This window comes from Lepisma saccharinum, chromosome 11, assembly GCF_977018435.1.
Source record: "Lepisma saccharinum chromosome 11, izLepSacc3.1, whole genome shotgun sequence".
Classification (NCBI taxonomy): Eukaryota; Metazoa; Arthropoda; class Insecta; order Zygentoma; family Lepismatidae; genus Lepisma; species Lepisma saccharinum.
Genome location: NC_139239.1, coordinates 38,488,946 through 38,561,034, shown reverse-complemented (window position 1 = coordinate 38,561,034; position 72,089 = coordinate 38,488,946). Strand labels below are relative to the sequence as shown.

The window sequence follows — 72,089 nt, the reverse complement described above, 5'->3', positions numbered from 1 at the left end:
AACCAAATCAAAATTATACTTCTCTTTTGTTTACTTTACACTTAATTTTTGACTCTGTTGTGAATTTACATTTTTTCATTTGAAATGATATTTTCACTTCATGCTTTCGTTCTATAATTAATAAAATATTGTAAATTATCTATTCTTGATTTAAAAAAGTTAACATGATATTTATGTAGCGTTGTGTTTAGAATATGATTTCAGTATTTTTTTTCTATTTTTAAGCATGCCAAAACAATAAGTCTATAAAAATCAGATAAGTTGCTTTATGGAAGCGCCAGCGTCCTTAAACGCGCAATAAACCACACACATACATACAATTATTTTCATCTGGCGTATATAAAAGTGACAAATTAATTCCTTTGTATAGCTATATTTAGTTACTTATGTAGCTAATAATTGACTTCTAGATGTAACATTATATATATATATATATATATATATATATATATATATATATATATATATATATCTGTGTGTGTGTGTCTATATATATATATATATATATAGATAGATAGATAGATAGATATAGATATAGTGTGTATGTGTATAAATTGAGATCTCCCCCCCCCCTCGAGTCTTCAAAGATTTCCTACCCTGCATAAAAGCTAAGTAAAATATACCAAATAAAAAAACCTTTGTTCCAAATTTTTGGGTTTGTTCCCCCCCCCCTAAAAAATCCTAGGTACGAGCCTGAGTGGTAGCATATACTAGTGTTATAGATATAAACAGCAATAGTATAGAATTATACCTAAGTAGTTTTCTGTATATATGTGTGTTTAACGGGGTGTTGCTCTGTTCGAAAAGAGTGTCGCGATACTCAGTAAAACGGCCTCTCCATTTGCGTCACACATTACTAGAGCTCTTGTTACCTTACTTTTTGAATCATCCTCGTATATAATTACCTACATAATCACTCTTAACCATGGCGTTTGATCTGCGCGATACCACTTCGGCATGTATCAGTCTGTCACAAACAGGATCGCGCCGGTTTCAACAAAAAAAATCTGGGCAGCTAATCAAATCATTGGGCGTGGGCAATTGCGGACTGGGAGCTTGTATGGTGTGTGCTGGAAGGATGGCGAGGGAAATTACCGAGGCCATTAATAACAATTGTAGGGAGATTGGGCCCCCCGCTGAAAGTGAATGTGTTCGCTCTGGCCGGGCCAATTTGCTCGAGATTTTGTCTCCCCGATTCATTTTCTGTGACGACTTGTTTGCCGACGGCTGCTCTATTGTTACGGACCTTCCCGTGTCCACGCGCCTCCAAACTGGAACCCCGAATTCAAAGGCGTACACACACCGACGCTATAATATCCGCCGTGTATACTCGCCGCACTGGATCAAGTTACGCGCGCCCATTCCTCTTTGTTGGTCCCATTGATCCTCCACCCATCGTGGGAAGAGGGAACAACGGCCACCTCTTGACAAGCACCTCTTTTCAAAACGGTTTTCGATACATGTTTTCTCTTGTGTAGCGAGGGGGTTCACAATATTATCAAACTCCAATTTACAGATTTTGTCCATTGTAATGAAATTGTGTCCTCTCCCTAGACAATAATGCGCCCTTGAGAAACCGTAGAGGAATCGCAGGAAGGAGACGTGGCCGTCGAGCTAAAGCTTCGGAGGAAACCTTTTTAAATACTAGCGTCCGCAGAGGAACTGATGATACTTCTTCTGCGGCCTATTATGGGGCTCAATAGTTTCTTGCACTTTGCTGGACCCCGGGGTCGCTTTCCTTGCAACTCGAAGCTGTTAGCGGTTGGAGGTTTTGTCGCTTCGTATGGGAGTCTCTGCGGGAGGTAGCGGAGGAAAATCCCCTGCGACCAGGTGTTGACACCGGAGGAGGACAAAGACCAACACCTCATCTGCACACGTCATTTCCCATCCGTGTTTTCCCTTCACGGGATCCGCGGCCCATGACAAATAGTATCACACCTGTATAGGGAAGGCACTTGAAAATGATTCCTACGGAAAACATCTCTATTTTCCGCCCTTCTTCTCGCCCTTTGGTGAATTTCTTTGGATACGTCGCCTCCGCAGCCAATGGCTTTGCCTCTTTTGACATCGCGGTTCGCGGATGGTAGTCGGCCGACATGAAACGAGGAAGTAACATTAACAAAAGATGCTCAGCGTAAGAATCACAGATGTGTGAATGATAATCATGGCAAGGACCATGTAATCACACAAGTTTAATACGTTAAACTAGCTATGATAAGTGCTTTCTGCAAAAGTTACCTCCTTTCGATTGTTAATTTCTTTGCAATACACTGTAAATTGAGTTCTCGAATGAAACACACCGACATGTCTCGTATCATGGCACCGCAACATAACACAAGTTTGGGGAACACCGTAGTATCCCTGACAAAAAATACCCTCCCCCCCTCTCTCTCTCTCTCTCTTCCCTCTACATAATGTGCGCCCCATTTGCAACACAAATATTTCCATTAAATTACCCAATGTAATCTTGTTCTAGAAACAATCATCGTAGAGTGCTACGTTAACCAATCAGCTTGTTACGCTCTTGGTAACTCTTCTGACCCTTACTCCAGCAGTCGTGGACATCAAGACTCTAATGGTCTTCAATGAAACCCATCTCAAGGTAGGTTTAAGAAAAATCCAACCACGGGTTCTTTAGTTATAGGTAAATGTTTATTTTTTCACTGGGATACTTACAACGGGTAGGTGGACAACCCGAAAACCTGAACTTCAGTATAGTTTCTCGTAGATAAAAAATACTAGTTCGAAATCGACGCTGAGGTGGCCCAAATCTAGGTTTTACAGAAGAGCGGCATAAACCTGTTCACTTTTTCCTAGACTAGCACTGACCTCTTTCCAAGTTAAAATGCGTCGTATTTATACTCAAGTTTCCAGCCTCAAACTCTGGCCTTTAGATAATTTTATGATACAATATTCTGAATTATAACAGATAGATATTCGGAATATACATAGTTCTGTTTTGAGTAATTTACATATTCATTTGAGTTAACAATTATTTCTTTAACGTTGATAAATCGTTAATATGTCAAATTCATAAATTAATTTCTTTAATATGGAAAAAAGAAGAAATCCCTCAACAGTGGAAAGAATCCATAATTGTTCCTGTGTTTAAAAAAGGTGATAACATGAACTGCAATAAATACCGTGGAATTTCTCTACTCTCAACAACATATAAAATATTATATAACATTCTTCTAGCAAGACTAACCCCACATACTAATGAAATTATAGGTGATTATGAATGTGGATTTAAACGTAACAGATCAAATAAAGATGACATTTTTCACATCAGACAGACACTTGAGAAAAAGTGGGAATATAACCAAAATGTCCATCAGCTATTCATTGATTTTAAAAAAGCATATGATTCAGTCAAAAGAGATAAATTATATAATACGAGGGTTGCTATTTATGTATCCGGAATAACAAACAAACAAATATATATATATATATATAATTGAAAATGGTTTTATTGTTTTTCAAAATATTCTCCATGATGATCGATGCACTTTTGCATACGATTGAACCAGTACTCATAGCACTTTGTCCATTCCGATTGAGGTATCTCGAAAACATGCATTTTGAACGCATCGATCGCTTCTGGCGTCGAAAGTCGTTGACCACGTAGCTTATTTTTCACGGGAACAAAAATAAATAATTTGGTGCTAAATCAGGACTATACGGTGGATGACCCATCAATTCAATGTTTTCACCGGGCAAATACTGAGTTGTTTGGACCGATGTGTGACAACTCGCATTGTCATGGTGAAGAATGACCCTGCGTCGCTGGTTGTTTTTTCTGATTTCCTCAAAGACTTCTGGCAAACAAATGATTGTGTACCATTCAGAATTGACGGTTCTACGATTCTCTAGTGGCACTGTAGCCACATGTCCAGTTTTCCCCAAAAAACAGGCGACCTTTTGCTTCGAAGTGCTTCTTGCACGGACAACTTTTGTTGGGTTTGGCTCATCTTGGAACACCCACACCGTCGACTGCTGTTTGCTTTTGGGTTCATATGCATAGATGCAAGATTCGTCACCTGTGTAGATGTTATACACGGATTTTGAAGCACCACGATTGTATTTTGTGAGTATTTGTTTGCACCAATCGACACGAGCCTTTTTTTTGAGCGATTGTCAAATTATGCAGGATCCAACGCGAACAAATCTTCTTCACGGCTAAATGTTCAGGCAATATCTTATGAATGCTAGTCATACTAATGTCCAGGGTGCCTCAATCTCACGACATGTCACATGACGATCTTGCATTATCAGTTCTCGCACAACATCAATGTTTTCTGGCACATCAACCGATTTTGGACGGCCTTCCTTAGATTCGTCCGTGAGCGCACGACGGCCACGATTTAATTCACTAAACCAGTGATATACAGTGCTTTTAGATGGAGCTTCATGGACAAAAGTCGAAGTGAGTTGACACGTCCTTTCCCATTGCACAAATATTTATTGTTATTAATTATATTTTCTCTTGTGCAAATGTTTATTGTTCTTTAATATTAATTTCTGTAATTTACCTATCGCTGATAATGTCAGGATAGTGACTAACCTGTATATACTTATCTTGTATGAGCCGTTACCATGGCAATTACGATTATCTTTTGTCTGGACTTGGAAGTTGGGGCTCGGTTTTTGAAATAGAGTGATCAAGTTGAATTGTAAGAAGTTTAATTTGTTTGAGTGACATGGATTATATGTTAGAAATATAAGTATTTAGTTTGCAAAGAAGTAAAATAGACTTCCTCTTTCTTAGTGCAAACTTAACTTCGATTTTTATGTGGTTTGAACAAGGAAGAGATATATTACCCCATACCCTGAGAGACAACACGAGTATGCTTTCGAGTCTTTCATGTGAACTTATTATTTGTTATTTTAGTTAAATCATGTTCTTTTGACTAAAGAACGTGTCAGAGTTGATCGATGCACTGTTGTTGAGATAATCCACGTAGAAAGTCGTAGAAAATCATTGCTAGAAAATGTTCTCCAGTTAATTCCATTGTTGGCCTCCGATGAAATTTTCAAGTCTCTGTAATAAACAAAAATAGCATCCGTAAGCACAATGTTCTGGGTAGAACCATATAAATGTTCAAGTTTACGATGGATATATTAGATGTTACTTAGCAACATTAGTGTTGCCTGTTCCGGATACATAAAAAGCAACCTTCGTATATTGGTCGACTTTGGAATACCTAAGAAGCTTGTTAATACAGGGTGGCTCAATAAGTCACTTAACACCCTCAGTACAAGGCCACTGCGGCATGGAATTTGAAATTGGCGATGACCAATCATTGCCTGACCAAGGGGGAACCACATTGACGACACCCACACGGTCGGCGGCCATCTTGATGTCCGCCATCTTGAATTCAACTTCAGAATTTTAAATGGGAAGGGGGTCGTGCGACATATCAAAATGGGCTAGAATTTCACGAGAAATGCACTGGTGAAGGGTATCTTTAACCAGTAAAAGGTTACGACTGAATTCGTGTACCAATTTCCTCCTTTTCGAGGTGTTAGAAAAATGCCTTAAAATTTGTTTAGCGCTTTGGTAATGCATCGAGATCAAAGTGACGTGTATGGAGATACGTTCGCATGTTATTGCACATTGTTTTAATCGGATACATCCATGAAGAGCTGTGCATTATGAATGGTTGTCGCGAACAATTTACAGTGTGACGCTTCCATTGAATTAAAAGTCCTTCACAGCGACAAGGCTAATGTTTATGTTCATAAGGAAGTTCATAAACAGAATATGTGACCCTTGTCATCTGATAACTAACTTTGGACAAAAACTGGTTCATAACGTTCCTATAAGTGTTCTGGTGTTCTTGCCTATTGAAAAAACTCTGTAAAAAGTACCTTCTTCCATAAGCAAGGATAAAAAAAACTGTTTATTTAACAAATCCAAGTAGCCCTAAGCATTTAAGGTTCCGTTGATGGAAAATTGACTAACCAATCGTGTTCCACACAGCACGCCACACCATTAACTTACCAACACTAACCATTCAGCTTTGATCTGTCAAAAATGGGTTATCAGATAAAAATAATCGAATATTCTGTTTATAAACTTCCTTATGAACATAAACATTAGCCTTGTCACTGTGAAGGACTTTTAATTCAATGGAAGCGTCACACTGTAAATTGTTCGCGACAACCATCCATAATGCACAGCTCTTCATGGATGTATCCGATTAAAATAATGTGCAATAACATGCGAACGTCTCTCCATAGACGTCACTTTGATCTCGATGCATTACCGATGCGCTAAACAAATTTTAAGGCATTTTTCTAACACCTCGAAAGCGAGCAAATTGGTACAAGAATTCAGTCATAACTTTTTACTGGTTAAAGATACGTCGAAAAAACCTTCACTATTGCATTTCTCGTGCAATTCTAGCCCATTTTGATATGTCGCACGACCCCCTTCCCATTTAAAATTCTGAAGTTGAATTCAAGATGGCGGACATCAAGATGGCAGCCGACCGTGTGGGTGTCGTCAATGTGGTTCCCCCTTGGCCAGGCAATGATTGGTCATCTCCAATTTCAAATTTCATGCCGCAGTGGCCTTGTACTGAGGGTGTTAAATGACTTATTGAGCCACCCTGTATAATAAAAGTATGCACCAGTGAAAGAGGAAACAGAAAGTAAAATTTGTGTGGATATTAATATGTCTGACAAATTTACAATTCATGGTGGATTAAAACAAGGAGATGCATTGTCCCCATTCCTCTCTAATTTTGCCTTAGAATACGCTGTTAGTAAGGTAAAAGAAACTAACTAAGGACTAAAATTAAATGGTGTGACTCAGTCGTTAGCATATCCAGATGATGTAGACTTATTAGGAGATGATATACATACAATTAAGAATAATGCTAAAATATTTTTCATAGCTGCTAAAGAGATAGGTGTGGAAGTTAACAAAGAGAAAACTAAATATATGCTTACAGGCCGAAACCAAGTGTTAGGTAATAATCAAAATCTAATTATTGATAACAACTCGTTTGAACCAGTTTCCAAATTCAAGTACTTAGGAGTAATACTAAGAAATGAATATGATATTACAGAGGAAATGAAAAGCAGGCTTAATTCAGGAAATGCATGTTACTTTTCTCTTCATAAACTTTTGTCATCTCGTTTAATATCTAAGAAACTAAAAGTTAAAATATACAAAACAGTAATTTTGCCTGTAATATTATATGGATGCGAAACTTGGTCCCTTTCATTGAAAGAGGAACATAAATTGAGAGTATTGGAAAATAAGATCCTTAGGAAAATATTTGGACCTAAAAGGGATGAGGAGACAGGTGAGTGGAGAAGGTTACATAATTTAGAACTACATAATTTGTATTCATGTCCAGATATTATTAGAATGATTAAATCAAGAAGACTTAGGTGGGCAGGCCATGTGGCACGAATGGGAGAGGAAAGAAGAGTTTACAGGATTCTTGTTGGGAAACCTGATGGTAAGAGACCAGTAGGTAGACTAAGAAGAAGATGGAGGGACAACGTTGAGATGGCCCTAAGGGAAATCGGTAGGGATGGAAAAGAGTATATAGAACTTGCTCAAGATAGGGAAAGATGGAAGGCCTGTGTTGCTGCAGCCATGAACCTTCGGGTTTAAGAAGGCTAGAGAGTTAGTTAGTTAGTTGATAAATCTTCTTATATTTTGAAGAATTGCAGATTTAAACGTTCCGTCATTATCTAATCACAATTTAGTTAGTTCATTAACATTGGTAAACTTTGATTGGCGAGTTTATATTTACATTATAGTAATATGCATATTTCGTTAAACGAGCTGACTTCATTAGTACAGTACATAAAGGTTAGTTCATTAGATCATAAGCATTCTGATTGGTGAGTTCACGTTTACGTCACAAACTTGAGTCATACAACATGTAAATTTATAAACATCATTATGAAATCAAGGCGATACTAAATCTTTTACCTTTCAACATGTACATTTATAATTATGATGCAATGTTACGAAAATGATCAAGGACGTAACGAGCTATTGGAGTTGACTTCTCTTTCAATGCTATAAAAACAGATGTAAATATATCATTTTATGCCATTGTATGACACACCTTAAGATAGATTTATAATTGAGTGGCCCAGAGCAGAAGTGGCGTAACTCCACTTTTCGTGGGAATGGAGTTACATGCATAACTTAGAACTGTGAAGTATCAACATTTCAGTGCTAGGAGTAAGTATTTACTAAGTTTCAAATTCTTGCTCACAGGCTCACTATATGCTTCAACAGCTAAACACAGCACTAAGTTATCTAAATGTGTGTCTTCCTCGAAACTGCCTTGAATGAAGTTATGCAACTTATCCCCTGAACCCCTCCAAGTTTCAGATATGGAATTTATTGATTTGATTTATTTTACTTCGCTTTTCTGCCAATTTTGGCTAATCGCGAATATAATGATGTATTGATGAAAGTGATGATGGGACACTCGCAAAGAACACCTACGCCCAGGCTGCGATTCGAGTCCGAAACACCTGACGATGGGGCGCTCTGTGTTCACCACGTGGGTTTAAGCTAAGTCAGTTATGTTTCGTTGTAAAAGATGGATGGTTTTAAACAGTGCAGACTGTCATAGAAGTCAGAAAACAGTCCAGCGTTGGAGTTTTGATTAATTCCAGGTTGTACTGTTTCAAGTATCCACATTTCGGAAAATTCGGAACTGATCATTCCTTTGAAAATAGTGTTGTCCACGGGACTAGACGGGACAGGCTTTTAAAAATTCGAGACGAGACGAGATTGACCATATGTCATGAGACAAACAAATATTTTCGAGACGAGACAGCATTTCCACGAGACGAGACAGGCCAAAGTCTCGTCTCGTGGGCAACACTATTTGAAAACATCTAATGAAGTCGTCATTCCCTTCAACGCTGATACTACTTCCTTTAGGCCTTCTGGATGAAATATGTCCCGATTTTAATTTATTCAGACACATTTTCAACCCTTGACTGGTGTGGTGGATTTTCGTCGCGCTAGTAGTGTGGTGCGGCTGAAAATGGCCCAGGGTTTGTTTCCTTTATTTTGAGAGTATATGATCAAATAACAAAAAATTGAATTTTTATTGATTACATTAATGTTAATTAAGTAGATATACAAAATATAGTTTTGCTTAAAATTCTTCACACTAAAATGCTCAAAAAATTATCAATTATTATTTACTATTTTTTTCTTGTTTACAGAGACTGATATTTTTGCTCAAAATTCTGAACTCACTAATGTTCAAGATAATTGTTCAGTATATGGAATTATGAAAACAAGCATGAATAAAAACACTGACATTCATAAATTGTTTATGAATTGAATAGTTATTTTTTCTGCATCACTTAACTTGGGTCACAATATAAAATTTGTAAAATCTCACTGTATTTTTACCACACACAGGCCGTTTGCACTTCTTACAAGCTCAGAAACATCACTTTCAATTTCCACATTATCATCTGACTCTTCATTTTCATTTAAACGACGTATAGCGTCACAATCGTTCGCCAAATTTTTGTTCACGTTTTGCGCCATAGTACCAAACGCCACACAAAATGCTAACGTCAACGATGTGGTGTGGGTCAGATTAACCCGAACTCGCTACTATACGAAAACAATCAACTGCACGTGTCAGGTGGCAATTGCCGTCAATGCACACTGCAAAGATAAACAGCTACTGAGAACCAGAGCTTTCTACCGGGAAACACATAAACTATAGAAACAAAAATTCACACTCGCCATTGTTTTGACCCATACCATACAAAAATTCTCGTGCATGTTGGGAGACGATGACAATGTTTTAACTAATGTTTTTAACATTTTGAGAAGAGCGGGATTTTTCCACTGGGTCTGAGAAAGTTGTTACTGCATCCTTGCCTTTTTAATGTGTTGTTTGTTTTGTGCAGGTCCGTTTACACAAGCCTTCACATTTAACCTTCATCAAGGGGCACCGGCGTACGCAGGAACTTTTTCGGGGGGTGCTGGAATTGTAAGGTGGATAAGCTACTTTCTAAGGGGGCGGCATTCACAATAAGTGACTTCGTATATTTAGAACTTTTCACTCTCTAAAATGGCAATCAGCGTCATTTTAATGGGGATTTACATTTACTAGTCTGATTTTTTTCCGTGTTCTTCACTATTACTTGAAAAGTTTGGTTTTTCTGAAAATTTCAGAGGGGGTTGTAGCCCCATCAGCCTCCCTCTGCGTACGCCACTGCTCTCTGGTATGGATTTTAGATAAGGGGATATTTCCCGTTTACATAAAAGGGTGCAAAATGTGCCGACGCACTCAAATATTTTTAATTAATTAATTCATTCATCCAATACTTTCTTCTCGAAAATCACTATTCTATATTCCCAACTATATTTTCATTTCTACTTTTCAGACATCCAATGGTATTCCCTTACAAGTTATGTCTTTTTAAACAATCTTAGGGAATGAAAATAACATTTGGGAGTTGTTTTTTTCTTCCTGGTTCTTGTCAGAGCCCATTGTTCGCCTAATTACGTGGCATTCTTGCTGATCTCGAGATTACAATCTCCGTCTGCAAATCCTCTTGGCGGGACCAATGGGAATCTCGGAGCAGCTACTAAGTCCGAAGAAAGGAAGACCTGATGTTAGGCTCATTCTTTCGGGCTAACGCCTGGGCGCATTCTCCTTCGTTGACCACGAAGAAATACGTTCAAACGTTCGCCGCCTCCGCAAACAGGTGTCGGCCCCCTTCTTGTTGCAGCGGCGTTAATCAAGCGAGCCGTGAACATCGGAAGATTCCCGAAGTTCATCCTCCGAGGCTCATGTCGCAGGAATCTCATTCCGAGCGAATGAGCAGCTCTTTTCCTCAGCGACTTCGCTCACCTCCGGCTGAGCGTTGTGGCTCCCTCGGAGTCGCGAAGCAGAAAAAACGCTTTCAGACGCGGTTCACGCAGCAAGTAATTTGCAGGAAGAACCCCCGGCGGTGCTAACCACTGCAAAGAATCCTCCGGGTCTTGGTTAACTGCCATGAGCGAACGTCAGGGAGCGAAGCAGACGAAAGTTCTCAAAATTTACCCGTATGCTGATGATGATTCTTGGTCTTGCTTATCTGGAAAACTACCTCACTTTACTGATCGCATCTGTGCGACAACTTTCAATGTAATTCAATTGGCTAGGCGAATTTAAGCAAATGTCTTTGATTGGCTGATTGAATTGGGTTATTTTACCTACTTTTTCCCCACTTTTGGCTTATCGCGACGATTAGGATGAGTGGTAACAGTCGCAGGATTTTTCCAGGGAGGGACAAGCAAGGTATTTTTTTCCGGGGAGGGGGAAACGAGGCATATTTCCCCCCATACGAGGGTCACTATTTGTATTTTGAGCCTAACAATGAAAAAACAGGAATTTGGCATTGAAAACTGCTTTATTGTTTTTTGAAGTATTCTCCTTTATGGTCAATACACTTTTGCTTTCGTTCGAACCATTTGTCAAAGCAGTTTTTCCAATCTTCTTGAGACACCTCCATAATATGGTTTTTGAACGCATCAACGGCGTCTTCCGCCGACGAAAATCGTTGTCCACGCAATTTATTCTTGACATTCGGGAACGAAAAGAAGTAATTGGGTGCCAAATCAGGACTGTACGGCGGATGACCCATCAATTCGATTTTTTGACTGTTCATAAAGTCTGTTGTTAGACGAGATGTGTGACAGCTGGCATTGTCTTGATGAAGAATGATCCGACGGCGTTTGTTTGTTTTCCGTATTTGACCGAAGACCTCTGGCAAACAAATTGTTGTGTACCATTCAGAGTTGACCGTTCTACGTTCCTCTAAAGGCACAGTTGCCACATGACCAGTTTTCCCGAAAAAAACAGGCGACCATTTGTTTCGATGTTCTTCGAGCGCGAACAACTTTTGTTGGATTGGGTTCATCTTGAAACACCCATACAGTCGACTGCTGTATGCATATATATCCATGATTCGTCACCTGTTACAATCTTATATACGTCTTTTTGAGTTTTTGTCAAATTGTGTGGGATCCAACGAGAACATATCTTTCTCACAGCTAAATGATCATGTAATATTTTATATATGCTGGTGGAATTAATGCCTATGGTTGCCTCAATCTCACAGTATGTCACATGACGATCTTGCAGTATTAGGTTTTGCACAGCATCAATGTTTTCTTGAACAACAACTGATTTTGGACGACCTTCGCGAATCTCGTCGGTGAGCGAATGGCGGCCACGATTAAATTCGTTATACCAGCGTTTCACAGTGGCAAAGGATGGGGCTTCATCGCCAAATGTGGAAGTAAGTTGATCGATGCACTCTTGTCTTGATAATCCACGTCGAAAATCGTAAAAAATCATCGCACGAAAATGTTCACGAGTTAATTCCATTTTATTGTTGTCGCGCAATCTCCAAGGCAACATAAACAACACAAATGAAGCTATTGACAAAACATTTGAAGTACGTTATGGTCAATAATGCCAGACGATTCCGTGCAAACGTCAAATCGCGCCTAACTTCAATCAGTGTTGCCAAGGCTCAAAATATAAATAGTGACCCTCGTAATAATATTGTCCCCTCAAAAATCATTGCTTCATCTTGAAGTTATCATGTTATGTTCCTGCAACACCTTTGCAATAATGAACATATCTACTGTGACTGAAATTAAATTACATGTGTAAAATATGTACGTTTTGGTTGACTTTGATTTTCCAGGAGGGGCGTGACCCCCTCGCTCCCCCTTTCGGACGCCCATGAACACTCGCAAAGAACACCCATGCGAAGGCCGGGATTCAAAACCGGAACCCCTAACGTCGTAGGGCGCTGTAATAAAAAGTTATAAAATCAACATTAAATGGAATAAAGAAAATATTTTAAAAATGCCACACAAAGAAATTACAAAGGAAACAGAAACTTGAATATATGGTGTGTGCGCAAATTAAATGAGAGAAGTGTTGTTTAAAGCAATTTTATAATTAGTATATATCCTTTCTATATGTGGTTTATTTGCTATACGTGCATATTTAAGAGCATCTTTTTCTGTAAGTTTTAATTTTCTAGGATCGAAATTGGTAAAAAAAATGCAACTTAATGAGAATTACTATAATTGTTAACGGAAGATCTGAGAACTCCAAAGATAACAATCCGTTCAAAGAAAGAAAGAAAAGAAAAAGAAACTCACAGGAAAAGAAAAAAAAAGAAAATTGAGAACAAGAACTCGCTTTTACATACACACAAAATATATATATAGACACACAAACAATACGCACATGAATAGACACGATTTATTGTGCTTGGTGTCATTTAGGTAAGATTAGTACAAAATTAAGATGATAAATATACATAATATGTTGTAATGCAAGAGTGAAGACAAAACAAAGTCAAGGATTGAGAACATGAGGGGGGGGGGGCGAGTAAAGAGGCAACATAAGAATGTTTTTGTTCAGATGTAACAATATGATGATGATTACTATTCGTGAGTACTTGAACACAGATATTGTTCTTTTAACAATACATTTTTGAGTTTGTTTTTGAAGTTGTTAAGATTAGTGAAGGACGTTATGGAAGGAGGAAGATAATTCTCCACTCTCTTAGCCGAATAGGTAAAAGATGTATTTTCCTTTTGAATTTTATTTTCAGAAACAGGCGTTTCTGTTTGTAAAAGTCTACGATTAAAACAATACAGATGGAATTTTCGGCGACTGGCCATGGCCAGCATGTTGTTTGCGTTTAGGGTGGAGAGTACATGATCAAATTTTCTTACGTATGTAGTACACGAAATGGAAACATGCAGCATAGACTTTCTAAATTTTGGTTTCGTTTCGAGAGATAGATTTGGTCCTTAAATTGCATCACAGTATAGTCTAATATAGGAAAGATAAATAATTGTACTAGTCTTAATTTTAATCTATGCTTTTAGGCGTTGGTTGAAACTGTAGATGGATCTTAGCACGGCTTAAGTTTTTTTTTAGATGGTTCTTGGACATAAATGTCCTAGTTAAGGTATTCTTGGATAATGACGCCTAGATTTTTAACACACGTGAATAAGTAATTATAGATGTGTTTAGTTTGATGCATATCTAATTAAGATTTTGGGAACCAATAACAGATAAAGTTGATGTTTGTGGGTTCGATCATGCTGGTTAAATCACCATTGAGCAAAACTATGGTTGTACTTGGTGATTTCGGTGGAAATATAACAACATGATGTGACCATTTCTACTGTTAACCATTCAATAAACTTTATTAATAACCTTGAGAAGGTTATTAATAATGGGAGTATTAGGTCCCTGATTGAATAACTGAGCCCCCTTCTGAGTTTACGATAATTCCGACATTTATCCAACATAAAAAGCAATAAAACTATTTCTACTACTACAAGAAAGTAACAAAAGATAGAATTAATAACTATAATACCAAATATAAATTGTATGTCGTTCCTTCTCCATGCCGGACACATCCGTCTTATCAGGGCAACCCAATTAAACCAGCTGTAGCGTAGGATGACAGGGAGTAGACTGGCTGATAAGAATACCTTACACTCAAACCTCAGATGAAGTAATACTAAGGGAAGGTCATATTTTGATATTTATTTGAACTAAATCTTTGGTCATAGGCACCGACTTAGGCAAGCACTTTATGCCCCCTCCCCTCCAAAAATTCCTCAAGAAATGTATACATTATGTGCAATAAAATATTTTGGTCAATCCTGTTCCCCCAATATTTATATGAAGTTGGCACTTTTGCCTTTGGTCAATAGAGAGAATGGTCAATATACTACACAGGGCTATCATAAGGGGTCACTACAGCAGGGACGGCCTTATAGGATTCGGCGCAGAGACCGCCTTTATGGCAGTGGCCTTCTGTTGCCGCGTTTACCGAACTTGCGGTCAAACAACCAATTAGGCTTTCTGCTTGGGCAACGGCAACCTAAAAAATCCCTCTCCAAAGCAGCCAGCAGAGAAACATGATTTTGTCATGTGAATGGACACCAGTTGGTACGGCAGTTGGAAAATAACAAGTCATGGTTTTATTGGCGACCGGAAGAGAGGTCTATGCTACAACAGGAAATAACAGGCGAATTTTCACATGGAATTTCAATTTCAAAAACATCACATTGCATTAGCTATTTTTTAAAAGTAATTGAATAGGTTTAAAGTAGGCTACTATTTGTACTGGTCCGCAAAAACTCATGATTACTATTTTTACAATGAAGGATGCCTTGCCTTCGCAAAAAAGTATCCTGGTTGCAGCCTTGGGCACGTCAATGCTCGACGTAGGGAGATAAGTTCATGGACGTCTGCAAATATGTCCTTGGTAGGTAACTAATGCTATTAATTCTCCGAATCGAAGTGTTTGCCCACCGGTTATGAGTCTACGTACAACAGAAGATGACTCATGCCTGATAGCCAGTTTTTTAATAAAGTGGTTTCCGGGAGATTATTCGGGAAGCACTTGCGCAAATATGGCTCCCCCTGGACTCTTTAGTAATATTAAAAGTCAGTGCTTTTCAATTTCACATCGAACCCTTCACCTCGCACCAATTTCCCTCATGGGGGGTCCATTTGGCAGGAGGACGAACAATAGCTGCGAGAGATCAATGAAGAGTGTCTGAGACACTGAAGTGAGCCCTTATCGACTATTATTTACCAAGAGCCTCGAACTAACTGCTTGGAAATGCCTCTTCTTTGTCTTTGAAGTCTCATAATATCGGGAAATATGTGCATCTAACATCAGCTTCCGAAAGAATAGGATTTGGTAGACCAGTGGCGTAATCAACGGTCCCGCGGCGCTGATGGGGGGTGCCAGATGATAGAAAAAATTAAGGGATAAATGGAAAATATATTTCATCAAATTTCTGCAGCGTATGTAATATATTGCCATGAATTTTGAGCAGTTGCTTTTATTTTGCTGTGTAAATACTCCCCTCTAACCTTTCCCGCAATAGCGTCCGTTTTAGTAACTGGAAGCACTTGTCCAGACCACGTGGGGTAAATTAGATTTTGCCAATTCAGTTTCTTTAGAGATTTCATAACGCAAGATTGCGGTTATCTTTGCTAGGTTGTGTTATTGTGTTGTGCTATTTTCTTTTATACAATGTGGAAACATTGGGAGTGTAACGTCGTTGCAACACTGCAGGTAAAAGTAACAAAGGCGCTTCTCAGAAAAACAGGTGCTGGCTCGCAACCAGAAACGCGTCCGGTTGACTTCCTCTCGAGCTATGTCTCTACTTACTGAACTGAAGTTCCGATGAGGACTTAAACCATAACAGTGCTCAAATATAAATAATTGTTCCTCGAAGAAACAAATGCAAAACTTTTGAACACCAACAATGGAGAGTCAAGTGGAGGGATATTAACGGTTGAAATCAACATCCTTGTTTCTCCGTTTGCGACCAGTGTGGCTACCAAGTGAAGTATAATAATAATAAAGCTGTTAATAATAATTATAAGAATAATAATGTTGGTAGGGTTCAAAAGGATAGCCTAGGGGCCCATTTTTTGTATGTAAATCTCCCCCTCGTGCTTACTGCCGTCACGTTGCAATCAAGAGATCTCCGCTTTGATTCCTAGGAGAGGCATTGAGGTCCACATCTAACTCTGAACTGTAGATCTAGTCCCGATTAGCACATCTGATTCTAAAGCGGACTCGTTCTAATCACTCGTTCTTGCAGGCGAACGACCCTCTGGTGTCTGGGTCAACACACCGTGTGGTTGCGGATTTGTCTTGTGTATCGTATACCTGTGTGCCGAGTGTCTTTTTACAGTCTCAGATTTCATCAGTTTAGTATAGTTGCTTTATCCCAGGTTTGAACCCCGACCTGGTCATGGGTGTTCCCTTGTGAGTATCCCTTCATCAATTTCATCGTGTCATCACTCATCCTCATCTTCGCGATTAGCCAAAAGTGGAAAAAATGCGAAGTAAAATAAATCAATCAATCAATCGTAGTGGCTTTAGTTTCTCGGCGGGTTTTAATTAATTCAGGAAAAGGTTTTTTTTCCACAATATGTTTTCCTAGTAGTCAAAATGTTTTCTCTTTTAATTCACTGACTTAAATTTAGTTGTTTTTGGTAAGAAAGAGCTTATTGTGTATATATATATATACCAAATAGGATCAGCGATGACGCGGCCACTAAAAGATTTCGTTTGTTTTGTTTGGCTTGTTTTTTAAGTCCATTTTATGCACAGAAAGGCTAATCTGGATTTGGCCTACCGTTTAAAGTGGGATCCGAACGACTATGTGCCCCCACAGGGGTATCGAATTCGGGACCCCTTGATTACAAGGCGACGACATTACTATTACGCTACCGGAGAGGAACTCTTAAACTTTTTTACTAATAAAATAATGAAATTAATAAGTGCATCACCCGCTTCAAAGGGGAATGTTAACCATTCGAATACGGAAATCTATTTTATTGTGAATTGTTACTTCATCCACTACAAGGAATAGAAACGTAACAGGGATTAATTCTCTGGTTGAATTTCTTGTACGAATCTTTAATTTTGTAACAGTTTCATATTCGTCACCTAGGCCTACACAAAATCTGTGTGTTTATTTAATATGATTTTGTACTCCAATTTGGCGATTTTTGATGGCTGTTTGTCGTAAAAAATTGTAAGACTTCATGCTCGTAGTTGCATATTTGTATAAACGAATTTATCGCGTCTCTAATTTAGTTGACGTTTTGTTTCACCGAGCTTGCAGTCATGTAATACACCTGATTTGGCCTACCGCTGTCCGCCTGTTTGGGAAGTATGCGGCAATCTTAGAATCCCTCTTCCCTGAAGAGACTTAATTTTGTCAATATGACAGTTCTTTGTTGTGAGTGGGCGCTAAGTGGTACGGCCTATCCCGTTTAGCCTATCTGAGCAAAAAGCAGACTTAAACAAACCTTTTCTGATAAAACAAAGCTTCTTCAAATGATTTATTTGCCATTTGCTAGGCCACCAGATCGCACGACCAAAATAAATCATGACTTGCTCCGCTATCAGATTTGGCGGTTACTAAGTCAAACTATGCATGATACACTTGAAAGCCGGAATGACAGAATTATTAAGGGTTTCATATTAGATTTCAACGGAGTTGTTTTTAAACTTTAGCCTAGTGAATATATTTTTCAACTTTAGAATTAGTTCAAGGATACGAACAGTATAATTGAGAATATATTTAATATGTGTGTGTTAAAAGATGTAACACTATTTGTACCCGGAACCAAGAGGTTTTATAGGTCCAGTAACCCATACATTCTAATGGGTTCCGCAAAAGGACCAGAAGCTTTTTTCTCACACAATTTATATTCGGTCCAAGTTGCGTGTTGTTTCATTTCAATGTGGAACTTGCACCGTATTTAAATTGATCCGGAAAAGAAGGTTCCTGGACAGTATTTTAATTTATCCGGGAAAAAGGTTCTTGGATCGAATTGAAACACTTTACAGATAGAAAGGTTCTTTACGGTTCAGAATCCATTTATGCTTTCTGATTTCCTCTCCTGGACTGGAACTGAATCTATTTAAAATTCCTGGACCTTTCACATCCCTGGCCGGCGTCCCTGCAATCGTAGCGCACTGTGCTAACCACTACGCAAAGGAGGCTGGATCATATGGTGGTGGTGGTGTAATTTGCGTCAAAATGAAATGAAACAGTAAATTTCTCCTCTGCACATCATCGATGCTTGCATGGATTCGGTGTTGGCAGCTATGAAGTATGGAAACGTTGTGTAGATTGATGACCTCAATCTCTCTATTGACTTTGAGAATATAACCACTGGAAGTGTAAATTGTTTAAAAAGACACGTTCGTCCAGGGCATTGGGTTAAAGCAACACAATATGCAAAAAACACTTGAAGAAAGCAATTGGATATATACCGGCAACACCACCTGACAAAAACCTGTGGTCCTCTGGCCATGTCTCCATTCATCAAGCGCTCCTCTTTGCCCAACATAAAGAAAATACCTAAATGTCTTGTCCTACACACACTATCTCGAACCGGGATGGATGCATACTTTCTCACATTTTTCTCCTACCTCATATTGAAAACAGAGATACAACTAAAAACAATGGACAGCAAGTTATAATGTAGCCGCCGTACCAACCGGTGTCCATTCACAGCGCAGAACGGTTATTTTGACAAAATCTTGTTTCCCTCCTGGCCGCTTTGGGGAGGAGGGATTTTTAAGGTTGCCGCTTCTTGCCAAAGCAGTAGGCCTAATTGGTCACTTGATCGCGAGTTCCTTCTTACGTAAACGTGGCAACAGAGGGTCACTGCCATGTCCCCGCGCCGGCATTCCAGTGCACAATGATACGAATCACTACTCACGTCCAATGGCGGATAATGCCTACTCTTCGGCGGTAAGCACCAAGCAAACAGCGTGCACTGGATGTATGTTCTTCAAGTCCTTGGTCTCTGCTGCAACAGGAGGAACTCAACGTTGTGGAAGCCCTGCATGTTATAATACACACAAATAACTTCGTGCCTACCAGAAAAAGTGCGTTCTATTTGATTCGAGAACGAAATTATCTTCATTTTCAAAGAGCAGGCTTGGAACTTGTAGCAACAGTACCCCACAAAATGTTTTGTGATATTCGGAGACATTCAAAATATTTACTCAGAAAAAAAAAAACTGCACTGAAATTCTACGTGCTATTTTGATTGAGTTGAGTTGGTGTTTTAAGCCCACTTTATGCACAGTAAGGCTAATTGGGACTGGACCTACAGTTTAGAGTGGGATCCGAACCACTATGTGCCTCCACCGGGTATCGAACCTGGGACCCCTTGGTTACAAGGCTACCACTGCGCCATCGGGGAGGCCCTACGTGCTATTAAATTCAAGAAAGCAGAACCCTCGTGTGTGTATCGAAACTGGCTATAATTCTGATACCGCTGTTGGAGATGAGAGCACACCTTTTTAACATTTTTTATTTCATGAAAATGTACCCTCAGGGACAGTTTCTGAACCTCTCCGTATTGTAGAAGTCTGTTAATTCAGTTCACGCACACTCTTCGATTAAAACCTTTTCCGAAGAAGTATAATTGTTCAAAAAGCTGTTTTGGAACTACTTGTTTGGAATGTGGAATTGAGTCCCCAAAGATGGTCCTACATCACTGTTTCCCTCAAAAGAAGCAAAGTGCATTGTGTTTATTCTCTTGAAAACTATCCCATGGAAAAAGTTCCTCTTAAAAATATCTTGGTGTTATCATCGAAGAAAACTAAACTTTAATGGTTATTGCAGATACTAGGTTCGTTCGAGTTGGGTTTTAGTCCGCTTTGTGCACCGAAAGGGACTGGACCTACAGTTTAAAGTGGAATCCGAATCAATGTCTCCACCAGGTATTGAACCCGAGACATCTTGATTACGAGACGACGACGTTACCACTACGCCATCGAGGAGGCGTACAGATATTACGTAAAGAGTCATACGTCCCCTTGGTCTTTTGTACAGATTCACTAAAATCCAAAACCAATCAACCATTAGCACATTTTTTCAAATCTTTTATCTCCCCTATTCTCGAATATTGAACTATGGCTTCTAATTAACCTTTTCAGGATTGATTCCGTCCAGAGCTTTTCCCTCGACATTTCGTGCCGTAGAATACCTTCTCTGAGACATTTCCACAAAACGGACACAATATATGTTTTGAATATCCAGCTACCAGTCGCAAATTGCAGACACGAAATTGTTGCATAGCATCATCAATGGTAAAATTAAAACCAAATATCTAATCAATCAATTTAATCTTTGAATAGATACCCATACTACCAACCCGCAACGTACAGCTCTTCCGCAATTCCACTACAAGGCTGTCTTCTCCAACACTCTTTCCCAAAATTTTCATAACTTGGTTCTAAATATTGATATTTTCTTGCCAGAACGCAGCTCTCGACAATCGTGAAGAATGTGTTCGTAACTTTTAAGTTCTTCTTCTGTGCCATCTTGTATTGTTCTAATTGATTTTCTGCTGTTACAGTTCCAGTATGAAATGGTCATTCAGTAGCCTACTGTATCTGAGAGGTTAACACTATTAAGCCTTGTTTGTTTAATAAAACGCTTAAAATACAGACCAAGGCAGAATTTATTGTCAAATAAACACACAAAAAAACGTGGCGCTTCGACCTTATAGCAAGATCTTCTTCAGACTCTCAAACAACATTTGAATTTGGTTCAAATGTTGTTTCAGAGTCTGAAGAAGATCTTGCTATAAGCTGCTATAAGGTTGAAGTGTCACGTTTTTTGGTGTATCTATTTGACAATAAATTCTGCCTTGGTCTGTATTTTGAGTGTTTTGTATCTCAAACTATAAGTAATTTTAAAGTTTGAAAGACATAATTATGTTTATATGATATGTGATCCAGGGGCGGTCCGTGACTTTTACCGCAAGGGAAGCACATATTGTAAGAAATTTTAAAAAGCATTATTATTATTATTATTAACGCCTTCTTTATGAATTCTTCTATCACTAGATTGTAGAATTCATCTTCTGCATTTTCATTTCAGTTTTAGCTGCTTCTCAATTACTGTCCTTGGGTATTTCTTAGGGGTGTGCGTGATCCCGAAAAGTCGGAACCGAGATCGGAAAAAAAAAATCCCGTCCCGATCCCGACTTTTCGGGATCCCGAGCAGTCGGGAAATACCGAATGGTCATTTTTTGCAAGTTTATTCTCTGCAAATGTTGTCAAGAGAATTCCAGCGTGGATTTGAGTTTGCCGATGACGCTGTGATGTTTAAATAAATTGTTCATATCGAAACCTGAACTGCTCCACACACCCTTTTCATTTCAAAATAAGTCCTCCTGGATGGTAGAGTGGTAACGTTGTCGCCTTGAAATGAAGGGATACAGAGTTCGATATCCGGTGGAGGCACATAGAGGTTCGGATCCAACTTTAAACTGTAGGTCCAGCCCCGGTTAGCCTGTCTACGCATGAAGTGGGCTTAGGATCAGAACCCAAAACCAACATTAGTCTGGATTAAAATGTCGAACACTTTTTTCCTCTATTACACCAGGTAGAGTCTAAATCGGACATTGATCTACCACCAGAAATAACCCCTCTCTTCTATTCAAAACTTCTTGATGTCAAGCCCTGGACGAAGAGTGTTTCCAGCACCCACCTACTTCCCCGCACCATTAGCTACAGTAGCTGCCGCAAAACCCGGAATGAGTTCTGTGGATTCATTCCCTTCGAGTCAATTGAACCGCACTGATTTGGTCAACTGTTAAGTATGATTTCTAAACCTATGTTTTTCATACAAATTCCAGAAATTACGCACATGAAATTTACTGGGATAACTGACAACACAAAATTCGCTGTAAATGAACAAAAAATATTGCAAAATAATTTATTTTAGGCTGATTTAGTTCGAAAAAAACTGTGACGCTGGAATGAGTGGCGGTCATGCGTCCCCTAGGCCGAAGACAGAGCCAAAGATCTACGAAGAATGCCGAATGCTCCCTTCCCTTTGCTGAGGGTGAGCGACAGGGACACTGATGGTCGTCTGCTACGACGAGGACACACGTCTCGCGGTTTTTACAATAGCCCTTACAAGTAGATATACAACTACATAAGAATAGTTTGAATGAAACTAAAAATAAATTGACCACATAAACACAGTTAATACTTCTACTTTGCAAGGGAATGACTCATTCCCTTCATTCCATGGAATAACCGCCCATGATGTGATCCTTTATTTCTTGGCAAAGATGCTGAAAATCTCTTGACTTAGAAACACAAATTCGTTGTTCATAAATATGAAGCCCTTATTGAACGAAGTATAGGAACATTTATATCGTAAACATTTTTAACAAAGAAAATGCAGCATTGTATGATAAAAACGCTTGATACCATTTACATATATCTTTATTCAGTCAGTTTTTAGTACTCTAAACACATTGAGTTCTTATTTGAATTACATTATGTACAGGATTTTTTTTTCTTAAATCGCAGCTCCTTTTTCTGCCTTAAAATGTACTTTCTCTTTACAATAGTTTACAAAATGAACTCACAAATTATTTACATAATAGTACTTACGTGTAAAAACAAATATTTGGTATGTACGAGGTTATCTTTAGTTTTGTACATAACTTTCATAAGTAAGGAATTACATGAAATTGGTAAATCTAAAATATGAATTTGGAAGTCAAATCTCTCTTGTACAATTGTGGTATTCACAATCTAGGTAGAAATGTTTTTTGAAAGATTCGAAATGTATGGATACGCAAGGTGTAGAAATTATTATTAACTATGCATGTGCAGTGCAATTAAATAAGTAATTTCTCAGTTTTATTGGAATTATGAATTGTTATACTGTAATTAACTAAGAAATGTTCTTTATTGAAGCATTTATATTAGAAATGGCCCGTTCTCAAGCAAATTATTTCTGGATACGTCGGAAAGTTTAACTAACTAACGTCTCACATGCACTTGAATTTCATGAAGATGATAATGTATGACGTTAGTATATGAAAACATGTAATTAATCGGTCAAACAACCATGTTAACAATATTTTCGCACTTTTTTTACCATAATTTTACAAATGTATCTTGCAAATGTTCTCAGTATTCTGTTTAACAGAAATTAAAGTACTAGAAAGAGAGAAATGGTATGGGGACTTGCACACTAAAGAATTATCTCATTATCTCAATGAAGTAATAAACTAACCAAATCCAATTGCGTAACAATGTTGGTTTACATGTCAAATAATGGCGCTATATATCAGCGCCGCAGGTGGCTAGTTTCCAAGCCGGCTTCTTTGAAGAGAAGGATTATCCTCTGTTAATAATACTGAGGTGATAAAGACTGTAAATTGAAGTAATTTCGAACCGTGATTGCGTTTATATCCTCAATTTCCAGGTGAGCACACGTTTTACGTTCTATAGCGCACTTGAAACCGAAGCCTCATTTCATTAAGCAGTCGGAATTAGTGTGATATATGCTTATTCAGTGTCAGCTGCGGTGGTTCTCACAAGGGATCGTTAACACCTATCGAAGGGAGATTTACGACTTTGCCACCTGCGCAGGTTTCGTGGGGGCTGTTGAGAGGAACCTCTGCTCCAACAATGCCTGGTGCTCCTTGGCTCGCAGCCGAAGGGCGTCGATGCTGTTCTTCCGACTCTCCGCCGTCGCTGGGTTCTTCGTGTCCGTTGCTTCCGTCGAAGACGCCGTCGCCGTCCTGTCTGCCTGTGCCGGCGGGGGCTGCAGGGACGCCAGCCCCCCCGGCGGAAGAGATCCAAGTCCCGGTGCCGTCGGTAGTCCCGCCAGCACGTAATGCGACAGGATCGTGTGGATCGGGACGTGGGCTTTGTTGGCCCAAGGAAGCGTCAGCGCTGGAGGAAGGCCCAGCATGGGCCCGAAGCCCAGAGGACCGAAACCGGAGTTGGGCCAGAATGGATCTGATCCGATTATTGGAGCGAGAGGAGGCATTCCCAGCTGTGCATTCACTCCAAATTCTGACAAACCTGGAAGAGAAAGAATACAATTGATCTACTAATTGCCTTTTCTAATGTACTTAATAGAGTACATCTGTACCAATCTACAACCAATAAAATATAAGTATACCAGAATCTGATTTGCATCCATGGATCATATCGTTATTACAGAATAAATGAAGCGTCAAATTATGTGTTTTTTTAAATGTGGAGTTTGTGAAAAACAAGAGCCTCCCCGTTTGCGTAGTGGTAACGTCGTCCCCCTTGTGATCATGGGGTCCCGGGTTTAAACTATAGGTCCAGTACCGATTAGCCTTTCTGTGCATAAAGTGGACTGAAAACAACAATTCAATCAATGTGAAAAATGGTTCACAGGTGAAATAGGCTGGGTGTTTTATACTCGTTCGCCAAAATTGTCCGAAAAAACATGTATTTTTAGAAATCATGAAAACATAACACTTCTGCCGTACAAAAAATAATTTTCTTCCGTATTGTCATACTCCCTTTTGAAAGAAATTACTACGCTCGACTTGAACTAAACGGGTTGGTTCATCATTTCTCAGATAAAATAATGAAGTTACTTTTTCATTTTTTAAAAACATATTCCAGATTACAAGATTATTGGGACATTCGTTATGCGTCATGAACTAAAAGAATGTGGAATTGAATTGAATGAATGGGATAACTAATTATAGAATCACCACTAAAAGAGCAAACGTTGTGTATGTAGCAGATTTGCCCATCAATTTATCCCTCCTTCCACTATACTTACCTAATAGAATATATCTACACCAATCTACAGCCAATAAAATAGGGGTGCGGGTGATAACGATGACTTATCGATCTAAAATTTGACTGGAACTATTCATATTACATGGAAACATCTTTGATTTCCGATGCACCACTGTTCTCGATAATGAGGAACACTACACCGTCAGCTTTATCCCTAAGATATCGGTGTGATATTAGGCTTTACATTTTTTCCATAGGAAACTTGAAAATAACCCAACGAATGTAACCATTTCAACATTATAAAAACTCCTTGCACTTGTGCTAATTACATCCAGAACAAGCATACTTCGTTCACGCATGTCTATGTTCTAAAAATTTTGAATGTAAACAAAGATAACCATTTATGAAGAAAAGAATACTGGAGTGAAAGATTGTTAATTACTCGATATAATAGCTAAAATTTGCTGGTAAAAATAGAAAGCTTTACAACCTTAAATGCGATATTAAGCAAAATATTAAGAATTGAGTGAAGATTGATTTACCTGTCTGTGGGTCTCCGTGGATAAAACCAGAATTCTCTCTTCCCAGAGCTTTCTCTCTTTTCCTCCATTTTGCACGACGATTTTGAAACCAAACCTGCAACAAAATATTAAAAATTGTAAAACGAGCAACAAAGAGTGGGCGTTTTCATTATTAACTACATAGTGGTAAAATATGACAACTATATGGAACAAGAAGCAAGCAACAGTTCTTTTTATGTACATGTACAGTAAGATGAATTTTGCATATACTAAAAAAATATTCCACCAAGTTATGGGTCTAGCACTACATCTAATTAGTGTATAGAGACAATTTTTTACAGGCTGACAATGCAACTCGCTTCAGAAGAACGAATCTAATACTTCTCCGCCATCGATATCAATTACCCATAACGTAATTGATCCACCCTAAATAAATTACAAATCCAAATAATGGAACAACTATTTTTCCTGCAGAAACACAACCGGTTGGAGAAATTAGGGAAGGCCTTTGCCAATCTAAGTATTCTGGAGTTAATTACTAAACTTAGAGGAGGGGGGAGGCATTCAAGCGACCTGCTTTCCACGCCTCTGCAATTTCCTCTCATTCATTCATTTCCAAGGAATGAAAGCTAAACGAGACAAATTAATATCGAGGCCCAATTTAAATAATGAATTCATCTTCTTATTAAGTTCATTAGTCGGCGATATTTAAGTGCTGCCAGATTTAACTTTCCTGATGAAACGTGGTAGAGTCAGAATGCTGATTCATGAAATGGGTTCTAAAAGGAGCACGCTTGCAAACACTTCCTGAGTTTCTTGCAATTAAATTACTGTAAAATTGAAAAAGTTTCCAACATATTGTTCCAAAAGCATGAGCAAACGTTAAGTTGAAAGTAATTTTCTGTTGCCGGTACTCAGTCAGCGGATTAAATGAAGAGTCACTGTTTTAGAAAAGGGGGACAAATCTTTCCTCCAGGAGGTTGGTTTTGTTCCCCCCCCCCCTTCCTTCTTCTTAATTAAAGACGAGCCATTGTAAATGGGAGGGGGCAAATCTCGTTCCAGCAGCGCACTCCAATGCCACCTTTCCCTCCTAACAAGGTTGTTCCAACTATTGTCACTCATATCTGGATTGTGTGTGTGCGATATTGTGCCGATTTACCATGACTTAAGTATTTCAATGCAAATTCATGCTTTTATTATCATTATTATTATTATCATAAAAATGGATCGGATGTCTTAAAATTACAGGATGATCTTAATAGAGTAGTACAATGGTGTGACATAAATGGTATGCAAATTAATTTAGCTAAATGCAAACTATTGAGATGTTCAAGAAACACAAACTGTATTGTCTCTAAATATGTTATTAAATCTAATAAGATTTCTATTTGCTCTAGTCATAAGGATCTTGGTATAATTATAGATTCTAAACTGTAATTTGAGGAACATATAATTGAAGTTTGTAAAAGAGCTAAGAAGATTTTAGGTTTTATATTTTTTAACTAGACTTCTTTTAATAAAATGGAAACTTTTAGATTTCTATTTATAGCTTTGGTTCGTCCATTATTGGAATATGGAAGTGAATTATGGAACATGGCAGCAAATAGTCACACAGAGAAAATTGAATCAATTCAGAAATTATTTATTAGGTTACTTTGTATGAAAATTAAGAAAAGTTACATGTCACTAAAATATATGGAGTGGTTGGAAATTTTTAATTTAACAACCTTGAGCTTAAGAAGGAAAGATAAAATCAAAGTATTTATACAAAACATCTTGTCAGATAGGACTGATAGTGAATACTTTAGAAATGCAATAGTTTATAACGTTCCAAAATATAAAACAAGAAAAAATACATTATTATCAGTAAAATTGAAAAATGGTGGTGAATATATAAAAATATTAATCGATGTTTTCGATTATGACTTCCCTTAAAATATTATTTTTAGGTATAGCATGTGATTTTAACCCTTATGAGTTAATCCTTTTATATTACTCTTTGTGACATAGTGCTGTGTGAGGTTTTTGTAACTGTTCTCAGTACTTAAATAAATAAATAATTATTATTATTAAAAAGGTGACGTTTATTATCACATTTTGGCAATTTTCGCCATCAGTGCATATTTTTCCCATATAAATTGCATATTTCTTGCGACTTTTACTTCTTTTATCGTCTATATAAGTGAAGTATATTAATCATATAATTAATATAAAAACATGTGTACTGTGTAGACCTACATAATAACAACACAAGATGACTGGAGATTAAAAAAAATAGCTATACCATGGAAGTACATTTCACGCTAATTTGATATCGACACTTGTGGGCTTGAATCTCACCCCCAAGTGAATGAGCTTTTATTTTATTTACGGCAAGGATGAACAAAAAAAATGAAAGGGAATATAGGCGTGTGTGCCTGCGTGTGTGTGGGGGGGGGGGGAGAAAGTGCTGCTCCATTAGACTAATTAACTGGATGTGACGAGTACAATTCTTCAGTATATTCAACCTTTGCTTACTGTTTCCATAGCTTCAATCCAACAAAAACGTATTCGGTAGGTCACTAGTTCATTCCAAACAATACGGCCGTCTATTCAAAGTCAGCCGTATTTCTAACAATAACAACGAGTTCTTTAGTTGCTTTATTTCTACAGCCACGTGCATTAGAACATCGTAATAAGCAAAGAAATTTTATTCACGAAAGTTCAAATATATTCAGCAATTTGTTCCGATAGCACGTATATTTTCCCCTTCATTGTCATTCATTTTCCAATATCCTAACAGTCCTTATACAGCCTGATTCATGCTTTCTGAAGCCTGCAGAAACATATACGCTAAATCTATTTTCATGAATAAGGATTCGCGGCGTAAAATATAAAAAAAAATAGACATAAAAGGATTCGCCCTTCGATTCTGTATGGGAAAATATTTCAATAGATTCCAGTTGCGACTAACGTATGTATTAATGTCTTTTACATGAAAAAAAATGTCCTTTCAGTGCTTCCTTGCCTGTCCATTGTAAAGATTTTAGCCTACGTGAATATATTATTTGTACGATCCCTCATTATTAGCCAATATTTCAAAACCCTAACGTGTATGGCTTTGTCACAACTCTTCTTCTGCGACAGTACACATTGTTAGCAACACGGTTGCAAGAAGTCCAAAGATCTCTTCAATTTCCTTCTCTTTTTCAGAATTTGTATTGCTGAAGTATATAGTACTTAGTACTACGTCCCCTGACAATAGAGTGGAAAAAGTCACCCATTGTCCGCGGGAAGTCAAACGTCAGAAGGAAAGGAATTGTCATCCTAATCGCTGCGTAATTGGTTCAATTGGAGGGTCACATCACAATGGCGTCGGCAACACACAAGATTCAAATAAAGAATCGAACGTTTTCCCCCAAATATCGAGACGAATCACGTTCCTTTGAATTCTCATGAGAGTAAGCAGATTTGAAGCTCGATACAAATGAATGGAAGTTAATTGGCCTCCTATTAGCTGAACGATAGCAAAGAACCAGCAAAATGATCGTATGAAATAAAACCGAATTCCGTAGAAGCGCAGGTCAACTCCCTTTTTCACCGATCCTTGTTCAATAGAACAATGTCCGTAAGTTCCCACAAGAAAAAAAAATAATAAATAAAAAACGCAGGTCAGCATCCGCAATAGATTTCTCTTCCTTTAACAATGTTTACCTATCCATATAAATTTACTTTTACCTCCACTGTCCATAAAGCTACATTCCTCCAACGATGATGATCTTATATTTTGAACATGGTAGAAAACTATCACCGTTCGTTTCAAATTATAAAACAAGGAAAAGCTTGTTATTTTTATAGTGAACAACAGCATTTAATTAATATTGCACTACAATAACTAAAATAAAGAATGAAGTACGTCGCAAATTGAGTGTAACATGCAGGAACTAGGTCAGAACTTAAAATTTTCATATCATACAGCTTTCCACGAGTTTTCAGAATTAAATATGCATTATGTGAAAATTCACACACACACTTTATGAATAAACTTTCCCCGGATCCCACTTTGAACTGTAGGTCCAATTTCGCTTATCCTATCTGTGCATCAATGTAATTCAATGGGAGACAATATTTCACCTTTCAGTATAATAGTAATAGGTAATTTGTGATCTCAGATTGTGGCAACACAGATTTGAAATTGTACTTGCAGGCAGACTATTTTGAGAAATAAATGGTAACTATCTTTTCTTCCTCGCTTATCGCGGTGATGTGCATAATTGGCAATTGGTCATATTGGAATACGAAATGAAAATATGCGGTCGTGATACATCGTGTAAACTCCATCACGTTTAAATTAACTATGAAATCACCCTTCAAGTGTTGCATGTCAACGAACAAAATTCGCTTCGGCACGAAACCACACAATATGCGCTCACTCCTGAGGCAACAGCATTTTCTAGTTATTTGACTGAACAGACATCTGCAATTCGAAAATCAGAATGCTAATAAATATTGTAATTTACCCAGAGATTTCCATAGTTTCGGATTTTTTTCCATGCTGCCAATTGGTTCTGAGGAGACAAGAGATTTATTAGTAACTGCTCTTCAATGCCCCGTTAAAAAAAAGAAGAAAATATATTAATATTTTGATTTTCCTAAAACAGCTTTGTATCCAAAAAAAATCTCTTTTTAAATACATCTGTCTATGCTGATGGTTAACTAATGTCAGGAAAATATATCCATTGTTGGTATAGTTTCCGCTATTTACAACTCTTTTCGACAAATTCACTTCATTGTTAGAAACATTGGTGAATGATTAAAGTAAAAAAGAAAAAGACACAACAAAAGTTATTCTGGTATCGTACCAGGATATGCTATAATCTCTCTTGCAAAAACCATCCCGGTTGAAATTTATCATCGGGGGAAAAGTATTCACTTGAAGCAAACATTTGAAAATTACGAACGCTTATGTTACAAGAGAAAAGCAATTCCACGAACCGAACAAAAATTCCCTTCACAATCTCCATTGCATTGATCTATGTCAGATGCCCCCAGAATAATAACGCTGGTAGCAGCCAATTGAGGCGGAGCAGGGTTTAAACCTTGCGAAGGCGACCCCGACGACGCTGCGGATCGGTCGCTAACTAGTTGCATTATCTCATCTAGGCCCCATTACCTCGACGCCTTGCCAGCAGAACAAATTACCTGCCTTCATTCTCCAATTATGTCCCCGCGAATCTCAACTGCATTCAGGCTAACAGGCGAGAAGGGACCACCACGAATTAGCAGGGAATTAGTGCAATTTTAATCCTTTCGCAGTCGAGGGAACCCCCGGCAAACAAGAGGCACCCCCCACCGGCACCACCGTGGCTTTCTTCCTCCCTGCGTCCTTCAATGCAGCTTCCCCCCCTGGCCTCTTCTTCTGCTTCCTCCCCCGCTGTTGTAGCAGGGGTGTTGGGCGCACTATTGGACATCTGATTATCCTCCATTGTGAAAGCTCGCGTGCACAATGGTTCCAATTGCCCACACAAAACGCTAAATGATCCTCTCGCGGGCGCTCTGCAGAGAGATTGTACAATTTCCCCATTTGTGCAGATTAATTAGAGAAATTGTTTCCAATTAAGATGCAATTCAGAAGGTTGTTGTTGAAGGAAAAAAAGCTCGCGTGGAGTATGGGGGCCCAACTCCGGAGACGGGGCTGAAAGCACATAATGGCAATTACCCCCTTCCCCCGCACCAATTTCGGCCTTTACACCGAACGCCGCATGAGTGGTTTTCACCAGCGATGTCTTGGAGCACTTAATTCCAGGCAGGGTTCCTCGCTGTCTGTAGGAGTAAGTAAGTAAATTGTTAGAAAGAAGGGCTCAACATGGCTACCAGGTTATTGATGAAGCAATTCCATTGTTCGCTTCTATTCCCGAACAACTGCTACGAATGGAACCACAGATGTCCAAAGTTCATCATTGTGATTTGTGGCAGTTGACTCGACTAGGGGTTATCCGGCTTGAATAGTTAGCAGTTTAGCTTTTGCGATGGGTCCCAGGTTCAATCACTACACGGACGGCCATGAAAATAGGAGACTGGGCAGAATTGCGCTGGTGCCACATATGGGAAAAGCAAAGCGAGAGCGGGACAAAAGTCGCTGGTTCCCGCGCACTATGTGGAAACGTCAAACGGGCTGCGTTGCTCGAGCGTCAGACAGACCTCTCTCCGGAACAATTCTGTCACCCGCCTAATTTCATGGCCGTACGTTTTAGTAGGCGCATTAATATTTTACTGAGTCAAATAACAGCATCGATGGGACACGATTTGCTGGTCACCTGTCATCCAATGAACACCCGCCTGTCAGGCTCCTTGCTTCGAAATGTCCCGATTTTTAACTTATTTTTTTCTACCACATATAAGCACAGCAACTTCCTCAATGCAAACAAGTGTTGCCACAATCTGAGATCACAAATTACCTTTGTAAGGAGCCAAATTTCCACTTTTCACGTCATCTAAGTAAATCACATTCTTATGTATGAAAAATGTTAAAGAAATTAATCACATACATATCCAGCCAGCCTCCTGAATATCAAGGTTCAAACCCTGGCCGGGCATGAATGTATAGGTACAGCCAACGGGGAAAATAAAAGTAGGCAAATTGTCCATCGCTATTTCCATTCTTCTTTATTCTACGTCCTGTGGTGTTGTTCTAGAGAATGGAATTCTGATGATACGAAGTAGGTGTTGTCCTCTGCTTATTGACGTTTTAATTTCAATTCGTGATCATCACATATGGAAAACAGACTGAATGAAAATGTTGGTGGCAATTCGCCTACTGTTTCTTTCAGGCGAACGAGCTCAAATATCGGATACTTTACGCAAGTTAATGATAGTATCTTAATAACCACTAAATTCGATGAGCTTCTTGCAGCAGATACCTTTATTCCTTTACTTCAAAGTACCATGTTTCTTTTTGATTTTTTTTTTCGTAGAGAGCTCAAGAAGAGAAAACAATTTGACACAAAAAAATGTGCCCCAATATCGGATGAGGGTAATTAATATCTTATAGACAAATTGCATTGTAATGTGAAAAGAAAATCAAATAATAAATTACTGACGAAAGCAAGAATTATTTATTGCACAAAAAAATGTGTGAAGTCTAAGTTTAGGCAAAGCATTTAATAAAACATGATCTGTGTTGTTTCTAATGACGAGCTATCGTGAAAGTATTTTAAAATTCATTCAAGACAATCCAAAACGTCTTGCTCTTACAGTAGTTCCGACCAGAAATCACACATGAGTAAAAGAAATCCACACTTATAAGAACTTTAGTTATGCATGCGCTTTCCAACGAAACTCTGTAAATTTAACTCGTTTATGAAGTTAAATCAAATGCATTAACAACCACCCTAACCGTGCGCTCCACTTTCTTCCACTCTTGGCTAATCACGAAGATAACGATCAGTGATATGATGTAGATCAGAGAACACTCACAAAGAACACCCATGGCAGGACGGGAATCAAGTCAGGCACTCATTGCGTCGTTACTAGCTAGAACTAGTTAATGATCCTGTATATAAAATAGTTTGGACTATCTTGACACTACAATACAATATAATCACAATATACTATAATTACAAAAATGTACCTTTTCACTTGAGCCGGCCTCAGTGGCGGAGTGGTTATCACAGCGGCCAACGACGGCGTGGGCCCCGGGTTCAAATCCCGGCCTGGGCATGGGTGTTCTTTCGTCACTCATCCTCATCTTCACGATTACCCAAAATTGCCATAAAAGCGAAGTAAAATTAATCAAATCAATTTTTCACTTCAGAATCCTTCATTCCAAGTTCAATTTGCAACTCGAGTGCGTAGACAAACAGAACAATTCTACTTATTCTTATGTTCATATAGAAGACAAGTTAATGTTTACAATTTACTGGATTTGATCATAAGATCATAAAATTAACGGATAAATATGCCTGACTGTATGAGCACGAAATCGGAGGAAATCATTTGCCTGTGGCTCTTTACCATGTACTTTGTTTGGTGGCTGTATGAGGGTGAGGGTGTCCACAGTTCAAATCGTTTCATGCAGATTTAACATTTCTCTTTCCAGGAAAACTGGAACTTTCCATGAATCTTAAAATATTCAACTCTTGGCCACCTGTTCGACCTACTCGTGGCAAAAATAACGAGTTCCCAGCTAGGACAAAGAGGTATCCAACTGCTTGACTGACAAGCAAATCTTGGACGCCCCACCATTTGTCTTTCAACGTATCCAAATTATCTTGCATTTCCGAGAAGTTGACTAAGCTACCTTCGGTCAAGCATGAAGACAATATCTGAATAGATAAGCACCGCTGGAAGTCGTAACTGTTGCTTACACGCTTAGCAAGAAACGTTCAAAAGTGATGCTTATTCTCAAATGAAAATTATACCACTATGATCAACTTATTATACTAGCAATATGTTATTAGATCTATCATGAAGAGTAGAGTATGACAATGATATATTTTATATAATCGATACACAGTTAACTGGTGGGCGCTAGGGTGGGCACTAGTTATATTTGAACGCGTTCGCTCCCGGTTTTAAACAAGGAATTTACATTTATTCGTTCCGTATTTCATGAATATACCACTTCCCCTTTTGCATTCGCAATTTTCAGTTTAATATCAATGATTGTCTTAGGGAACCGTATTTTCTGGGAGCGGACCAAATATGTGTTCCCCTTGCTGTGAGATTTGGACCTTCTTTCCTGGTATATTTGGTCCGATCAGACTATTTTCTGAGCGTACCATATAAACTGTGATACCTGACTAAATATTTTTAATTCCAACTCCTGTAACTTCTAAAACTGACACTAAACATCAATGACATATAACATCTCATAGACAGTAAACTTGGAACTAGTTACACTCCCATGATACATTTCTAAATTACACATGTATCCATGGGCGTCGGTAGGTAAGGGGCGGGGGGGGGGGGTGAGTCGAACCAGTTCGTCAATCTCCATTTATTCTTCGTGTGTTATTTTTGTTGCCTCTAAATTGATATTCATAGTCACGGAATTTGAGGAATTTTGCAGAAAGGGTTCAGTTTCTGCCAAGACAAATTCCAGTTTGACATCTTTTGAAAATTTTGATTTTTGTACTTTTTTGTGGGGAAAAAGGCACATTTTCCAAAATACTATTCATACATAGCTATATAGTTCGAAACTGCAAGGATTGTTACGTAATCACTTACCCTGTAATCTGACGATTTGAAAACTATGAAAAATATTACATTACTTACGAAGATCATGCGACAAAAGAGCGGGCAAGTTTTCACTCCGGTAACTTACGTAGATTTAGAGCGATTTAGCTTAAATTTGTAAGAGCGGTAGATATATCACGATTTTGAATGAGCAAACTTGCACAAAAAGTTTCAAAATGGGGATGAAAAAATTATTTTCTCTGTTACTAGTACTATCCGATGGCGTCGAATTTGTTTCAAAATCCTGCCGAGAAAACATTTTCGGAATATAAGAAATTAAAACCACAGCACAGTTAGGGTACATTTTGGAATAATCAGTTGAAATAATATTTGTATTCGATGTGTAGTTTAGGGGAGAAGTAGGGGCGAAATCCGAAATATTTCTCTAACTGCTGAAAACTACAAACCCTTCATCTGAAATCTTTACAGTTAGATAGATAGATATCTAGTTTTTAAACTGGTCCACACGTTTCAACATGATGAACGTAAAACGATTTCTTTAAAGAAATCTTTTGAAAGCTTTATTTTTTTCTCATTTGTTTGTATTGACTACATTTCCGTAGGTAAAGAAAGGAAACTCTCATCATGGGTAATTTGTCTTAACAAAATACCTAACACTTTACTGTTACAGTTTGTTTGCTTATAAAAGTAATGCATTAGTAATTTGTGGATTTCTGTCAGATACGTTCAATGGTTACGTCAGTGCAATTAATTGATTTTGTTTGTTTTAAGTCCACTTTATGTACAGTAAGGCTAATCGGGACTGGACCTACAGTTTAAGGTGGGATCCGAACACTGCGCCATCTGGGAGGCCCTGCAATTAATTGAAACCACATGCACAACCAGCAGATGATACGAGGTCTATTTACTAACCAAACTATCCCGCCTGAGGATCCATTTTTAATTTGCAGGTTTAGAAATTTTTCATACGCAAATAATGAGTACATAAGAATGCATCCCCCGAAGATGTAATCACATAGTTACTGCTAGAGCTGAGATAATACTCATTTTCTGAAGTACAGATGATTATTACAAGCATGCATATACTTCATTTCATTTCCTGATTTGTGAAAGAACAGTAATATCTTTTGTAACTACAATGCGAATGTGTCAAAGTAAATAGATTTAACATTTTACTTACTGTAATAAATTCTTAAATAAATATGCCAGAGACACTAATTTACAAATATGGATTAATTTTAACAAAACATGACGTGATATTTGTTAGCCTCTTTTAACATCTTAAGTTAGTATATACACCTATAAGTGAAATTCAATTTTGGAATCAAGCAGTAACTAATATACGAACTATGGGAATATCAACAGAACAAGTCCTCTTATTTCTATGATCAGTAATTATTACTCGTATGGGTATTATCATCCCTGCCAGTTTTAACATCACTTATTAGAGTACTGTACTTTATAGAACATTTTCAAGTTTTGAGACAGGACAGGAAATATATAACTACCAACAAATCTTACTTTCATATGTCTGCTAAAGTTTAAAAATTAATTTCTTGCAGCAATATAGAATACTGTTGTCATTTTTCATTAGAAAGCACCATTTTTTTTAAAACTAGAGAAAGGTTAAAGACGTTCGTTCGTCACACATTCACATACGGCTTCCTGAACAGGAACAGGTTGGTTTCGACCTTCCAAGGAAGAGTCTCAGGGATCGCCAAACTGTCTATCGCGAGCTACCAGTAGCTCACTAGGTCATTTCCAGTAGCTCGTGAGGGAGTTGGCTATTACAATTATATAGATAAGAGCGGCAACATTTGAGTGAAACTTCGGCAGAAAGATCTGTTTTTTCCGATAGGTGGATATCTGGACAACTTGTTCCAATATCTAAGACAACCTATTTTATCCAACCTACAAATATTGTATGTAGATGAAAATGAATGTCCTCCTTCTCATTAATATGGTAAGATTAGGGGCAAGTTTTAAAATTTTACTGTTTGTAAGAAAAGTACGTATTTACATGTTTCATCTACATTTGAACGCTCTTTAAATGACAGCCTCTGTATGTTTCAGAGAAATTAAAAATAATAATTTTATGTGATTTGATTTTTGTTATTTTGCGCCGCTTTTCTGCCACCTTTTGCTAATGGTGACGACGAGGGCTAATGATGATGTGATAAAATTTGATGAAGAGACACTCACAAAGAAAACATGTGAAAACATGCTCATGCCGGGATTCGAACCCAAGGCTCCTGGCGTCATAGTACTGCAAAGAAATGACTGTATCTTAAAGTTGTTTTAAACCAAGAAAGGGTCGTAAAAAATTGCAATCCACACTTGGTAGCTCGTCATGTATTTTCAAATAGCTCAAGGCTCGGTGAGTTTGTAGACCTCTGGCTCTATTTCCTAGAAGGAGATTACCACCAACAGGCGTTGGTCGTGACTAATACATTGATTGACAGGGCGGCTCTTCTGTACAGAACAAGGGAACTACGCTTGACTTGACAGGGGCAGGTATATCCAAGACCAGAACCAGAAATTATCTCTTCTTCCCCTCTCCACCCTAAATCTTTGTCAGTTGCGATGCGATAGTCGTTTCATAGTAGAGAGAAATAAGATAAGGCGTAGCACATTATCTAGGTTAGTGTCCTGCTGAGTTCTGAGAAAGATCATGCGTACATCTGTGTGTGAGTAAATTCACCCTGCTCGCTGAGTTCATGGAGGTCACTCAACTAAGGTGACGCAAAATAATTACTCATCTCATTATGGTAACACGATTCTAACATAATTACCAAAAAGTAACTAGTTACAAATTAACATATTTCTTGCTGTAATACCAAAATTTCCAGAGGGTATACGCTAAGTTTCGTGGATTATGTTTCCATTAAAATGCATGGATGAAATAATTTTACTTCTGAAAAAAATGCCATTGATGGCAAAATGAGGAATATTACAATAGAAAAAGCATTTTAAAAATATAACGCGCATTATAATGATTGAATTTAAAAGTAAAGACTACAGTAGTGTTTTAAAGACTATAGTACAGCCAAGGACATATTTAGAGGGGGAGGTCCAGGTTGTCCGGAACCCCTCCGAAAGACTTACCAAGTAAATGTAAATAATCAAATATAAATAATATTAATCAAAATATAATTGTTTAGCAATTGTTATTTAATCAATGGTTAGGCCTATTTATATCCGCTGAACTTATTGGAAGGCAAGAAATTTGTCTCATATGGCTTTAAAGGACAGTTCCGAAGATTTATGCACAGTACTACTTATGATAATGTGTATACAATATTAATCGGCAACTTTACTTAAATACAATTTGTTGCCTATTACATTTGTATCTAACTTCTTTATTGTTAATCAATAAATATTCAATTCTTTATTGTATTTGATATTAATTCCCTTTTCAGAACAGTTGTTCTTATACAAATTTTGGCGACCTCAACTACACGTAAGTTAGATAATGAATACATGGTGTTACATTCTCTTAATTACTTTTAACCTATTCATGTAATAATAATAATACAACATTAATTAATTTACATATATGATTAAAATTATTTTCATTTAATTTAATATAATTATTCTAATTATATTATTATTATTATTATTATTATTATTATTATTGAGACATGCATTTCTAGATACGTGCCTGAGTACAGCATGTTATATTTTATTTTCTTATTGATATTGACATTTTTGTATACTTAAAATTGAAAAAGAACCACTTCAAAGTACCTCTTTTGATACGTCGCTACATCTGTCACAAGAATGTTTTGTACAAACTCTTGAATTAGCGTATGTTCCGGATCACATGAAATTAGATGTATTTAATACGCTCACTGGAATAATCAATCCACATAAATAAACATAAACGAAATGAAAGTATATATATAAGGTTCGCGCATTGTAGCAGAAGGATTATTCTAATCAATAAGGTTAACCAGAGGGTATGCGGCGTATACCGGCGTATACCCTAGACTACAATCCCGGTTGTGTATTTAAATTACACACAGAATCGGAAAGAGTTAACATATATTTGGTTTCATGTTTCATTGTGGCATTAGAATCTAATGATCCTGAATTTGATTATGAATGTACTTATTCAGTGAGATGTTGGGAATCCAATTTACTGTCGAGTATGCTGTCAAATAGCCTATCTGCTGATGTTAAAATCAATTCCAAGATTAAACAAAGCGTATTTTGTATTCGAGTTACAAATGATTCTATATCGAGCACTTTCTTTTCACCTATCAATTCTAAACATTAAGCCTTATTTTTTATTGCTTGGAAAACTACAAATGCGTTAAATGTTATCTTATTCACATTTACATCATAACCACAATTATTAGTATTATTATTATTATTACTGCTGCTGATACTAGCAATAAATATAATAATAAATGTGAAAATAATACATTTCCGATATGATACTATACCGACACCAATATAGTGCGATCGGGACAGAGTGCAATCAGATGTAATTGGGGCATTCCATAATCACAGGTGGAACGCACGGACATGTTTTTTTTTATATTATAGTAGCTATTATAGTAAAACAACATTTCTCTTGCAGTTTCTGTGCAATGAATTATGAAACAACACTGATGATTAAACTTATGATTACCCTTAGAGTACTTTCCCTGATTTATATCTATACTCTGTCCCAGGTATCTCTGAATCCGATGAACGAAAACAAGTATCTGCGCAAGTAGTGATGCGATACGACTCCACCAATGAATACGTGACAGGAACGGGATTGTGTGGAGGGGGGAAAGCGACTGCTGTTACCAGCCATCCCAGCAGCGTGTAATGCTTCGCTCTGCCCACTCGATCCTCCCCCCGTCGTCTCTGCCGGTATGCGCGGTCTTGCTCCAGAGATATCTGACCCAGGGTATATATGTGAACAAAACACAGAATTTTCAAATGATGAAGGTGTAGTTCAAGGGAAAATGTAACAGTTAGAGGAGATATTATATTTTCCTTGGTGTCACGGGTGGGATGCAAAATAAAAGTAAACAAAAAAGTTAAGATGAAGCAACAATCTGTACAATACATTCTACCTTATGACTTAATTATGTAAAATTTCTTTCCAATCTTAGATTGTTCGCTCACAACATAGAATAAAGTTGCAGCATTGCATTTAAATTTTAAAATTGAGATCCGGGGAAATTATGACATGGAATGCCCCAATTTTTTAGAATTTGAAATAAAGCTGTTTTTCCAGAGGAATTCTCGAAAACGGCTTCTCTGGAGCCGACCAAAGGTCCAGCGAAGCCTTAATAAACATTGGATAGAACAATACAGCGAACAGCCACATACCTGCACCCTGGCCTCGCTGAGATCCAGTCTCATGGCGAGCTCCTCCCTGGTGAAGACGTCGGGGTACTGGGTCTTTTCGAATGCTCTCTCCAGCTGGTGCAGCTGGTACGTGGTGAATGTGGTTCTGCTCCTCCGGATCTTCCTCGGCTTGTTCTCCTCCAGCTCCTGCCCCGCAGCCTCGTCGCCCACCTCCGCCTTCTCATTGTCGTCCCCGGAGGTCGTCGAGCCGCTCTCCAGGCGGATGGACTCTGCGTCTGGGTGAGAGAAATATCAAAAGTCAGGGTGGTATTTGGAACACATCTCAAGTGTGGGGAAAATATCTAGCGGCTTCTTTTGATTGATGATTTGGCTCACAAAGACCACCAATGCTCAGTTCGAACCCCGGGACCCCTGGCTAGCGCAATTGCCACTTCTTCAGTTCTTCAGAAACATTATTTTCATGGTTTTGATTGTTTTACCTTACGATAGAGTGCGCACTACTACTAGTGAGTACTCCATGTTTTACGTCACATCTTTGAGTCCTCTGGCTTAATTGCGACGATGACGATAAGTTGTTAGGGAAAGCAAATTGCATCAGAGGTCCATACCTTATCTTTAGTGCAGGCTTCTGTGCCGGAGTGGTTATTACACCCAGCTACGATAGCAAGGGTTCCGGGTTCCAAGCCCGGTCTGAGCATGGGTGTTCTTTGTAAGTGTCCCTTCATCAATGTCATCATCCCTTCGTCAGTGTCATCATATCAATCATCCTCGTCTTCGCGATTAGCCAAAAATGGCAGAAAAGTGAAGTAAAATAAACAAAATCAATCAATCAACCTTATCTTAAGTTATTATTAGGGGGCGGATTTATATGCATAAAAGGGCAAAATATGCATTAAATAGAACCAAAATATGCACATTTAAAACTATGCTCTATATAGGCCTATATATTTCTGAACGCATTACTGCAGACATAATTCCAAGAAGGAGTTCCTTGGACACCATATACCCTGCGTTTATTGTGTATTACAATATCTAAGCAGGAATAAATGTAAAAAATAGCATTTCTGCTATTTGTACCGTGAGATAAATACAATTTTAGAAACTAGAAAATGGTAGTTGAGGGTTATGCTAGATTTTGTCGCAAATAACTGAATCATCGTACACAATAAAAACAACATCCTCCATTACAGGCAAAAATAACAGACGTTAAATAAAAATTACAGATACCAATGAGAAAGTGCTAAATAGTCGAAGCAACGACTTGCAAAACAAAAATCGACTCGTGTTATAAATTATACTTCATTGATTGATTGATTTTTTTTACTTCTGCCACTTATCTAATCGCGAAGACGAGGATGATGAAGGAATACACTGACAAACAATGCCGTGATTCGTCGTAACGTCGGCTAAGTTGGCTACTTAATGATCAGAGCAGATTTGCTAATAAATAACTGTGCCATCAGTGGCAACAGCAACATGGCATCTGTGCATTGTCGAACAGTTTTATTTCTCCAGAATTTATTATTTGCATTGGTGTATGTGAAACTCATTAAATAAATTTCCTGTCCATTACATTACCGTGAAAGCACACAGTCCGCTGCTAATGACGTCAGGATTAACTCATCTATTGACCGTTGTAGATAGGCGAATGTAAGAACAATAGAAGTATTAACTATGCAAATATATGTGTTATCTTATTAATTAACTCTGTCAGTCGTTATATTTAAAGTACCCGACGTAATGATTGAAATTAGCAATCACATGATATATTTAGCTGTTTTTTTTTTATCTCTATCTATAGGTTAAGTTGTACTGTGTGATTTATTCGAGTCCTACCTTTTTTTTTGTTTTGAGTAAATTGTTATTATTACTAATTCATTGATCAATTCATATGCTCAGCTTTTATTTAAAGCATAAATTAATAGATAATGAGGCAGACCGATGCCCTTCACGGATACTAATAAGATTTTGTACGAAATTAATTAATTTTACCTCTGTAATTCTCATAGATTCATTCTAGATGACTAATGCTTCATCACATTGTTATCATATTGATATTTTACTACAGAAATAATTATGTTTCGTTGATATCTTATGTGAATTCACCACTCTAAAGTCGATTGTTATTGTCAGTTGTTTGACTTATGTTGGCACATAGACAGACAGATCGATAGATATTAAATATATCTCATTATGTTGAACTTAATACTTCCTTCAGTCCTCGAAAATTATATTTATAGTTTACTTGAAAAAAAAAAAACAACCGAATAGACAGACGAATAAAAAACAATCGGTCTAATAAAGTTGGTATCTTACATGTCGTACGGTACAACAAAATGCTTTAGCTTTAGTTACCTTTGGGATACTAGTCAATAAAGAATATACTAGATAGCGTATTAATCTTGAATTTGGCAAGTCTTTCAATTTTGAAAATTTAATTTAGGTCGAATTTTTGCGATATAATCGTAACATAAAAAAAATACCGAATGTTGACTTTCGATTGTTTTCGTCTCGTTGACAGACAGACCATTTAATTGACAATAGTTTCCATACCTCCAACATGGAAGAAATTTGGACTTTTTAGTTTCGGTACTTACTCCTCCCCATCATCTGAACTGTTCAAATGTTTTAAAAAATATGGTAATGTAAATATATTTTTCTTGTGCTGACCTTGTGATCAACGCTTTAAGTGGAAATTATTAGGTTAAGGCATGTTCCCTCGAACGCTGGTGTAGATGTCTTAAGCTTATACAGGCTTAAATGCAATTTGTTTGGAATGAAACCATCTGCATATCTACGCCCTCATTAGAGTAAAAGTGTTTTCGTAAGAGAACATCTATCAAAAGTTTTATGTAAATTAGGTGTGTAGTTGCGCACCCCTTGTCATCTTAGATTCAGTTTAAGTCTTCCCGAAAGGAGTTAATGCTGTCGCTTTGTAATCAAGGTGTTCCGGGTTCGATCCCTGGTGCTCTCGTAATAACATCAAAGTCGTATCCTCTCACAAAGATTTGCGAAATGCATTTAATCAGAAGCTCTCATTTGAGGAATGTAATACAGACACAAAAAACTATATCTCTCCCAGAATTAGGTACTGTATCGTTTTACTGAATTTAACGATATATATCTGCCCGAAGCATCATGGTTCATGGAATCTTCCATAAACCTTCTTAGAATTAATTTACATTCAATTTTTTGTAGCTATAGCTCGTTTCAGGATTCCTTCCTTCTCTTGTCTTTTCTAAAGTTGCATACTCTCTATCAGCACCACTTCAAGAATTTAAATTGTTTGTAAAAAATTGTCAATGCAGAAAAATCATTCCTATAGGAATTTCACTTTCGAGTGTATATGCACACAATACGAAACACAAACCTTTTGGACCAGAAATTAAAAAAAAAACTCACTTCTTGAAACTTTCCACCAAATATTCCAAATATGCCTTTCTGTCAACCATTAGAATAAAAGCTGTCAAATAATGTAAATCATGTCATCTTGTAGTTTTATTTCATTTTTATCTTTATGCTTTGCTATTTTCATGTTTTCAATGTAAGATGGCTACTCTGTGTTGCAACTCAAATTCTCTAAATAGTTTTTTAAAAAAATCTCACAGTGGGTGGATCCTATTTTAAATTGTAGGTTCAGCCCCGATTACCCTATCTGAATATGAATTAACTTAAAACGAATTTTGATCAATATTTTTTTAAAAAGTTGTTCTTAAAAATTAATTTAAAATTAAATTAATTTTTGATGCAAAACATTAGAATCACTAGTTAGTTGCCCAGCGACAGTAGAAGTATAGTCATCGGCAATAAAAATGGGACACTTATATCCTGAAATACTCGCTTCCATGCAGGGTGTTATTAATATTGCCTAATTCACGGCGGTGGTAGAACCATTGAAAATTTGCTATCAAAATCCACTTATCGCCTTAGGTGTTCTATTTTTGTTGCCGGTGAGTGTACATCAACTGAAGGCTGATCTCTCAGATAACTGCTGTTACTAATGTTTAAAGGGATAACTTTTTTAAAATTTATTTTCATTATTTACTCTCACTACGTCGGACAAGTAATGTTAATTGAATTTTTCCGTATGGCACCCCAGGTCATCCGCTGCCTTCAGGGCATAATACATCTACAAGAAAAAAGCGTTCGTTAATTATTATGAAATAAAATCGTACAGAATCCACTGAACAAATAGCTATATAAGATTTAATTGAACATGCTCCATTATTTTTACGAGGGATGCACTCCTACAATTATAATTTGAATCCAGCAGACACTGTTGCCCAAGTGAAACAATATTTGCTGATCGTGTACCAGCTAAAGCTGCTTGCATGCTGGTCGTTCTCTTTCAGAAGCATCCTCCCACCCCCCCACCCCCCGCTCCATACGTGGGATCTCCCCCTGGTCCTTTGTTCCGTTGCTGGCTCCTCGACGTCAGTAATCTGAACAACCCTCTGTTAAGGACTTAATCCAACTGGACAACCGATATTACTTTTCATGGACTAATTGCCTTGATTCTTCCCTATTAACAGATACACCATTCATTGTAAATTGCACGGTGCACTTATCCTGAGTTGTATGGAAGAGAGGAAAAAGGAAGGAATTTAATCATGAAACCAGAGCAGATCCCCCGTATCTCACATTTTCTCACTTCAGCCTTTTCCTCTTTCTCTTTTCTACCTGCTTAATTCCCCTGCAAGGTCAATTGAAAACTGGAGAATATTTCCCTCCCAACAAAAGAAGTATTTTCGACCAGATTAACTCCCATTATGGGGTATCGGATATGACATCCATGCTTCACTTGGCCTGGTGTAACCATGGTGAAGCCCCAGGGGTTTCGGAACGCGTCGCTTGTGCCATCTCCATATGGCAATTTGAATCAGAATAGGCGCTGCTAGGGTCAAACCTTTCTCCCCCTTGCGAACCCCAATTTGTAGCTCGGGGCAAGACAAGGCAGGAAGAGCCGACTCAAGAAAGACTTGCACTCTTAATTGGGTTCCAATGGAAATGTGGTCACTGGGTTAATCATTGTTGAAAGAGTTCGCCAGTTGAACTGATAAAGGTGCGATTAATGTACGTGGCGAGGAACCAGAATGCTTCTCTCCACACTCAGATAGTTCCAAATAGATTCAGAGCGCTGGAAGCAACGTTCTGCGTTTATACCTGGCTACCATGACATAACGGTCACACGAGAATGCCGAGTTGAAAGAGAGATGAAGCAAAGTAATGGCAGCCTCCTGTGCATTTGAAAGAAGGTTTCCACCGGGTGCAAAGGGCTGAAGAAAGAGACGTGGACCACAATTAGACATTGAAGTTGAGAAATACAGGAATTTTTCTTTGCCAAATGCGATTTGCTGGCGGGCATGTTGAAGCTACCTCTTCTCCTTTTCAAGAAAAGTGGACGATAAAATTCAATCAATAACTTGCTTGCAGTGTGCGTTTCTTACCTTTATGCCTTGAACCATGCAAGCACAAAAAAGTGTGAGTGAACAGTTCTCGAGTCCATATCCAATTACAACAATGAAATAAACTCAGATCAGGATTGTAACGGAAGAGTTCATCACTAAACTGATAAGAATAAAACATGCGTGTGAGAAGCCTATAAATAATTAGATATTGGAATAAAGAAAAAAGATAGGGTTTTTACTACGTACAGTGACAAATTCAATTGCTGCTGTCAAGGGTAATCTTATTGAAGGAAATGCTATGTATACGAGTAAAATAACCCACAATGCTGTAGTTGAAGTACACTATCCTTACATTAGTAAGAACATTGTAAGTCCCGATGACCTATTTTTCTGATCATAAATGGAACTAACTGTTTGCCATTAATTTACGATTTAAAGGCATCCCCGATGGCGCAGTGGTAGCGTCGTCGCCTTGTAATCAAGGCATCCCAGATTCGATACCCGGTGGAGGCACATAGTGGTTCGGATTCCACTTTAAGCTGAAGATCCAGTCCCGATTAGCCTTACTGTGCATAAAGTGGACTTAAAACACCAAATCAAGCAGTCAATTAATTGGCGATTTAGAGGATATCTTGAATTTTTGTTCCGAGCCTTTGAGCAATGTACCTCAACCGGGTATGGAACTGAGGACCCTTGATTACAAGGCAACGACGTTGTCACATATTAATGATTTATCGCTATTTGCATGCTAGAATATACAATGCGTCTTTGAATGAAAGATAATGGTAAAGATAATGGGTTACATTCGGAAGTTATCTTGTTTCAAGTACAGTTGGATGCATAAGTATTTCCCGACAAATTGTCCACGATTATTTTCATTAGCTACTTTTTCTTGCAATCCAGAGTGTTTTTAAGGACCTAATTTTTACGTATCCTGGTGAAGAAGTTGTCAGCTTCTTTTTTACCCCCTTTTTTTTGGCAATTCACGAAACTCTCATTGCGTAAAGCATAGATAATAAACTTGGTGATGGACAATTTGCTTGGTAATACTTATGCACATCACTGTACCTTACCCTTTGGGTTCCAGATTGTTGGCAGATATTGACCAAAAGTCTACGGTGGCGTTGTCAAATTGTAGAAATCGCAAACTGGCCATAAGTAAAGGTCTGAGAAATTCGTTCATAAAATATGAAAAATCGACCATATAATTGCAGGAATTCCGCAAAAGTCACAAAACTTGCGATTAAAAATACTGACATTTTGGTTAAAATTGTCTATAAATAAAAAAAGTAACATGCAATCGTTTTTACCCAAGTGTAAATAAATATGCATACAAATCTAATGTCAGTAAATGGGGTCAAGGAGAAAACCCCCAATCCACACACACAAAATATTCGCACCCTCTCCACATTTCTGTTCCCTCCGTTCGTTTGTGATGTTAAGGTCAACGCCCACCCCCCTCCTCCTTGCGATATTTGGAAAAAGTTCATGTAATTCTCACGGTCAAATTCTATGGATATTTTAATACAAATAGTAATGTTGTTTTCTGCGATTTAGAGGCTGTCAGTTACAATTAACTGCTATGTAAGTTTAGTCTGGACGGGATTGAGAAGGAAATATTAATAATCCCGAATTTCGGGACAGAAAGAATTCTCCATTTCCGACCAGGTTGGGAAATTTTCAAAATTTTCCAATCCGGTTAAAATCTCGACTTGCATACACTATTTCTCCTTCACGTCATTGTTTTTGCACTTCTGGAATAAAACTTTTAATTTCAAGGAATTTCACACACATATAGCCTAATGCAGAATATATAAAAAAATTAATATCTTTTAAATAAGACACTTTGGAATTTCTCGGCAGTTCGGAATTACGAAAAGTAAGAAAATTATTTCCCGAATCGGGATCTGACCTTGATTAAAATGACCCCGTCATTTTGATGGATATTTATTGAAAGGAAGCAAGGCGAATCCAGCTTCTAGCTAGATAGCGGACTTACCAAAGTATTTTCAATTCAATTTGAATTTCATGATTTGTAAAGTATAGTAACAATAATGTAGCCTATATGACTGAAGGATAATATAAGAAACCTTACCCTGTCCCCCCCCCCCCCCTGAGAAAAAATTCTGCGGGTGCGTCCTTGGTTTCCGTGCACATTGATGTTCTGGAATTTTAACGTTATGGAATAATATGAATAAATATAAATAGACAAATATTAGTTTTTCTTTTCTTAAAACAAGTAAGATTTGTAACATACTTTAGCAACAACATTAACATTTTTGGTTAATATATTTATATTCGCATTCAATTTTATGAAACATAAAATATAAAACATCAAAATCATGTAAAGTAAGTACAGTTGGGAGCTGAGAAGACTGCAAGGCTGAGGAATGCGAAACTGACCTGCCTGTTGTCGCCGTGTGCAGCCAGCTCGTCTTCCCTTCAGGGTGGTAGCGACATATATAAAAAAGGCATGGTACGAAAACGCATTGCAAATGAATGGAGCATATTACATAGTAACAAGTGAATAATGGAATGAAACTTCACAAATCAAAGCAATCTGCTTCCAACGTGACTAAGAAAGTAAGGGTGTGTGTGTGCTTTTTGTGTATTTCCTAGCGTCTTGTTAATGCTTCTTTCCTGGACATGGATCAATTAATTTTAACTTATGCAGGGTAGTGCATTTTCTCCCTCGTTTGTATTTACATTTTGGTATGTAGCATCGCTTTTCTGCAACTTTCGGATTATGGAACATGAAGTTGTAATGTCTCGGCCCCATTGATTTATCCATCAACTACGCCCTAACACCACGCCCCCCCCTGGAAAATGAATGTGTACATAAAAATTATATAATTCACACATAATTTCATTTCAATCACAGTAATTTATGTTAATTATTATAAATTCGTTGATGAAACATGATAATTTCAGACTGAAACAGTGTTTTTTGAGGGGGCACACTATTTTAGATGAAAATATGTGTCCTTTGCCCCTCCCTGGAAAAAAAAACCTTGCTTGCTCCTCCCTGGAAAGAATCCTGCGGACGTCCATGCTAACACCCCACACAATTTTTATAAAAGGACAAATTTATGGTCATTTTGGCTCTAAGTATACCTTTTCACACACAAAAACACAAACTTACACCCCTCAAATAAAACAAAAATCTGAATAAACCTTTGCTCAACCCCCGAGTCGGCTTTCCATCTTTTCGTTGCATGTTAATTCTATTGATAGTTAACCTTCAGCGAACCAGTTTACTATATAGGTATAGTCTGCTCTATACATATACATTTACTTATACACACACGCCAGAACATTCATTCGATTTTTAAAACAAATTCATTTCGGAAACACGGAAGAAGTGGGAATTCCTATGCCGTTGCTGGTCTTTGAGATGTCCCGTGGCTGACATCATCCGTGGAGGTTCAAGAATGGTTCCGAACTTTTCCGAACGCCAGACTGCACCTCACACTGTAAGTCCCGATTCCATTATCATATTCTCATCCTTCTCACCCTTTCCTACAGGAACTTCTGCATGTCTGGCAACACTGAAAAATTGAACACCAGTCGAAGCTTCCCTTTCCACACTACCTCCCCGTTCACCCCCGAACCTCACCCCGCACTGGCAGTCTTCTCAGCTCCCAACTGTAAATTCATTTAATGTTGTGATATTCGCACTTCTCTACCCAGAAAAAAAAATCAGTTTTGAAAAATATATGCAATATATAAAAGCTGCATTAAAGTGCGAAATGAGGTCGATGTCCTCCAACAACTGTTTTGCTCGACTCTAGTAGTTGGGAGAAAACTTAGCAGTTGAAAGACGTTCTTGTCACTGACGCGTTACAAGTTATTTTACTTGTCTTTCCAAAAGAGAAATATCCTTATCATTATGTAACACTTAACGTTATCACTCAATTTCTTCAGCTAGGTTAAATGATGACGATACGGCGTAGGGTTGCGTACCGCCAGTAAAAAACGAAACAAAAAAGAAACGTATATACCAGGCACGTACTCACTCTAACCTCGAGGGCGCATCGTCACCTTTAGTGTTGCCCACGAGACGAGACTTTGGCCTGTCTCGTCTCGAAAATATTCGTTTGTCTCGAGACACATGATCAATCTCGTCTCGTCTCGAATTTTTAAAAGCCTGTCCCGTCTCGTCCCGTGGGCAACACTAGTCACCTTATAATCAAGGAATACATAAATTTTATTTTGAATCTATTAAGTTTAAACAAAGTTATCGCAAAAAAAAAAAAAAAAAACGCGATGTTGATAAACTTTTGCACGGCACTGTACATAAAATTGTATTTACGAAGTCAGTGTGTGTGTTTTAAATCTAAATAACAAATGATAAAACATATTATACGAGGTGCACATATCGGGTCCCTGTGAATCCGGTTTCATCCAAGGACGTGTTAGTGCAAGATAATGAGATTTGTGACCTGGCTGCAATTTTATGCGAAACAGGAATTTCAGTATCAATTAATCTCAGCTAAAAGGGAGTTTTATCAAAGGAGGGAAATTTGTATTAAAGAGTCTGTCGCATTATCTGGAACATAAAAAAAAGTAAGCAAAAATTTATATTGAAAATGACATATTTACAAAATGGGAGATAACACCAACAAAACAGCCAATATCTCTACTCGTAGGCTGAACGCTAATAGCGATGTATGGAATAAATGCAGTGTGATCTAGTAAAAATATGATCAAATAAACCAATATCTCCATTAAAAATACTTTTTTTAAAACTGCGATTCCGCTTATAGGTATGAACATATAATTTATCTCATTCTAACAGAAGGTGTCAAACGTAAACATGCGTTTAACACCTGTGTTTGTATGAAATGTTCCCGCACCGTGGCTAGGCGGGCTGTCTCCTGGGGTGAAGTGTAGGAACTTTTCTCCTGAGATTTCGGCCATCCACCATTGTCGTTGGGAAATTGCGGTGCTACGAATGAGTAGTGTAACCCGGTCACGACTGCGGATTTCGTCATGCTGACCGCACGTCACCCCGTAACTGGTTGGATGGTCGTCCAGACGCCCACCTCTGTTGGGGCAATCGGCACGTAGTACATGGTTCTCACGGGCTATTTATTACTTATTGTTATTATTTGTATAAAACAAAAATTATGATGCTTCCATTACAAAGCAAAATACATATTCTCATAATACTAACAGAATTTTCCACATTTAAAACATTTGCATTTAAACTAATAGGTGTTTTAGTTCAAACACCACGATTTCGGGCTACCCTAATTTAAGTAATATTAAGAGGAGAGGAGTCAGGCCGTTGTTGTTAATAGTAAGTTGCAAACTTTTGTTTATAGATGGCACCGCCTGTAGTATGCACTTTCCTTTATCTTCGCAAGCTTTTGTTCAATGGGTGAGTAATGACAGGTAGACTGCTAGGCAAAGACAGGAAAGTCGTTTTCTTCGCAAGAATGCAGCAAGACTGAGAGAGCCGTTTTTATCCGATACTCCACCTTTTCCCATTGTTCATGGCATGGCCCCCTGTAAGCCCAGATCTCACTCCCTGCGACTTTTTCTTGTGGGGGTTCTTGCAGGAAAAGGCCTTCCAGTCTTTCCCATGCAGTATCCCTGAAGTGAAGATGAGATTTGTTGACCAACTGCAATCAGTGGGATACTCTTGAATGCGTTTTCAAGAGTACGTGTTTGCGTTTTCGCCCAGTGGCCTCATTGAACACTGCATTGCCTGAATTTAAACTTCCATGAAACAAGCGAGTTATAAGTTGATTTCTACATGTTAACTAAGATGTCTAGTGCTACAGGAAGAAATTAAAAATCGTGGCATTTCAATTGAAACATCCTATGTATTAGGCGAAACTAGAATTAGATGGGTGAAGGACCTGAGGCCCACGTATACAACTAAAGTGCCGAAAGTGCACAGAGAAAAAAGTTTGTTTGGAATAATAAAAGAAAAAGGTTTGCAGTAAACAAATATTTGTTTAAATAGCCAACAAACAACTTTATGTTTGACAGAACCAAATTCTGGTAATCGTGAACATTTGTTTAGACCTACCAAAAGTTTGGTCAAAATTACAAAATTTAGTAAAGGCTACCAAATATTTTGTTTACTATTACCAAAAAGTTTAACCAAACGTGTTTTGTTAATTCAAATAAATCTTTTTTTTCTGTGTCGTATAGAAACAAAGTCAAATAAGCCAAATCAAAAATCAATCCTCTTTTGTTTGTTACATTGATTTTTACACAGTAGTGAATTTACATTGTTTCATATCAAATGATATTTTCACTTCACGATTTTTTCTATAATTAAACGAATATTGTACATCAACAATTTTTATGTAGCTAATGTTTTGTTTAGAATATTCACTAATTTTGTATATTCTTTAGAATGTCAAAACAATTCATAAAGTCAAGAAAAATCATAAGTTGCTTAATTTAATCATGGTGTCTTATAAACTCGTAATAAACAGCACAAAAACAATTATTTTTATTTGCCGCGGGGCCTCGGCCGATTAACTCCTCCCTTACCTTTCTAAGCCCGGCTCTTACTGTCAGATTTGATTATCTTATGCCTCTAAGTTCTAAGACATTATACCAAACGGTGAGAAACCCTGATGGCATAGGAATTGGACTTTTTAACCTACCCTTATTGATGTGGGTAGGAAGGATGCCGAGAAAGGACTTGGGCACGGTTACTTCTGGCACTTCGAGACAAGAACGAGAGCTGACACTTCGATATTTATCGAGACGAGACTGACAAAAATGTAAAATGGAGACGACATCGAAACCGAGGCTTTCATTCCATAATATATTATGTAGAAATATATTTTGGGAGTGCTCGAAACCAAGTGTCTCACAAATGATAATAATATAAATGTTTACAATTAATGTTACATAATTTATATGTCTTCAATAATAATTATTATAATTGGTAAATTAATGAATATTGTTATTATCATAAAATTAATAGATAAAAAGACGGTATAAGAATAGAGATATAATATCACTTATTTGTTATCTAGCTTACGGGTAGTTAAGATCTCAAAAATTGTATATAAACAACTGTCCTGGCAAGGAAAGTAACACATACAAAACATATAATATTTATTGAATAACAAATAATGATGTTGTATGCAACTGACGAAAAGTAAAGTTCTTTATCTATATTTTATGCACATTATTACAAGTAGTATTGTGCATACATCTTCGTAGGCACTTTTAATTCAAAGCCGCATTATCCCAATGTAATAATTGCCTTCCAGTAAGTTCTGCGGAAATAAATAGCCTTCGATCATACAACAAATGCTAAGCAAATATATTTTATTTAATTTTAGAACTTTGTCTCTGGAGGGGGTCCGAACACCAAGGACCCCTCTAATACGTCTTTGAACAAAACGATGTATATTATTAGTCTGACAAACAAGTAAGGTGGGATACCTGATTAACTAGGCCATATATTTTGTTTATCGTTGCGAGGTAACTTTGTTAGTGGCAACTGAGATCCCGGGCAGCGTGGTTGCATAAATTCGGATAAAATGTTATTAAAAAAAAAGCTGTGAGTTAATAAGATCTATAAAGGGGTGTAAGGGGTGCTGCTTCCACGTAGTGCACCCAAAAGTCAACCTCACTTCCACGTAGTGCACCCTGGACAAGAGACTAACGAGGCTCTGGCGACTGGCGCTATGGCCAGTATAATTTTGTGTGTGTTGTCCTGTTTTATGTCCTTGTGTGTGCTGAGTGCGCGTTTACAGCCTCAGCTTTTAACAAGTCAGAACATTTTAAGGTTTTAAAGTTTTTAGTTATGCAACGTTTGAGTTGTAATTTGTAATGGTAAGGGGCTGGACCCCGTATAATGTGACGGGAGCAAATTAGCCTAAGTGCTGACGCTCCCAAAATTTTAAATTCAAATTCAAAAAATTCAAAATAAGATCTATAAAGTGTGTGCAGCGCGACGGTACACAAGTTGTTTGTTGCGTATTTCTAGATTCCAGGCGATCTACCAGGCTTCGCTCACTCGATTTACTTCCATTCTCTGACGCTATGCGAGGCCATGATCCAGAGGAACACTGAACGTGCAACACTAAACGTGCCAGTCCAATGCCCCGTGCGGAAAAAAAAGCGCTATACTCTGTCCCAGGAATCTGCGGAGCAAGCGAACGAAAACGAGTTCTCTGCGCAAGTAGTGACTGAAGAGGGCTCTGCGAATGGAATCATGAGAGAGAAAGGTGAGGCATGGAAGGGGCAACGAGACATACATTTGCAACAGCGTGCACTGCTTCTCTACGCCCACTCGCTTTTCGTCTATTCTACCGTTATGCGTGACCTTGCTCCAGAGATTCCTGATACAGAGTATAGGAAAATCTCGTGCTTGCTTAAAATGCAACGGGACTAATTGATTGAACAATAAAATCTATAGTTTGCCTTATTTAAATTTTGAAACACGTCTTTCTTTCAAATATATTTGCGTGCTATGTTGCTGTATTCCGTATTAACCAGTTACCACGGAAGATATGTACTGTTTCTAAATCAGCTGTTCCCCAACTGCGATCGCGCGAAGAAAAGTAAATAAAATCATTGCGATGAGATCTCAAAGTCATGAATTTGTGAGGCCATGAACTGTGTATGGGTATGCATTGGGTAGAAATTATTTAGCTCATGCAGCATACTGTAAGCCAGTGTAGAAGAAGTATAGTAGCATGTAGTGTAGAGAAGGGTAAGACTGCGCGTCGGGTAACACTGCGAACCGTCTTTTTTTTTTTTTTCAGGTGAAAATCATAGACGATTAGCACAACTGCACCACCGTCACTTCGCCTAAGATGGAAGCTAGCCGTGGATGTTAGTGAAGACATGTTGGTAGTTCGTTGTGCTGAGAGAGGAAAGAGAGAAGAATTTTAAGGTGTTTGCTATTTACTTCGATACTAAGTTTTCTTAGAATTTCTTTACTGTAAATGTAGAGAATATCACGATGTTGATTCATAGAGGCAGCTGTGTTAATGCTGAGTCCGCCTGTGTATTCGTTTCCATTGCATTGTGCAATGCTTCGACAGCATCACGTGCTTTGTTCCCGAAAGCAGCGCAATGCAAGACTGCGCAATAAATTCCAGATGAACAGATATTTCACAAATCTGCAGTAATTATTGGATAGATATACATTTCAACCATGCCGTGTATTTAATATGGATGAATCTGGTGTCAGCACAGTTCCTTCGAAACCTCCAAAGGTGATAAGTATGAAGGTAAAGGATCGGGTAAGAAAGTTGTTAGTGGAGAACGTGGACAAACCATCACTACTGTATGTCGTATGAGCGCGTCAGGAAGCTTCATTCCTCCTGCATTTATCTTTCCGTGGAAGAGCTACTTGATTGGGTACCGCCATCTGCTATTGCTATGATGATGATAACGAACACCCTTGCTGCGGAATGGTGGCACAAAAAATGCACCTCGTATGAAACAGGAAGCTTCATTTGTGATTTGTGTTTGCGATCCCCCAGCCGATGACTTGATTCACTGTGCCTCATGTCTGGATGGCACGACAAATGCTTGTCATATGAAAGAGGAACTTTCTTTAGTGATTTGTGTTCCTTTTTATCGAACCTTCATAGGAATGTAACTATGTTTGGATAGAGTACGATGCGCAATTCTTACCCGAACGTGATCAGATCGCAGTCTTACTCCGCGCTGCGGGTAAGACTGCGCGTTTGCATGGTCATGCTTTTCGTTTGTTTTCTGCTGAAATATTGTTTACTGAGCTTTCGGAAATTTACTGTATGTTGGCAAAGGATAGTGCATTCTGAGTTATTTATTTCGTATATTACTATAGATTCACAACTTAAATAAAACATAATGAACAAAAACTGCGCAGTCTTGCCGACCTTACTCTACTAGAAGGCTGTTTTTTTTATTTTATCTATTAAAAAGTAACAAAACAATTTTGGCTATGAAATAAAACAATAAAATTGGTGAAGTGTTCAAATGTATCCAGTCCCCCTTATTTATTTATTTATTTATTCAATAGAACACAACAGGATAAATCCCAGTCACAGTGTTCAGACAGTTCAAGATTATCATACAATGTGAGCAAGGATTGATTGATTGATTTAGTTTATTTTACTTCGCGTTTTGTGCCTCTTGGCTAATTTGCGGAGATGGGGATGATGAATGGACATTCACAAACAACCAACCCGAGCGGGAGTCGAACCCGGGACCCTTCTTTTTTTTTTTAGAGGAAATACCCCCACCATTCACACTTTTTCTCACTTTTTACATTTTCCAATTCTTACAGTTTATCAGTTTCTTATCATCTGGACAAACACAAATACCCATGCCTTACCCGGGACTCGAACCCGGAACCCCTGGCGTTGTAGAGCGCTCTGCTAACCACTCCGCCACGGAGGTCGACACCACTAGCCCACAGGGTCCGGCTCTTCCATATTAAAAACCGAAGTGTATGTCAAACATCGGCTCAGTCGACTTTGATCATTGGCAAGCATAAACAAGGCTTGAAGATACCTTCATAGTCAATACTGCTGTTATTTGGTTAGTATCTCTGTAGGTGTTGGGTGAAATTTGATGTTTTAATAATAAATGAAATTTAAGGTTCGAATTTTTAATCGCTCTCAATGGGGAGAATTAAGTTTAGATAAAAGTTGAGTCCATCAAGAATTCGAAAAATAAAGCGTGTTTTGATACGGAAAATATCAGCTAACAACAAAATTTTAGCCGGATAACTGATAATTTTATATCCAATTTCAAATATCCGGATATCGGATATTTTGACATCCAGATATTCGAAATGCCCGAATGTGTGCATTCTATCGTTTATTTATTATTTTTTCGCTATATTCGTATTTCCGCCGGCCCCCGTGACGGAGTGGTCAGCACATCGCGCTACGACGCCAGGGGTCCTGTGTTCGAATCCCGGCCTGGGCATGAATGTTTGTGAGTGCTCATTCATCAATTTCATCATATCATCCCTCATCCCCATCTTCGCAAATTAGCCAAAAGTGGCAAAAAAGCGAAGTAAAATAAAGCAAATAATCAATCAATCACATTCGTATTTCTACTGTACGGATTCTCAACAAATCCTTCATCCGATCTGGCTGATTATCCGTTTCGCGGATTCTTCGAATATTTTTTTAAACGTTTAACCTTTTTTGTACTTAAAACAGATCTCTGCATTACTAAGTTCAGTATAAATGCACAAAGTTACGCCGTAAGAGAAAAACGTAATTGCTATATTTTGGAGTATAACATTGTCAGTTTGGTGTCCCGATCTTTTATTTAGTAATTATTCCCTTAATTTCAGACACCATAATTACCGGAATAACTTATTGAACCTGAAAAAGTAAAGTATCCGAATACTCGGATATCAGAAATAACCGTATCAGTCTGATATCTTGATTATCCGTTGTATCCGAAGCGAATATAGGATAATTTGAAATCCAGATATCTGTTATCCGAATTTTGTGAGCATCCCTACTAACAACTTAAAGTGTTTCGAGACTCAAAACGTTCGGGGAACTGTTGAACTAGATCTGCATCTCTCTCAACAATTTCTTGAAACGCATACAAAGGAAAGGCGACGAAAAATAATGTGGAAGAAAATGAGATTTCCCACCGAAGCCACCCTCCTCCCCCCAACCCTCCCAACCCCCCCCCTTTCCGCCCTTCGCTTCCCGAACATGGGGCGCCGGAGCAAATCTCGTGCGAAGTGGGGTCAGGTTACCCTCAAGAATGCATGAAGAGACACAAGGCAAAGGGGAATATGGCCCTCGATTTGAAGGAGAGGTGCACGGGAGAGAAGGGAATATTTAATTTTCTCTCCTAATAAACTGAATATCGAGAAACCGAAGAGGGGTCTGATCTGCGAAAAAAAACTTCAACTTCGAAAGTGATACAATGATATCGCTGTATCAATGTAACGAAATAAGTTATTGCTCAAGCAAGTCATGTCACGATCGTCTCTGCACCTCACATTATACAGAGAAGTACGCGTAAAATCTCTATCTTAGCTCCGTAAGGCCAAATAGTCTAAAATTCGTGTGTTAACCAGTCACGATGAATACAATTGGAGAATTGCTTGATAAGAATGAGCACAACCCAAATAATCTAAAGATCCAGATAATATCAGCGATGGGACTGGATTAGCTGACTAGCCGTTATCCAATGAAAATCTGCTTGACAGACTTTGTTCCTCAAACAGATGTTTACAGTGGTGGCGATTAGGGGAGCAGTTCCCCCCCCCACTTTTTGCCACTTTTACCCCAGCACTATGTTAAACCTTATCTACCAAGGGAAAATAAACTGTCCTTGCCCCCTCCCCAGATTTAACACTTTGCCCCCTCCCCCAAGTTTTGGAACTCAATCGCCGCCACTGGATGTTTATTGTTATAATTAGAGCCTAGATCTTTAGGTACAAACTTTTGACCGTTTAAGTGCAAAAGAAGGTGCAAGACAAACCAAAATCTGTGCATATTTAGGTTTTAAAAAATCAAGAAAACCTTAAGTTCCCTCGCACAACGCAAGAATTTCCAATTTCTTCCAAAAATTCCCTCGGTTTACATAACGTCACATATAATCGTACATTATTTAAGTGCATAATAGGTCCAAAATTTATATTTAGGTGCAGATGGGTGTTTTAGGTGCAAATTGGGGGAATAATATAACACGGAATGGGTGTATGTGGCGATATATAAGATGTGAGGCTATATAGCTATATGGAAGCGCCTACTTTTTTTTAATAGGTGCAGCACCTAAAGATCCGGGCTCTAGTTATAATAAATTCCTTAGTGTTATTATTTAGTTCTCTTTTCCCTTCCTCTTCTAAAAAGATGGATACTCTACACAAAAGCCATGAATCCACATTCAAGAAGCGATTTAATCAGGTGTCGCAAAATCCAGGCTCTTTATAAATTCATAGGTACTTAATGTTGGTTATGCATTAAATAGACTGAAGTATTTTTAAACTTAAATTTTCGTAAGAGAGAGCTTACGATATTAACATTACATAATAAATATTAATTAAAAGTTATTTTTAATAGTGGAAAGTATTGTTTCAGTTTCATGAAAAAGTAATGAAAAAATGAAGACAATTTCCTCCTGGGTAATTGACACTACGGTGTAATTTTCTCCCAAAACCTGGCATAATCATTTCAGCATGAAAAAACCGCACGGATCACTTTTAAATCCGATTAATGGGTTTCGGGTTCAAATCCCGGCCTAAGCTTTCATCATATCATCACTCATTCTCATCTTCGCGATTACCCAAATGTGGCAGAAAGCGAAGTAAAATAAACCAAATAAATCAATCAATATCTGATTAATGCATTAATTAAAAAGCATTACCGTAGACAGACGCCGTATAGTTATAAAAAAAATACAGCATTAAAGTCTGTGTTTCACTAATACTACTAACTGAAAAATTAGGAAAGTAAAACACTATCTGTCCAATTACATTTATTACCTTGAGGAAGGTTTCATTACGAGTCAATAATTGTTGTTGTTGTTATTATTATTATTATAAACACATATTTAAAGGTAAACGAATGTATGGCATTAATTCCACATTTTACAAAATTCATTTTTTTCATCGTGGTACATTACATATTGCGATTAATCTTTTTTTTAATTTTCTTTACAATTTTATATAGGCTATATGTGTTTCACTGCATCATCGATCTTGCAATTTATTTAATCTTCCTAGCTTTTTATGTAATTTTATTTTGTAAATTTGATTATTGCAGATAATTGGCGAAAGATACCTAGATAAAGGAGTAGCCAGAAATCTTTAGAAAGACCGAGAAATCGTGTGAGAGGAAAGTCCTTATGAATTATATCTAGAATTTCCGCTGTGAATTCCGATGATTCAGTTTCTCTTTAAACTGTATGTCCAAGTTCCACAATTGATCTTCATTTCTTTGTTTCGGACAGGTTAGGATTGAGGGGATTTGGGAGGGAGGGGGGCTACAGATCTGGGTTTTCATTTGTAATTGTTTGGGAAAGAACTACAAAGTTGAGAGAGAGAGAGAGAGAGAGAGAGAGAGAGAGAGATGTAAAATGTGGTCATCGATTGCAACTTTTTAAAATTATAACTGACAATGTGCGTAATGGTATTAACTGTTTGCTCCAAGTCTACACATCTATGGGGCCAGAAAATCTGGATCCCAGTGGATAATCAAATTTAGGACCACTTGCTGATTATTCAGTCAGTTTTGAAAAGAAAAGCAACTGATTTTCTGATCGTTATGAATCAGTTTAGCTATATTTGTAAAAATCACATAGCTAAGTTGTTTTACATATAAGAATCTAGAATACATATATACAACATGAAACATCAAATCAGATTTATTATAGTATTTTAGAGATTATTGGATAATGCTAATTATTAACTCGGACGCCTTTTAGTGAGCGGCTGCTAAAAAGTGTCACGCAAAAATCTGACGGGAATAGGTGAGGAACTGTTTTCATGTCCTCAAAGTTTTGGAGAGTCTCCTAACCCCAGAGTTGATTGGTGGCGAAGGGATTTCGCGAGGTTCTTCCCTCCGCGGAAGCTACGAAGCACTGTTGACAACTTAGCATTTTTGTAGCCAGATCTGGTTCTCTCGTGCAGTCGTTTGGCTGTGAACTGGGGCGCCCACCCACTGTCACAGTATGATGCCATCACCGGCTCCGGCCCACATACACTTACTTTTGCCATGAGTAGCTATACATTTTGCACGTAACGTGATATTGTGATATTGTCTGCGTCGCCCCACCCCTTCTTACCTCCCCAGCTACTTCTATATAGTTCCGTGGCTGATATGAAGATTACAAAATATTGTTATCCGGGAATCCTTTATTTTCGATTTCATACGACCATCGGTGGATTATTGAGATGGGTGATGCCGCCGGATGTAGAAGGTGAAAACTAAGAATAAATTGCCATCGCTTTAAATTTAACGTTAACCCGTCCACCCTTTTGATACCTAAAATTACCCTAGGAGGCACTTTATCCAGCAGCCTTCGAAAATCAAGCTCCTTGAAATTCAGTATTAGCGCCATTTAATGTGAAATTTAGCTCTTTTATGCTCATCAGGTTTGACAATACTGCCAGGATGGCCGTAGGAGAAATACATTACGCTTATGGGAGCATTATTTTATTTGTTCTCTCGGGAATATCAAACATCTAATGGCGTGGAAAATATACATGGACGGAAAAGGGCGCGTTGAACAATTTCTTGGTCGTTGGAAAAGTCGAAACTCCCATTTGATTAGCCGTTACTTATAGTTGATTTTCCATAGGAATGCATAGGATTCTGTAAATACTTATTCATCATATTTTTCAAACGTCGTGTCTAGCTTAATATTCAAACCTCTTCCACTTGCAACATGGAGAGAAATTCGTACTTTCTTGTCCAGTCGTTTGTTTTAGCAGCAGTGCCCATTCCGACAATATTGAAATAAATGCACATCTGGTCCTAAACTGTCACTCTTCCCCCTAATATCGTGACAAAAGATGACAGAATGGAGAAAAGGAAATGGGAGAATAGGTGATTAAGAAAAACACATAATAACAGCCATGATGTTCCCCTTCCCCCCTTTCCCCAGGGTGTCCTTCAAGAGGAACGTAGTAGTGTGTTAACGAACATTGCTTTTAAGGTTAATCATGACAATTTTCAAACTTGTAGCTCATTAATGCCTGACATCAATATTTTATGAATTACTTTGTTTGTGAAACCAGCAATAGTACAGCAAAATATGTTACTTTACATTCTAAGTAACCAAGGTCCGTCGACCGTTATTTTCCACATTTCCCTAAGACATTAGGAATATTCTTTCATTGATTGCGTTGGTGTTTTAAGTCCACTTTATGCACAGTAAGGCTAATTGGGACTGAACCTACAGTTTAAAGTGGGATCCAAACCACCATGTGCCTCCACCGGGTATCGAACCCGCGACCCCTTGATTACAAGACGGCGACGCCAGGACTACGCCATCAGGGAGGCCTCTTAGGAATATTTTTCTCCGTCAACATTTTACACTCTAAAAAGCGTTAAATTCCTCATTTATATCTTTCTTTTACAACCACCCCATACTTATAAAGTTCACAATACACCCTATGTGAACCAACACGAGTCAAATATCCAACTGGTTAGCTGCGTTTGGTATATTCCAAGAAAAGAATTGAACAACTCTGCGTGCAAGAAAAAAAAATATAGCCATTCAAAGTTCTTGCCTGAGTCTAAGGATGCGCACCCCAATCTCTCATCTACAGTAGAACTAGTGTTATTACGTGAAGGTACACGATAATAGAAGCAAAAAAGTCTTAGTAAACATGGGTCTGCAAACGAGCCGTTTTCGAGATAATCGCGAATGTGTGATTACAAGCCGCCACTGACTTCATTGTTTGTAAACGTCGTCCTAGTTGGTAAAATGCTAAGCGTCATTGTCAAAATGTAAGTCACTACGCAGCACAACTCACGTGACTCCCACAGTACGAATAGACTGTGTACTGATTGTATCCTGTTTGATTACAACGCCACATCTCGGAAATTTTTGTGATCAAAGAGCAAACCTCGGAACGCGCAAGGAGTAAAGCACTCGGTGTTTACAAAATGCAATCAGTGACGGCTTCCAACCACACATTCGCACACATTATTAGCATTTTACCAACTAGGACCTCGTTTACAAACAATGAAGTCAGTGGCGGCTTGTAATCACACATTCGCGATTATCTCGAAAACGGCTCGTTTGCAGACCCATGTTTATTGAGACTTTTTTGCTTCTATTATCGTGTACTTTCACCTGTGTCAGTTTGCGCTATTACTTTTGAGACATCCTGTATATAATAATTACGACTTCACTTTGTTGTCATAACTCTTGATAATAATTGGCCCTTTTTAACGTGATATTACATATTTTTACATGTTAGTCAAAATTGTCCTCTTGTTTTATACGTAAAGTTATCGAGAAAGAATAGTTATTTACACGTTTGATTGAGTGATTGATTTGGTTTATTTTACTTCGCTTTTCTACCACAAACTTTCTGCGCGAAGAAAGCTCACTGATTCAAACCATAAAAGCCAATCGTATATACTCTGTCCCTTCTATCTCTGGAGCAAGGCCGCGCATAGCGTCAGAGAAGCTAGTGGCCAGAACAAAGCAGTACAAGCGTCTCGAACGCTGGTAACTGCTGTCGCTTCAACCTCCCAAATGCAATCCAGTTCCTCTCACGTGTTCCTTGGTGGAGCCGTCTCGCGTCACTACTTGCGCAGCCTTGTTTTCGTTCGCCTGCTCCAGAGTTATCTGGCACGGAATATATCTGCATTCCCTAATTGCTTGCCGAAAAGGTAGAACGTATACTCTGTCCCAGCTAACTGTGGAGCAGGCAAACGAAAACAAGTCTCTGCGCAAGTAGTGACGCGAGACGGCTCCACCAATGAACACGTGAGAGGAACGGAATAGCGTGGAGTGGGGGAAAGCGACTGCCTTCCCAGCAGCGTGTACTGCTTCGCTGTGGCCACTCGATTTCTCTCGCTTCTCTGACGCTATGCGCGGCCTTGCTCCACAGTTACCTGGGACATTGTATAGTGCGAGCCTCTTTCGACACAAGACCGACTGCAGGTAGAAACGCTGGTGCTGCATGAAAACATATGAAGGTAAAGCATTGTGGAAACAGTTGATATTTTGAAGGAAATGTCGTCCAATGACTAAGTAAAATATACTAAATGAATTGCATTGCAAATTTATTGCCGTGCATGTGTGACTTTGCGAATAAGTGGAAACCGCTACTGATTTAAAGTTGTCGTTTATAAGTTTACTCGCCATTTTACAATAAATGACTTCGTAATTTTCTTTGGTTATTTGGTCTCTTAACTACTTGTCTAGGTTAATCGCAGAGATGAGAATGAATGAATGAAATACATAACGTAATAAACGTAGTGAATCGACCAAAACTTAGCCAAGAATCGAACCAAGACCTGCATCTCTACAACGAATTATGCAAAACTTTCAAAAATACTGTAAAAGAAAAAAACGTCAAAATGAAAAACCCACAACAAAAAATTTGATGAAATACCACTACGGAGTGAAGGGCGTACTTATAGATGTATAGCAATTCTTTTAAAAAATATTGAGTACAGGCCTATTTTTCATAATATTGGATATTATTAAATAAAATTCTTCCCTGTGGTTTGCATTGTACCATGACAGCACATGGAGAATATAGGGGTAAAAGACAAACGCATTTCCAATCTGTCATGGGGGAGATGATGTAATCAGCACCATTCTCCATACGCTAAGTAAGTCACATAATAAGTCATCCATTTTCCCACACATTTTCTCGAGTTTTAACTGAACCATCAAACGTTTTTCATTTTTCACTCAATGTTCTAAAACAAAATCAGCTGTTTTAATGTTCTCTGGACATTCGTATAGTTCGAGAAAGCTACGTAAATCCTTCGGTTTAGTAAGTATATTATTCCACTTTTGGACCAAGAATAAAGGCGGCATACTTCGTAACAATAAGCTGAATACACGATTTTAGTTTTCTAGTCAGGTATACAGTATAAATGCAAGTGTCAACATTTGAAAAGCACGTAAAGTTATTTGAGTCATGAAAACATTTGCATTTGAATCGTCGCTAGGGGTTTTATTGCAAGGTGTTCTTTTAATGCATATATACAATGCAGTGTAAAAATATCCAAGACTCTTTCAAATAGTAATCCCAAATGTTGGCACTATTTCCATAATAATAATAATAATAATTAGTAATAGTAGTAGTATGGAAGAAATCCCATTGTTGAACTTTAATTTTGTTTCTTTCGATGTAATGTCTTTGTGATATTCAAAATACACGTATTTATTTACTATATATATAAAGAAAGATCGAATCGGATAGAGTTGTGACTAAGTCTATTACCTTATCGTGAAGCATTCATTGCGTTTAACTTTCGATCGAGGTTCCATAGTTTGGATATTGCTAAAACGTAGACAGAGCACTGTTTAGCTCTGTGCATAAAATTGATCCAAATATAATAACCTCTTTTAATATAGTTTTCACTCTGCTTATCAACTACAATACGCTAGCTAAATTTTGAGGACAGAATTTCATTGTAGGTCAAAGAGTAATAAATTACATTTTCTTTATGATTGGCTTAGCATCTTGCTTTCACTAGCTTTCCTAATGTTGTTGGCCACCGTGAGACAAAATAGAGGATAACTCTCAGGATAATGAAACTTTGTCTTGTTAGAAATAAATCATGCCATTATATAACACAAGTAAAGATTTATTCTGAGGGAAATCTACTACTTTAACGCTTGCTTATACCCGAGGGAGGGCTGCCAAGCCCACATCTTGTTTTTTGATTTTTCAACTGAACATTGTTAGGAAAAAAAAATGAAAATAAATTACATTGTTTCCTAGGTTAATCTCAATGTTTCTGTATTACCTTTATTCATAAAATCATAAAGATAGTGAATGTAGGAGGCAAAATACACGAGGTGGACCCATAAGCACCCGCATGTTTTTTCCCGACATGACACTCATGAAAGTGACTGTGGATAATTTATTTTAGTTTTTTTTAATGATGGTATTTTTGTAATTATAGAACGGCACCTACATCAACAAAAAAGTTTTGATGTGCAATTAATATGTTTATTGAGTTTAAGTGAAAGATAAAATAAATGTTTGTGTGACACTCGTGCAAGTAACAGTAATGGGCCTCACACCTCTTTCCTTCCTTAGGTAAGTAATTTCTGGTACGGCACGGGTAAACTAGATTTAGTAACCGTTCTATGTCCGACAGAGGTGTGCCTTTCCTTTCTTGTTGTGAAAGTTCCTAATTTCATTACCCTTAAACCAATATGAAGAGTTTCATGACGACTCTTCATCCAGCAAAATGATGAAAGTAAATGTGAGACGATTAACACACATTGGTGACAGTTAACCGTTAAAACAACCAAGCCAACTCGATTTGTTCAACTTCCGTACTCGATGCTTCAAACTCAATTTACTCTCCACGTAAATATAGTTACGGCGCTTGTCACGAGTTTGTGTGGATTTTAGAAGTTGGAGACAGTATTCTTACAAGGCTAAGGACGAGACAACCATCCGAGATTCTCGTATCAAGTGAGATTTATGTAAATTTTAGAGACAAGATATGGATCCCTTGTAAAAAATGCGCTTCGTAGTTGACCTGCTTATACATATTCATACATTCACATAGACCGTTTTAGAAGCAAGTTTTAAATTTTGTATGAAGTTTTTCAGATGTGGCAAAAATACGATTTGTTAGAGTCGGTTGATTATGAGGCACGAGAAAGAGAATTTAAATTTTTATGTCGTTCTTCTTCCTCTACCCTGGCTATGATAATCCAGATGTGACAAAATATGAGACATATATGAAATTTAATGAGAAAAATATAGAGGGTGGGGGATATGTGCCGTATCCAGGATTCAAACCTAAAATTCTCATCACTGATGTAGTCGCCCCTGGATTAAATTTAACTTTTGTAGACTTCCTAGGCGCTGTGGTCAGCATAACTCGTCGCCAGAGGTCCCAGGTTCGAACTCTGGATGTATCATTGTGTTTCTACCATCATATAAGCTATCTCATTCATTATCATCGTTGCGATTAACATAAGGGGGAGAAAAACAACGTAATATATTTAACGACGGTCATATCTATTTCTAACCTCTTGCTCTTTGAAACTCAGCGTCAATAAAAGGGCCCAGAAAGTAGAAAGAGTCTGTTCTTAAGCATCAAATTCGGGACTAAATACACAGTTAACGTGGGTTAAGGATCACTGTAATCGAGTGCTTGATTTACGATGTCACTACCCTTCTGTTCTCATGCTTTTGCTTGTCTGAATGTTGCTTTCTGATTCTGTTCATCTATTCATGTTCATTTGGATTGAAACAGTCCATGAAATAAATCCGTCAATATGTACGATGTTAACGATTACTGTAAAAGCAATGTAAATTTGATAAAATTGAGAAAGAAATCCATGAATACCTACGACTACATTGTTAACGATGAAGCCATGTAAACTTTGAGGAAAAAATTAGAAACAGCATGTGAAATAAATCCGTGAATACGTATGACTACATTGTTAACGATTAGGCTGTTGGAAGCAGAAAAGCGATGTAAACTTTACAAAATTTAGAAACAGCATGTGAAGTAAATCCGTAAACGTACGACTACAGCGTTAACCATAGACTTTGTCGCAAAACTTGGCGGGCACAACAAAGAAAGTTCCGAACTGCAACTGTCAAATACGTCTGCATGCGTAATGAGATGCGTAAACAGGTACTCACCCTCTCGGATGTGGACAGCCCGTTCTTTGGCCTTCTCGTCCTCGTGCGGCGGCTTGTTCCCCAGTATCTGATCAATGCTGTAGACGCGGGACCTCGACACTTCGACTGGGGAAGGCTCCTCGGCCAGTTCGGTCGGCGAACGATCCATCACGACTGCGGTCGACCGGTCTCCCCCAGACACAGAATGCAATTACCCCCTCCACCGGGATCTTCCGATACTCAATAGAACATTCACTTAGCCGAGCCTCGCGAGACCCAATGCTCCGTGACCCCGCTTCCCAACCGACGCCCTCGTTACAGACGAGGCAGCCAATAAGGAGGGCGGAGACACCGCGCCAAGAGTGCTCCGATCACGCTGCATGCCCTCATGGTTGGCTGCGCCTTTAATATAATGGGTGTTGACAAAGCTCATCCCGGCAGGACTCGTCTGATTGGCTGGAGGAAGTTCTTATCGCTCGCTGCCGCGGGGTCCAATATTGGCTGAGTATTCGTGAAATCAATTTTAGAAGGATAATATTAACAATTTATTTTTCACGGCTCTTTGAAAGTTCTCGACTGACGGCATCATTAAGTAGTTAACAGGTACAACTAAGTTTCGAATATTGTTTAGTGAAATTATTAAATATGTTTTTTACGTCAATAACAATCGTTTCATCCAATCGCTCTTTCTCACCATCACAAAGACTCGTAAAAGTGACTAATTTCTAAAACACAAGAATATACGGTAACACGTATTTATATGCGCCAACAAACTATTCTGACTTCTAAGTAATCTATGAACGTCAAGAGAATTATAAATCTTAATGAGAGCTGGGTAGGGTATGGATTTCTCTTTTTTTCTCTCATCTGTTTTATTTAATTTATCATTCATCCTCATCGCCGAGATTAACCTGAAGATGTAGAAAACGGACGTAAAATATCCCAAAAATTGTAAACTGTGAATTTGTCCTGTAAATAATTACTAACGTTTCCTTTCGTGAGTGCTTCAGAAAAAAAATTGCACATGCACTCGATAGGATGGAAATTATTATGTTCCAAATTGTTAGCCTTGTCCAAAAATACATATGTTAACTTATGTCTACGCAAGAGTTGTTTTTTTCTGTTAGGTTGTGATACCTTGCTATAGCAATTCTACACACTTTATCAGATGAACAAGAGTCAAGAAATGTAAATATATACTATTTAGTTTTTACAGTTTTTGTTTTAAGTCCACTTCACGCACAGCAAACTAATCGGGACTGGACCTACAGTTTAAAGTAGGATCTGAACCACTATATGTCTCAGTGATCATCGAACCCGGGACCCCTTGATTACAGGGAACGGCGTTAGCACTAAGTCATCCATGAGCCTCAAGTAATGAAATAAAATAATTTAACTCTTGTGACATACTTGCTTTCCGGACTATTTTCTAAAATATGTTAATTTATTTATATGGAAGATGAAAATACACATCCACTCCTTTACCATGCCATTTATGTCATGCTCAAATAATAATAATAATAATAATATATTACCAAAATATGGTAAAATTGCAAGTTTCAAATTTATTCTTAATGTAGACTATACCAATGGAAATGCCATAAAAAAGTAGTAAGTAAGAGGTTGACTTTCTACTCACGAAGTCATTGCCAAAGCTTCTGGTTTGAGCCCCGGCCAGAACATCTGAGTATCCTTTTTGTCATGTAATGACCGTACATCTTCGTGCTTACATGCCAAAGTTTTGTAGAATATATGACACCATTGTTATTTGTAGATACCACAAATATACAAATCTGTGTCTACTCTGCACAATTGCTGTATGCTGCACATACAACAGGATTAGTACATAATCCATTGTTCATTGGACGTTTATATGAGAGCTTCCTATTGCAAAAAATGTCAATGAGAGTTATTACATTGTTTTTGTTTTAAATGGTAAAGAACTTCAATTTCACTTTCACCACTTTCAGTCAATCAAGTCCAACTGCTATTACTTAATCCGGACTCGTATCATTGCCTGTCTTTAGACCAGCATGCATGTGTTTGTTATCCACTTTATGTTGTCTGTTGTTCCTATTTCACAAACTAGCCACTGCATTAAAAATAAGAGTTAGTGAAGAGTTATTGTTTTAAGTCCACTGGGCCTACACGTTAAAGTGGGATCCGAACCACATGTCCAATGTGCCTCAACCGGGAATCGAACCCGGGACCACTTGATTACAAGGCGAGGACGTTACCATTACGCTATCGGCGAGGCTCTATATTATAAAGATCCACGTGCGTTTTATGTATACTGTCCATATGTTAATATACATAAATTACGTCAGATTTGTTTTTAAAAAAATGAGTAAAAAATCAGCGGTCGAAATTAAACAGAGAGAAGATCAAACAATAATCATAATTTTTTGTCTTGCAAATTGATTCTGCAGCCTTTGTCCTCGGCTGATGATAAACACTACCCACACCATTTAAGCTGAAGCTGTTGCTAGGTCAATTACACCTTTTCCTCTATTAGGCCTATTATTTGGTTCCTTGTAAGAAGCACTGCTCAATTCAGTTTCTGGTAGAGTTCAAATAAGCAGTGTCGAGACAACCTCGTTACATTCTTCATCACCAGACTTCGATCAAGAGTGCAAAAGAAAAACAGTGATCTGATCAGCGTTGATCACTTAGCTCGACAAAAGTATTTTGACTGTCTGCATCAATTTGCGAATTAACATAGTTGTCGAATAGTAAAAATGAAACGCGTTGGTTCTACTTCAATGCTTTTTTCTGTCGAACTCAGCTTAATCTCTGCGATTTTCAGTGATTGCGTTAGTTTCGAGCTACTGAAGTACATCGGTAATTATCACAGTACTTCGATAGCGCTACTATATAGTCTCATGATGAAAAATGCTTTGCTGTGGAAATACCTTATTCGTTCAGCAGGAAAGTGGTGTTACCTAGAGGGTGACAAAGATTAAAGGGGGGGGGGAAGATATTTTCTGGATCTTCTCCTTTGTCTATTCCTGTCGTGCCACTTCTGGTGTACAAAAGAAGCCGTCCTGTCACTCATTCGATTAGAGATGCCTAGCGTCTGCTGGTGGTCATCCTGTTCTTGGAAACAGATATTTATAGCCACTTCCTTATTCAACTTGGAAGTATAGTGTCGATTCAAATTAGGATATTCAGTGTGCCTTTTCGGCGTCTTTATTGATTTCATTTTTGTTATTTAACGTCGTTTTTCTTCTTCTTTTAGCTAATCGTGACAATGAGGGTGAACTATGATATGATGAAGGAACCAGTGGCGTTCCCAAAGTTGAGTTCTTTGACCAATATTCCCCCTTCCCCCCAAAAAAAGAACGTGAAAGAAAGTAAAATATTGTAAAATAAGGGCTGACTACTAAAGAAAGTATACGTAATCCTGTGAATTTCTACTGTGACTTTATGAACGCGCACACATAAAATATTTCAAACTCGTAATGGATATGTAAACGTTTTAATGACGATTACAGTTCTTGTGAGAATTTTGATATTGATTGAAGTAATGGTTTATATTAGGAAAAGATTAATGTTTTGCAGCGTTACTCTGAGCAGCAATTTAAATATTTTCTTAGTGCATTCAGAAACAATCGGTCCCTCTCAATAGATCGTGTTAAAAGTGTGTATATCAATATTGATGACGTTTTGTTCGGCGGTACCCCCGAAACTTCCGGTTTAGGCAGTCCCATTGTTTCCAATGGAGATATAGCGGCATACTGTTAAAGCTATGCGAAATATAGTAGGCTTATTTCTAAAATACATTAAATGTTACTGTTAAAGTGCACGTTTATTGTAGGTATATGTTTATTTAATACTTACATAATTACATCAAAATATCAAGAATGACATCGCTTATCTTAAATTGTTACATGATTTTACAATATACCTACTTATTATATTATGCAGTAATAACTTAAATTAATTCTTGTTTACACAATCCAGTGGTGTCCATCTCACCCAAGACCCTGGACGCAGTCCCTCCCAAATTCGTTCATCATAATCCCCCCAAATTTATTTTGACAAATACATAATAAATTATTTTAATTTAAATGCAATAGCATGTCAAGTGGTTTTTTCTCTGTTATATCTTGAAATGTCAGAAAATAAATTAAGTATAGGCAGTGTTTTTGGGTAAAGTAAAGTAAAGTAAAGTGTTTCCCTGTGCTTAGCACCACGCCATGAAGGCGTATAGGGGGTGTGGGGGTAACGCCCCACACTTTCTTGATCCGGTCGTGAGTGGGGGTGATGTGATCAGCATCACGCCCCTGACCGCCTTTACCCCCCAGGGTTTCCCCCCAGGTACCCATGTTATTCGACGCTGGGTAGGCGCCGGGGCCGCTTTTGGGAGAGAAATAAATGTTTAAAAGCCCTCAACTTAATGATAATATTGAAAAGTTTAACCACACCACTTTTCTTAATATATAAAAGGGTGTGGAATTGTAAAGGTAGATATTACAACATATAATCTTTGCCGCATCTCAAATGCAAAATTCACTTCCTGAGACAAGTTACCAGTATTGATTGACTGAGTTGGTGTTTTAAGTCCACTTTATGCACAGTAAGGCTAATCGTGACTGGACCTACAGTTTAAAGTGGTATCCGAAATCACTGTGTGCCTCCTCGGGCATCGAACCCGCTTCGGTGGCACCAGGATTAATCATCAAGTGGTGCTGAGGGAGTCCGGAAAGAAATTTAGGGGGTGCGATGCTGAAAATAAGGAAAACCATTAAACACGCATGCAACCTTTGAATACTGGGGAGCAAGGTGCCAAGACTAGGGGAAGCAAGAACAGTTTAGCATAGTGCGAGGGCAAAATAGCGAAAAGCGGGGGCAACTGCACCCCTAATCACCGCCACTGATTAACAAAAATTTGTGACTGAAATGAAATTGTATGTGTGAAATATAATAACTTTAGATTGACATTCATTTTCCTTGCCTTCCCCCTGGACTTATACATGATGATAGGCTATGTTTTACGTCTTCTACTCCAAGAAAGTGGTCGTACAGTGTAAATATTCAGATACACGTTGCAGTCTTATTGAACTATGTAGTGAAATAAAAAATGAAATTATCCTTGTCTTTAAAAACACAATTTTTGAACCTTTTCAATGTAACCAATGGAGGTACTACAAAATACATAGTACCTTCCGTCTGCCATTTCAGCACAAAACGCGAAGTGCACAGAAACTTCGTCTTCGTTAAAATCCCTTCTGCCGCACTATTCCCAACAACAAA

The 72,089-nt window shown here is 38.0% G+C and overlaps 1 protein-coding gene across 1 annotated transcript; it reads right to left on the bottom strand.

The window, feature by feature from the left end:
- Window positions 1-23,055: 23,055 nt before the first annotated feature.
- Window positions 23,056-67,020, bottom strand: LOC145995209 (retinal homeobox protein Rx1-like). Its single transcript, XM_083131773.1, has 4 exons — window positions 66,855-67,020; window positions 40,188-40,441; window positions 25,701-25,794; window positions 23,056-24,456 (listed from the first exon to the last, which is right to left on the bottom strand). Exons 1-4 carry the CDS (start codon window positions 67,000-67,002, stop codon window positions 23,996-23,998), a joined length of 957 nt encoding a protein of 318 aa, XP_082987899.1. The 5' UTR covers window positions 67,003-67,020; the 3' UTR covers window positions 23,056-23,995.
- Window positions 67,021-72,089: the final 5,069 nt, after the last annotated feature.

Coding starts and splice junctions, on each gene's coding strand:
- LOC145995209 (XM_083131773.1), bottom strand. CDS start 67,002: ATGGATCGTTCGCCGACCGAACTGGCCGAGGAGCCTTCCCCAGTCGAA. Junction 40,442..66,854: donor GGCTGTCCACATCCGAGAGG/GTGAGTACCTGT, acceptor TCTCTCACCCAG/ACGCAGAGTCCATCCGCCTG. Junction 25,795..40,187: donor TCAGCGAGGCCAGGGTGCAG/GTATGTGGCTGT, acceptor ATTTTGTTGCAG/GTTTGGTTTCAAAATCGTCG.